General features: G+C 44.9%; 2 protein-coding genes across 2 annotated transcripts; one reads left to right on the forward strand and one right to left on the reverse strand.

The window, feature by feature from the left end:
- The first annotated feature begins 30,627 nt into the window (after positions 1-30,627).
- LOC119275267 (acyl-protein thioesterase 1 homolog 1-like) lies at positions 30,628-34,231 on the forward strand. Its single transcript, XM_037556078.1, has 10 exons — positions 30,628-30,798; positions 31,162-31,273; positions 31,387-31,492; positions 31,997-32,033; positions 32,116-32,185; positions 32,312-32,416; positions 32,664-32,814; positions 32,901-32,983; positions 33,698-33,791; positions 33,863-34,231. Exons 2-10 carry the CDS (start codon positions 31,240-31,242, stop codon positions 33,951-33,953), a joined length of 771 nt encoding a protein of 256 aa, XP_037411975.1. The 5' UTR covers positions 30,628-30,798; positions 31,162-31,239; the 3' UTR covers positions 33,954-34,231.
- A 929-nt stretch (positions 34,232-35,160) lies between these two features.
- Positions 35,161-37,920, reverse strand: LOC119275268 (monothiol glutaredoxin-S4, mitochondrial-like). The gene is made up of 7 exons (XM_037556079.1): positions 37,757-37,920; positions 37,560-37,634; positions 36,534-36,710; positions 36,286-36,385; positions 36,144-36,210; positions 35,624-35,702; positions 35,161-35,530 (listed from the first exon to the last, which is right to left on the reverse strand). The coding sequence occupies exons 2-7, from the start codon at positions 37,626-37,628 to the stop codon at positions 35,465-35,467; spliced, it is 558 nt and encodes a 185-aa protein (XP_037411976.1). The 5' UTR covers positions 37,629-37,634; positions 37,757-37,920; the 3' UTR covers positions 35,161-35,464.
- Positions 37,921-72,089: the final 34,169 nt, after the last annotated feature.

Consider the following 72,089-nt stretch of genomic DNA (forward strand, 5'->3'; position numbering starts at 1 on the left):
TTGCATGAAAAATGCCTTACCCGCCGCTATTTTCTTCAACGCCTCGATTTCCTGAAGGGCCTTGTGGGCTTCGGCCTTAGCGGCTTTGGCGCTCTCAAGAGCCGATGCAAGCTCGGACTCTCGAGTCTTCGAGTCACGCTCCAAACTCTCATGCTTTTCCACGAGAGCCTGGAGCTCTTGCTGTACCTCCGCCACCCGCGCCTCCTGCTTCTCTCGCCCAGCGCGCTCCACGGCCGCATTACGTTCGGCCGCGGACACCGCCTCCTTCAAGGTCGCCACCTCGTTCATGGCCCCTAAAGTACCCACGTTATCCTTGTCATTTCTCTTGCAACCAAATCCTTTTCTGTAAGGTACAACTTTAATAAGGTGTTACTCACCTTCCTTGTCCTCGAGCCGCTTCTTGGCACGGCCGAGCTCGTTCTTGGACCGCTCGAGGCTTTGCTTCAAAGCATTGACCTCCGCAGTCAGTGCGGCAGAGGTCAGCAGCGCAGCCTGCAATCCCATATTGACATATTTATTAAGACTCCTGCGTATATCTTTTTAGATCCTCAGTCCGGCTTTTCTTTCCGAACACCGAACCGAGCATCAGGGGCTACTGTCTATGCGGTACTATTTAACATATATTAATATTCTTACCTCAAAGCCTGATAGAAGGCTGCTGCAGGCTTTGGTCAGCCTGCTTTTGGCGAGCTGAACCTTCTGAATCACCGCACTCATGACAGTGCAGTGTTCCTCCTCGATGGAAGCGCCGTTGAGCGCCTCCAGCAAGTTATCCGGCACCTCCGGTTGGACAGAGGCTGCCGGCGCCACGGTCTTGCCCTTCTTACGAAGGGGCCGCCTGCCGGACTCCGGAACCACTGCAGGTTCCGGTGCAGAGTCCGGTACAAAGTCCGGGAGGTCGCCCTATGGCACCTCCGGGTCCTCCTCCTCCGGGTGGGTCCCTCTCTGGGATCCCACCTCGGTGTCGTCAGCGTCACGGGGGGAGTAGGCGGTTGGAAGTGAAGTACTGTTCACATCTGACGTGCCCAAGGACCCGCTCGACAAAGCGGGAAGATCGTCCTTGGGCGGGCTGCAGGGTTGTATGCAGCGTTAGAAAGACACCATGTGGCAAAAAGAAAAATCATGAAGTCATTTGGGAGTCCGGATACTTACGATCTCGCCAGGGGCTTGGCCCTTGGAGGCCAATCCTCGTCGTCGTCACCGGCGTTGGCGGAACAGTCCGGGGGAAGAGTCCTTCCCTTCTTGGACCCTTCGGCCTTCCTCGTTGGGGAGGCCTTCCTTTTCTTCCCTCCCCCCATTGGGGCAGAGGCCTTTTTCTTCTCCTCCTCGTCCTCGGGGGAGGAGTCCGCCTCGGAGTCATCGGACACCTGAAAACGGGAACTCTTTCGAGTGCCCGTGGCCTCCTTCTTGGCCTTCTTCTCCGGCACCACGTGGGGTGCCGGAACCAGCAGCCCCGCTAAACGGGCGTCCGCTGGGTCTTCTGGCAAAGGGGCAGGACAGTTAGTCTGCTCGGCCTTCTTCAGCCAGTCCTGTCAAAGGAGAGGGAGTTTAGATCCCGCAAGAGTCAAACTATGAAAAACAAGTGTCTCGTAAAGGCTAGAATCGCTTACCTTGCTAGCCTGGCACTGCGAGCTAAATCCACGATCTTCGGTAGCGGATGCGGGAGCCTCGGCGCCCTTAAACAGCACCTTCCAGGCATCTTCGTACCTAGTGTCGAAGAGCCCGCTCAAGGTTCGGTGCTGAGCCGGATCGAACTCCCACAATTTGAAGGCCCGTTGTTGGCACGGGAGAATCCGGTGGATGAGCATGACCTGGACTATGTTGACAAGCTTGAGCTTCTTGTTCACCAGCTTTTGGATGCAGGCTTGGAGTCCGGTCAGCTCCTCCGAATCGCCCCAAGTCAGGCCACTCTCTTTCCAAGAGGTCAGCCGTGTGGGGATGCCAGATCTGAATTCGGGGGCCGCTGCCCATTTAGGGTCACGGGGCTCGGTGATGTAGAACCACCCCGATTGCCATCCCTTGATGGTTTCCGCGAAGGCGCCCTCGAGCCAAGTAACGTTGGGTATCTTGCCCACCATGGCGCCTCCGCACTCCGCTTGGCTGCCCTTCACAACCTTCGGCTTGACATTGAAGGTCTTGAGCCACAAGCCGAAGTGGGGCTGGATGTAGAGGAAAGCCTCGCACACGACGATAAACGCCGAGATGTTGAGGATGAAATTCGGGGCCAGATCATGGAAATCCAGGCCGTAGTAGAACATGAGCCCCCGGACAAAGGGGTGAAGTGGGAAGCCCAGTCCGCAGAGGAAATGGGGAAGGAATACCACCCTCTCATGGGGCCTAGGGGTGGGGATGGACTGCCCCTCGTCGGGGAGCCGGTGCGCGATGTCGCTGGACAGATATCCGGCGCCGCGCAGCTTCTTGATGTGCCCCTCCGTAACGGAGGAGGCCATCCACTTGCCTCCCGCTCCGGACATAGTTGGAGGGGGTTGAGGTGAGATGTGCGGACTTGGGCGCTGGAGCTCGAGTGCGCGGAGATGGATAAGCAAAGGAGGAAGAAGGCATAGGTAAAAGAGGTGGATCCTTATCCCCTTATATATGGGCGGACGAAACTATGTGTCCCCACCGGCCTGATAAAACTCGCTTTTCTCCCAAGCGCCGCAATCAATGGCGCGGTTGGGTTACCCACGTCCGTATTGATGGGAATCTCGGAATAAGGGGAACACGATCTCTGCTTCGACAAGACGTGCCAAGGAAACCGCTTCGCTAAACGCGCTGAGGTGGTATATAAAAACGATTCAAGTAAAGGCTTGGTTGTGGTGTGACGTCACGCCACGAAATACGTTAGCAGATTGAACTTGTGTTAATATTATTCTCTCTACGGTGGAATGTGGAATTTATTTTGCGGAGCCGGACACTATCCTGGTGTTCACAATCTTCTATAAATTATTCGGAGGAGGAACCCGCCTTGCAATGTCGAAGACAATATGCGCGCCGGACTCGTCGTCATTGAAGCCTGGTTCAGGGGCTACTGAGGGAGTCCTGAACTAGGGGGTGTCCGGATAGCCGAACTATCATCATCGGCCGGACTCCAAGACTATGAAGATACAAGATTGAAGACTTCGTCCCGTGTCCGGATGGGATTTTCCTTGGCGTGGAAGGCAAGCTTGGCGATACGGATATGTTGACCTCCTACCATTGTAACCGACTCTGTGTAACCCTAGCCCTCTCCGGTGTCTATATAAACCGGATGGTTTTAGTCCGTAGGACATAACAACAATCATACCATAGGCTAGCTTCTAGGGTTTAGCCTCCTTGATCTCGTGGTAGATCTACTCTTGTAATACCCACATCATCAATATCAATCAAGCAGGACGTAGGGTTTTACCTCCATCAAGAGGGCCCGAACCTGGGTAAAACATCGTGTCCCTTGTCTCCTGTTACCATCCGCCTAGACGCACAGTTCGGGACCCCCTACCCGAGATCCGCCGGTTTTGACACCGACACCTGGCAGCTGAGGAACTAACTGTGTTGCGGTCCACGGTGGACAGGGACGACGTGATACTCGACAAAAGATCCAAGTCCACCTCCTTCAAGTCGGCAGACGAAATAGTCAAGTTCCAAGTCCATCCAATGGACACCACAAAAACGGCCTCCATCGGGGCACAACTAAAACCCGATGTCGACGCCGCACTCAGAGAATTCCTACGGCAAGATTGGGACATTTTTGCCTCGCACCCTTCAGACATGCCAGGAATCCCACGCAGGCTGGCAGAGCACAGCCTGAACATCCTCAAAGGATTCAAGCCCGTTAAGCAGACTCTTCGGTGTTTTTCCGAACCCAAGAGACAAGCCATGGGAGAGGAGCTAGCAAAACTACTGGAAGCCAGATTCATTAGAGATATAAAACATCCGGACTGGCTAGCAAACCTGGTGATGGTACCAAAGAAGGACAAATTCGAGCACCTACGTGTCGATTTCAAAGACCTAAATAAAGCATGCCCGAAGGATCCCTTCCCCCTCCCCCGAATTGACCAAATCATCGACGCCACTGCAGGACACGATTCATTGTGTTTCCTCGACGCATACTCTGGCTACCACCAAATCAAGATGGCAGAGTCAGACCAAACCGCAACGGCATTAATCACCCCGTACGGCCCATTCTGCTTCAACACGATGCCCTTCGGGCTCAAAAACGTCGGCGCAACATATCAGCGCATGATTCAGACATGTCTGGCCAACCAGATCGACAAAACAGTTGAAGCATACGTAGATGACGTGGTCATCAAATCCAAACATGTCAAAACTTTAGTAGATGACTTGAGGCTCACGTTCGACAATCTCCGAGCATATGACATTAAGATCAACCCAGAAAAATGCGTTTTCAGTGTGCCAGCCGGAAAGCTCTTGGGCTTCATTGTATCCGGTAGAGGAATTGAGGCAAACCCAGCCAAGATCCGAGCTCTGTCGCAATTGGATATCCCAAAAGACCTCAAGCAAATACAAAAATTTACCAGATGCGTGGCGGCTCTAAGCCGCTTTATCTCCCGCTTAGGAGAAAAGGCATTACCCCTTTATCGCCTCCTACGGTGCACCGAACACTTCGAGTGGACGGATGCCGCCACGGCTGGACTCGAAGAAATCAAAGCCATACTGGCAACAAATCCGGTCCTGGCCGCGCCCAACACGGGCGAACCTATGCTATTATACATCGCGACAACCCATCAAGTTGTAAGCGCGGTGCTCGTCGTCGAACGAGAAACGGACGGACACAAGTTTCCTCTCCAAAAACCGGTTTGCTACGTGTCCACTGTCTTAACCCTATGCAATTCCCGGTACCCGCATTATCAAAAGATAGCATACGCAGTGTTCATGGCATCCCGGAAGCTGTGACACTATTTCCAAGAGTGTTCAATAACAGTGGCATCCGAAGTACCTCTTAATGATATTATAAACAACCGCGACGCAACGGGCCGGATTGCCAAATGGGCCATTGAGCTCCTTCCGTTCAATATAATTTACAAGCCACGTCGAGCTATCAAATCGCAGGTTTTGGCTGACTTCATCGTTGAATGGACCAAAGCCGAGCTCCCTAAAGAGTACGGCACATATTCCAACTGGATCATGCACTTCGACGGCTCCAAAATGCTGGCTGGCCTGGGGGTTGGCGTCATTCTGACGTCCCCTACAGGAGATACAGTCCAATACGTACTCCAGATAATGTACACGGACTCCAACAACGCAGCCGAATACGAGGCCCTTCTACATGGTCTCCGGATGGCAGTCTCCATGGGCATTCAGCGCCTAGAGGTCCGTGGGGATTCAAACCTCGCGGTATCCCAAATAAATGGAGACTTTGACGCCAAAGATCCAAAAATGGCAGCTTATCGCAACGCCGTCTTAAAGATGTCAGCCCGGTTTGAGGGGCTCAAATTTCACCATATAGCCCGGGAGAACAACCAGGCAGCAGACGTGTTGGCACGCATCGGCGCAAAGCGCGATGCCGTCCCTCCCAACATCTTCCTAGAGAGGCTTTTCAAGCCATCCGTAACATGGGAAGGAGAGTCTGGAAACAAGAGCTCGGACACAGCCACACCACCCCTCACCGAACATTCTGACACAGTTGGTAGCTCTGCCAACGAAACAACACCGTAAGCCCACACAATAATGGCAGTCATTGCCCCGTGGACAGAACCATTCCTAGCCTACCTAACTAGGCAGGAACTTCCCGAGGACCAAAACGAGGCCCGCTGCATAGTGCGGCGATCTAAAGCCTACAAAGTCCATGAGGGAGAGCTTTATAAGAAGAGCACAACCGGAGTCCTGCAAAGGTGTATCTCCGAAGAAGAAGGGCGAAATCTTCTGGCTGAAATTCATGCCGGACTAGGCGGGCACCACACCGCAGCCCGGGCCCTTGTAAGCAAGGCCTTCCGTACCGGATTTTATTGGCCGACGGCCCGGGCAGACGCTCAGGACTTAGTCCAGCGATGCGTCGATTGCCAATTATTCGCTAATCAAAGCCACATGCCACCTACCGTCCTACAAACCATACCCATCACCTGGCCTTTTGCGGTCTAGGGGCTTGACATGGTTGGACCCCTTAAAGGAGGAACCCACAAGAAAAAATATCTACTGGTCATGGTGGACAAATTCACCAAATGGATAGAGGCCAAGCCCGTAAAGACGGCCGAATCCGGACCGGTGATAGACTTCATATCCGGGGTTGTACACCGTTACGGTGTCCCCCACAGCATCATAACTAACAATGGCACAAACTTTACGGTCGATGAAGTTAAACTCTGGTGCAAAAACATGGGCATCAAGCTCGACTACGCTTCAGTCTATCACCCACAAACTAACAGTCAAGTCGAACGAGCCAACGGTCTTATTATGAGCGGCATCAAACCCAGACTAGTGCGATCCCTTAAGGAATCAAACACGCACTGGGTAGAGGAGCTTGACTCCGTACTCTGGGGGCTGCGGACCACGCCGAATCGCACTACCGGATTCACACCATTTTTTATGGTATACGGCGCCGAGGCAATTCTGCCCTGCGACATAATACATGACTCACCTCGAGTGCGCATGTACGAAGAAAGAGAAGCCGAGCTCGATCGGCAGGACAGCTTGGACGCGTTGGAGGAGGAGCGCGACGTGGCAAAAGCTCGTTCCGCATTCTATCAGCAACAGGCCCGAAGATACCAAAGCAGAGAAGTACGGGCCAAAACTTACAACGTTGGCGAACTAGTTCTACGCCTGCCGGACAAGAAAAAGGACAAACTAAACCCCAAATGGGAGGGTCCCTTCATAATCGACCAAGTACTGACTGGCAGAGCGTACCGTCTGCGAAACGCATCGGACAACCGACTCGAGCCGAACCCATGGAACGCAGCACGCCTACGAAGATTCTACGCCTAGCGCCGGACTCCGTGTTCGTCTCCTTCCTCTGTCCCCTTTTTTATTTTTTTCACATTAAGCTGTCTGGCATTTCTCTCCTTCTCCCTCCCTTTTCCTTTTTTTCTTCTCCCAAGCCCTTAGGGCCTTGCTTGCGCATTGCTCGCACATACTTGACGCACCACCCGCGCTCATCCTACCTGGGGGCTTCTTTATCAGAAGTTTATCTAAGTGGCCCTCATGCCCAAAACATGTGTGACACTTCCGCATGAACCTTTTATACACCATTATATGCATCGATATGACTTAAGTTTTGGCCAAGCTGGGTTACCTAGCTCCTGTGCTTACCCCTACGTTCCCGTTCATTCAGCTAGGTGGTAAAGGGAGCACCTCTGCAATTGTTACTGCGGGTCAGCCGGATGTGTACCTCAGACTGGGTGAAGCCGAAAGCTAGCGTTCTTAAGGGAATATTCGGTCAGTGAACTAAAAGATGATTTTTCTTGTTTATTTGTCTACCCCCAGATGCTTTTCTGCTCTTTTTTAGCAGTTCAGACATGCACTTTAGGGCATGCCTCCCAGGGAAAGGAACCCCTAACGGAACTATTCTCCCTGGAAGATGTTTCTTACTAACCATGTAATATAACATAACTAGTTGGGCACTTGTATGCTAAAGCAATTATGACCCCTATGCCTTGTCTCCATGCATGCCCCGGTTCTTACATAATTGAGAGGGTATTCGGACACACTCCGGACTATAGGGTCCAGAGGTCGAAGCGAAAAGGTCCGCAATGACAAACAATCTACAATCTGGCTAGAAGGCATTTTTCATGTCACTTTAAATTACATAGTCAATCCGACTCGGTATATTCTTCTTCAATACCATCCAACAGGCGGTCTAATTTACAGTCCTGTTGAGAATACTTTGCAGCCAGCTCTACCTGGCCATATACTAAACTGACAGGGATCTCCTTTCCGTCCGGACCCATAGGGCCAACCTCGGCCATGTGGTCCGGATCCGCCTTCGTGTACCGAGTCTTCACCATGGCCCAGGCCTCCCTAGCACCTTGACGACAGGCCGATATCTTCCACAACCGGAAGCGCTGCCGCACTCCCTCAAGCTTCTTTGCAAGCTCCCCCAAGGCCTTCAGGCACGGAGAGGGATGGCCACATAGCCTGGACGACGCCCTGCATTGCCTGCCGAACTCGTTCGTGTAGTTGCAACAGCTCGGGAAGAAGGTCCCCCGTTGAACCAGGCATTTCCTCCGCAGGAGGACCTATCAGCAGACCTACAGACATAGATCTGTCAATCGACTTCCTCACTGATTTTTTTTCGAGAATTCGTTCAACCACTTACTAAAAATGTCGCGTCGAAGTCGCCAATTCTCCTTTATAGAAGCAGACAGCTGAATACGAACATCCTTTAGTTCCTCGCCCATCTGGGTATTGGCATCTTGGAGGTTATTTTTCTCTTGCCGAACCCTTGTAAGCACCTTCTCGTCGGCCTTTAGCTGGCATAGTAGTTGTTGCCTGTCCGGATCTAGTCCGGCGCCATCTGCAATATTATTGTCAGACTTATACACACGCCGCACTTCACAAACTACTTATCTTTCGAAATATATATTACCGGAGGGGGTCTCTGTGGCTCCCCCCATGGCGGCTAGTGCGGCCTCAAGTTGGGCCTTGCACTCTTGAAGCTCCTGGGACAGGTGGGTATTCTTTTCTGTAAGATCCTGCATAACAAATGATCCGTAAATCAGTTATTCTAACTATTTTAAGTCTCGGGGGCTACTGGCATATATAACTGTCAAAATTCCTCACCCGTATGTCTTTCACATACTGCTCCGTGGCTCTGGCTAGACCATCTTGAGCGGCACGGGGGTGCGCATCTCCCGAACTAAAGGCATTCAATGCCTCTTGGGAGAAACATGCATCACGAAGAATTGTCCGGCGGCGCCTGTGATTCATGGCGCTCTCCACCTCAGATCTGGTTGCGGATAATCTGTCGGCATCCTCCGTTGGAGGAGCATCCGACGTGCGCCTTGTGTTCGTCTCCCCTTCCAGACCTGGCGTTGGAGCCTGGCTGGCGGAGGCTCGATTGGCAACCTCTCCGGACACAGTCCGGCGAGCGCTCTTTTTCCTGAAAAAATCACGAGCGTTAGCATGCCTTCCAGGAATCTCTCCTTGAAACACGGTGGCGCGCCATACCGTTGCGGCAACGTCTCGATCCGCGCCGCACTTCTTTTCCGCCTGCTGGGCCGAGCTGCCCCTTGTTGGCCAGCCGCCGCGGGCTCAGCTTCCCGCCTCAAAGGTACCTCCTGTGAAACACCGCTGGTATGCGGTGATCAGAAATAAGCATGGATGGGTCATGGTATCAGGGCTTCAGTCACGGTTACCTGGGAAGCTGGAAATATTCCGGGGTAATCGGCCGTAATGGCGACCAAAGCATTGTCGATGCTAAGTTGGTGGAACACCCCGTCGATCAACTCCACCTTTATATCCGGATCCTCTTCGGAGGCCGGATCGAGGGACCGTTTCGGATCCTCGGGTTGTGGAGGCGGGCTGTATATATCCTCTACAGCCCGGCGTAGTTCCTGCATCGAAATCACAAAGTTAGATACTTAACCGTGGGAATGGGGATCAGATGAGCAAAAAGAAATGTCCGCTTACCCAGCTTCAAGGATTGTTCATAGAAAATCCGTTCAATGGACTAACATGGAGAAAATCCTCCTTTTCCCCTTTGTACAGGCCGGATAAGATCTTCACCAGATCAGCGACCGATCCCGGCCCCTTACGGCCATGACGGGTGGCATCATCCTCCCCATTGAAATCCCACATGGGGTGGCCCCTATATTGGAGCGGCTGCACCCCCCGCATAATGCATGTGGCCATGACCCCAATCATGGCCAATCCGGAATGAGCCAATAATCTTATTCGGCCCATCAGGTATAGGACATCCCTGTCATTCTCCCGTTGAGGGCTCCGCGGACGCCAACTTAGACGTTTCTTCAGAGGAGCATTACTGAACTCCGGGAGGCCGATCCGAACTGGATCCGGTAGCGGGGCGTCTTCTATATAAAACCATTCCGAAGGCCAGTCTTCGGACACCTTCTTCGGGGTTCCGGATAGATATCTGGTCCCGGCGATGCGCCATAGTTCGGCTCCGCCCACTTGATATATTGACCCCTCATGAGAACGGGGTACGAGGCAGAATAATCTCTTCCATAGCGCAAAATGAGCCTCGACGCCCAAGAACAGCTCACAAAGGGCCACGAAGCCCGCGATGTGCAGAATGGAGGCAGGCGTAAGGTGGTGCAGCTGGAGGCCGTAGAACTCCAGGAGCCCCCGGTGAAATGGATGTATTGGAAATCCGAATCCTCTTATTAGATAAGGGACAAAGCACACCCGCTCTCCTTTGGAGGGATTGGGGACGCTCTCCGCCTGTTTTCCGCCCTTGTAGGTGGCAAGTCCGGCTCGAACCAGAACCATGAAGGCTGGGGGAAGAAATCCCTTGGTTTGGAGCGCCACTAGCTCGCTGTGCGGGACTGAGCATCTCTCCAATCTCCAGGCTGAGGGCTGGGAGCGCGAGAGGAGGAGTCGCGTCGACTGTCCATGGTGGAATGGATTTTTGTCAGAGGCGCTCCGATGAATACTCGCGGAAGGAAGATGGTATGATTCGGATCTAGATCCTCGTCTCTTTTTATAGGCGGCTCATTTGCGCAGCTAGGGGGGAAAATGTAAAAATACCCTGGCTTTTCGCATTCGTTCGACACATGGAAAATGGCCTTTATTGGGCGTGGAAGCCAAGGAGCGCAACATTTATCAGAAGCCGGACACTATTCTACAAGTATATGGAGCTGCAGAAGAACCCACCTTGCAATGCCGAAGACAATTTGTGCACCGGACTCATCGTCATTGAAGCCTTGTTCGGGGGCTACTGAGGGAGTCCTGGATTAGGGGGTGTCCGGATGACCGGACTATAACCTTTGGCCGGACTCCCGGACTATGAAGATACAAGATTGAAGACTCCGTCCCATGTCCGGATAGGGACTTTCCTTGGCGTGGAAGGCAAGCTTGGCGATACGATATGAAGATCTCCTCCCATTGTAACCGACTCTGTGTAACCCTAGCCCTCTCCGGTGTCTATATAAACCGGAGAGTTTTAGTCCGTAGGACGAACAACAATCATACCATAGGCTAGCTTCTAGGGTTTAGCCTCTCCGATCTCGTGGTATATCAACTCTTGTAATACCCATACCATCAATATTAATCAAGCAGGAGTAGGGTTTTACCTCCACCGAGAGGGCCCGAACCTGGGTAAAAACATCGTGTCCCTTGTCTCTGTTACCATCCGCCTAGACGCACAGTTCGGGACCCCCTACCCGAGATCCGCCGGTTTTGACACCGACACTTAGTACTCCGATTGCTCCTCTTAATAATGATGAGTCTTGTGAAATCAATACCGCTTTGCTGAATCTTGTTATGAAAGATCAATTCGCCGGCCTTCCTAGTGAAGATGCCGCTACTCATCTAAATAATTTTGTTGATTTGTGTGATATGCAAAAGAAGAAAGATACGGATAACAATATTGTCAAATTGAAGTTATTTCTGTTTTCACTTAGAGATCGTGCTAAAATTTGTTTTCGTCTTTGCCTAAAAATAGTATTGATTCTTGGAACAAGTGCAAAGATGCTTTTATCTCTAAGTATTTTCCTCCCGCTAAGATCATCACTCTGAGGAACGATATTATGAATTTTAAACAACTTGATCATGAGCATGTTGCCCAATCTTGGGAAAGAATGAAATTGATGCTTTGCAATTGCCCTACTCATGGTTTGAATTTATGGATGATCATACAAAAATTTTATGCCAGATTGAATTTTGCTTCTAGAAATCTTTTAGATTCGGCCGCGGGAGGCATGTTTATGGAAATTACGTTAGGAGATGCTACAAAATTGCTTGATAATATTATGGCTAATTATTCTCAATGGCACACCGAAAGATCCTCTAGTAAAAAAGTGCATGCTATAGAAGAAATCAATGTTTTGAGTGAAAAGATGGATGAACTTATGAAGATGTTTGCTCCTAAAAATACTCCTCTTGTTTCCAATGATATGCCTTTGTCTACCTTGCTTGAGAATAATAATGAATCTATGGATGTGAATTTTGTTGGTAGGAATAGTTTTGGAAACAATGCGTATAGAGGGAATTTTAATCCTAGGCCTTATCCTAGCAATCCTTCTAATAATTATGGAAATTCCTACAACAACTCTTATGGAAATTTTAATAAGATGCCCTCTGAATTTGAGAGTAGTGTTAAAGAGTTTATGAATTCACAAAAGAATTTTAATGCTTTGCTTGAAGAGAAATTGCTTAAAGTTGATGATTTGGCTAGGAACGTTGATAGAATTTCTCTTGAGATTGATTCTTTAAAGCTTAGATCTATTCCTCCTAAGCATGATATCAACGAGTCTCTCAAAGCCATGAGAATTTCCATTGATGAGTGCAAGGAAAGAACCGCTAGGATGCGTGCTTCCAAAGATGCCTTTATTAAAGCATGTTCTTCCAATTCCAATGAAAATCAAGATGAAGATCTAAAAGTTATTGATGTGTCCCCTATCAAATCTTTGTTTTGCAATATGAATCTTGATGAAACTGAATATGATCTTCCTTTACCTAGAAGGCGTTCTAAGAATTCGGAGTTTCTAGATCTTGATGATGAAATTGATGAAAGTGGGATTGAAAGAAATAAAAACCTAGATGTTGCTAAACCCACTATTTTGGATCTCAACGAATTTAATTATGAAAATTGTTCTTTGATTGGTTGTATTTCCTTGTTGCAATCCGTGCTAGATTCTCCTCATGCTTATAGTCAAAATAAGGCCTTTACCGAACACATTGTTGATGCCTTGATGCAATCTTATGAAGAAAAACTTGAGTTGAAAGTTTCTATCCCTAGAAAACTCTATGATGAGTGGGAACCTACTATTAAAATTAAAGATTAAAGATTATGAGTTTCATGCTTTGTGTGATTTGGGTGCTAGTGTCTCTACTATTCCCAAAACTTTATGTGATTTGCTAGATTTCCGTGACTTTGATGATTGCTCTCTAAACTTGCATCTTGCGGATTCCACTATTGAAAAGCCTATGGGAAGAATTAATGATGTTCTTATTGTTGCAAATAGGAATTATGTGCCCATATATTTTATCGTTCTTGATATAGATTGCAATCCTTCATGTCATATTATTCTTGGTAGACCCTTCCTTAGAACGATTGGTGCAATTATTGATATGAAGGAAGGGAATATTCGATTCCGATTTCCCTTAAAGAAGGGCATGGAACACTTTCCTAGAAAGAAAATAAAATTACCATATGAATCTATCATGAGAGCCACTTATGGATTGCCTACCAAAGATGGCAATACCTAGATCTTGTTGGGGAACGTAGCAGAAATTCAAAATTTTCCTACGCGTCACCAAGATCTATCTATGGAGAGACCAGCAACGAGGGGAAGGAGAGTGCATCTACATACCCTTGTAGATCGCTAAGCGGAAGCGTTCAAGTGAACGGGGTTGATGGAGTCGTACTCGTCGTGATTCAGATCACCGATGATCCTAGTGCCGAACGGACGGCACCTCCGCGTTCAACACACGTACAGCTCGACGATGTCTCCCACGCCTTGATCCAGCAAGGAGAGAGGGAGAGGTTGAGGAAGACTCCATCCAGCAGCAGCACAACGGCGTGGTGGTGATGGAGGAGCGTGGCAATCCTGCAGGGCTTCGCCAAGCACCATGGGAGAGGAGAAGAACTTGGGAGAGAGGGAGGGGCTGCACCAAAGGCATAAGGTGTGTTTGGGAGGCCCTCCTACCCCACTATATATAGGGATCCCAAGGGGGGGGGGGTGCGCCAGCCCCTAGGAGATCCAATCTCCAAGGGGGCGGCGGCCAGGGGAGGAGTCCTCCCCCCCCCCCAAGGCACCTAGGAGGTGCCTTCCCCTGCTGGGACTCTTCCTTTAGGGTTTCCCCAGGCGCATGGGCCTCTTGGGGCTGGTGACCTTGGCCCATGTAGGCCAAGGCGCACCCCCTACAGCCCATGTGGCCCCCCGAGGCAGGTGGCCCCACCCGGTGGGCCCCCGGGACCCTTCCGGTGGTCCCGGTACAATACCGATGACCCCGAAACTTGTCCCGATGGCCGAAACAGGACTTCCTATATATAAATCTTTACCTCCGGACCATTCCGGAACTCCTCGTGACGTCTGGGATCTCATCCGGGACTCTGAACAACATTCGGTAACCACATACAAGCTTCCTTTATAACCCTAGCGTCATCGAACCTTAAGTGTGTAGACCCTACGGGTTCGGGAGACATGCAGACATGACCGAGACGTTCTCTGGTCAATAACCAACAGCGGGATCTGGATACCCATGATGGCTCCCACATGCTCCACGATGATCTCATCGGATGAACCACGATGTCAAGGACTTAATCAATCCCGTATTCAATTCCCTTTGTCTATCGGTATGTTACTTGCCCGAGATTCGATCGTCGGTATCCAATACTTTGTTCAATCTCGTTACCGGCAAATCACTTTACTCGTTCCGTAACACATCATCCCGTGATCAACTCCTTGGTCACATTGCGCATATGATGATGTCCTACCGAGTGGGCCTAGAGATACCTCTCCGTTTACACGGAGTGACAAATCCCAGTCTCGATCCGCATAAAACAATAGATACTTTCGGAGATACCTGTAGTGCACCTTTATAGTCACCCAATTACGTTGTGACGTTTGATACACCCAAAGCACTCCTACGGTATCCAGGAGTTACACGATCTCATGGTCAAAGGAAGAGATACTTGACATTGGCAAAGCTCTAGCAAACGAACTACACGATCTTTGTGCTATGCTTAGGATTGGGTCTTGTCCATCACATCATTCTCCTAATGATGTGATCCCGTTATCAACGACATCCAATGTCCATAGCCAGGAAACCATGACTATCTGTTGATCACAACGAGCTAGTCAACTAGAGGCTCACTAGGGACATATTGTGGTCTATGTATTCACACGTGTATTACGATTTCCGGATAATACAGTTATAGCATGAATAAAAGACAATTATCATGAACAAGGAAACATAATAATAATACTTTTATTATTGCCTCTAGGGCATATTTCCAACAGTCTCCCACTTGCACTAGAGTCAATAATCTAGTTCACATCGCCATGTGATTAACACTCACAGGTCACATCACCATGTGACTAATACCCAAGAGTTTACTAGAGTCAGTAGTCTAGTTCACATCACTATGTGATTAACACTCAATGAGTTTTATGTTTGATCATGTTGCTTGTGAGAGAGGTTTTAGTCAACGGGTCTGAACCTTTCAGATCCGTGTGTGCTTTACAAATCTCTATGTCATCTCCTAGATGCAGCTACCACGCTCTATTTGGAGCTATTCCAAACAACTGTTCTACTTGGAGCTATTCTAAATTATTGCTCCATTATATGTATCCGGTCTCTCTACTCAGAGCTATCCGGATAGGTGGCAAGCTTGCATCGTCGTAACCTTTACGACAAACTCTTTTACCACCTCCATAATCGAGAAAATTCCTTAGTCCACTAGTTACTAAGGATAACTTTGACCGCTGTCCTGTGAGCCATTCTTGGATCACTCTTGTACCCCTTGACTGACTCATGGCAAGGCACACTTCAGGTGCGGTACACAGCATAGCATACTGAAGAGCCTACGTCTTAAGCATAGGGGACGACCTTCGTCCTTTCTCTCTATTCTGCCGTGGTCGAGCTTTAAGTCTTAACTTCATACCTTACAACTCAGGCAAGAACTCCTTCTTTGACTGGTCCATCTTGAACACCTTCAAGATCATGTCAAGGTATGTGCTCATTTGAAAGTATTATTAAGCATTTTGATCTATCCTTATAGATCTTGATGCTCAATGTTCAAGTAGCTTAATCCAGGCTTTCCATTGAAAAACACTTTCAAAATAACCCTATATGCTTTCCAGAAATTCTACGTCATTTCTGATCAACAATATGTCAACAACATATACTCATCAGAAATTCTATAGTGCTCCCACTCACTTCTTTGGAAATACAAGTTTCTCACAAATTTTGTATAAATCCAAAATCTTTGATCATCTCATCAAAGCGTACATTCCAACTCCGAGATGCTTACTCCAGTCCTTAGAAGGATCGCTGGAGCTAGCATACCTTTTAGCATCCTTAGGATCGACAAAACTTTTCTGATTGTATTGCATACAACCTTTCCTTACGAAAACTGGTAAGGAAACTTGTCTTGACATCCATCTGCCAGATTTCATAAATGCAGCCAATGCTAACATGATTCCGACGGACTTTAAGCATCGCTACGGATGAGAAAAATCTCATCGTAGTCAACTCCTTGAACTTGTGAAAAACTTTTCGCCACAAGTCGAGCTTCATGGACGGTGACATTACCATCCACGACCGTCTTCTTCTTAAAGATCCATTTATCTTAATGGCTTGCCGATCATCAGGCAAGTCCACCAAAGTCCATGGATCCGTTCTCGGATTTTATGGCCTCAAGCCATTTATCGGAATCCGGGCCCACCATCCCTTCTCCATAGCTCGTAGGTTCATTGTTGTCTAGCAACATGACCTTCAAGACAGGATTACGTACCACTCTGAAGTAGTACGCATCCTTGTCATCCTACGAGGTTTGGGAGTGACTTGATCTGAAGTTTCATGATCAATATCATAAGCTTCCACTTCAATTGGTGTAGGTGCCACAGGAACAACTCCCTGTGCCCTGTCACACACTAGTTGAAGAGACGGTTCAATAACCTCATCAAGTCTCCACCATCCTCCCACTCAATTCTTTCGAGAGAAACTTTTCCTCGAGAAAGGACCCGATTCTAGAAACAATCCATATTGCTTTCGGATCTGAATTAGGAGGTATACCCAACTGTTTTGGGTTTCCTATGAAGATGCATTTTATCCGCTTTGGGTTCGAGCTTATCAACCTGAAACTTTTTCATATAAGCGTCGCAGCCCCAAACTTTTAAGAAACGACAACTTAGGTTTCTCTAAACCATAATTCATACGGTGTCATCTCATCGGAATTACGTGGTGCCCTATTTAAAGTGAATGTGGTTGTCTCTAATGCCTAACCCATGAAAGATAGTGGTAATTCGATAAGAGACATCATGGTACGCACCATATCCAATAGGGTGCAACTATGATGTTCGGACACACCATCACATTATGGTGTTCCAGGCGGTATTAATTGCGAAACAATTTCCACAATGTCTTAATTGTGTGCCAAAACTCGTAACTCAGATATTCATCTCTATGATCATATCATAGACATTTTATCCTCTTGTCACAATGATCTGCTACTTCACTCTGAAATTACTTGAACCATTCAATAATTCAGACTTGTGTTTCATCAAGTAAATATACTCAACATTTACTCGAATCATCTGTGAAGTAAGAACATAATGATATTCATTGCATGCCTCAGCACTCATTCGACTGCACACATCAAAATGTGTTACTTCCAACAAGTTGCTATCTTGTTCCGTCTTACTGAAAATGAGGCTTTTCAGTCATCTTGCCCATGTGGTATGATTTGCATATCTCAAGTGATTCAAAATCAAGTGAGTCCGAACGATCCATTTGCATGGAGTTTCTTCATGCATATACACCAATAGACATGGTTCGCATGTCTCAAACTTTTCAAAAACGAGTGAGTCCAAAGATCCATCAACATGGAGCTTCTTCATGCGTTTTATACCATTATGACTTACATGGCAGTGCCACAAGTAAGTGGTACTATCATTACTATCTTATATCTTTTGGCATGAAAATGTGTATCACTACGACCGAGATTCAATAAACCATTCCTTTAGGTGCAAGACCATTGAAGGTATTATTCAAAAATAGAGTAACCATTATTCTCCTTAAATGAATAACCGTATTGCGATAGACATAATCCAATCATGTCTATGCTCAACGCAAACACCAATCTCGGTGGTAGAGGGAGCGTGCGATGCTTGATCATATCAACCCTGGAAACACTTCCAACATATATCGTCAGCTCACCTTTAGTTAGTCTCCGTTTATTCCGTAGCTTTTATTTCGAGTTACTAACACTTAGCAACCGAACCGGTATCCAATACCCTGGTGCTACTAGGAGTACTAGTAAAGTACACATTAACATAATGTATATCCAATATACTTCTATCGACCTTGCCAGCCTTCTCATCTACCAAGTATCTAGGGTAATGCTGCTCCAGTGGTTGTTCCCCTTATTACAGAAGCACTTAGTCTCGGGTTTGGGTTCAACCTTGGGTTTCTTCACTAGAGCAGCAGCTGAATTGCCGTTTCATGAAGTATCCCTTTGTTCCCTTGCCCTTCTTGAAACTAGTGGTTTCACCAACCATCAACAATTGATGCTCCTTCTTGATTTCTACTTTCGCGGTGTCAAACATCATGAATATTTCAAGGATCATCATATCTATCCCTGATATGTTATAGTTAATCACGAAGCTCTAGCAGCTTGGTGGCAATGACTTTGGGGAAACATCACTATCTCATCCGGAGGATCAACTCCCACTCGATTCAAGTGATTGTTGTGCTCAGACAATCTGAGCACAAGCTCAACGATTGAGCTTTTCTCCCTTAGTTTGCAGGCTAAGAAAATCGTCGGAGGTCTTATACCTCTTGACGTGGGCACGAGCCTGAAATCCCAATTTCAGCCCTCGAAACATCTCATATGTTCCGCGACGTTTCGAAAACGTCTTTGGTGCCTCTACTTAAACCATTTAATTGAACTATCACGTAGTTATCAAAACGTGTATGTTCGATGTTCGCAACATCGACAAACGACGTTGGGGTTCAGCACACTGAGCGGTGCATTAAGGACATAAGCTTTCTACTGATCGCATAATTGCTACTATCAACTTTCAACTATATTTTCTCTAGGAACATATCTAAACAGTGGAACTAAAGCGCGAGCTTACGACATAATTTGCAAAAGGTCTTTTGACTATGTTCAGGATAATTAAGTTCATCTTATGAACTCCCACTTAGATAGACATCCCTCTGGTCATCTAAGTGATCACATGATCCGAGTCAACTAGGCCGTGTCCGATCATCACGTGAGACGGACTAGTCATCATCGGTGAACATCTTCATGTTGATCGTATCTACCATACGACTCATGCTCGACCTTTCGGTCTCCGTGTTCCGAGGCCATGTCTGCACATGCTAGGCTCGTCAAGTTAACCCTAAGTGTTTTCACTGTGTAAAACTGTCTTACACCCGTTGTATGTGAACGTAAGAATCCATCACACCCGATCATCACGTGGTGCTTAGAAGCGACGAATTGTAGCAACGGTGCACAGTTAGGGGAGAACACTTCTTGAAATTTTGTAAGGGATCATCTTATTTACTACCGTCGTCCTAAGCAAACAAGATGCATAAACATGATAAACATCACATGCAATCAAATAGTGACATGATATGGCCAATATCATTTTGCTCCTTTTGATCTTCATCTTCGGGGCTCCATGATCATCATCGTCACCGGCACGACACCATGATCTCCATCATCGTGTCTTCATGAAGTTGTCACGCCAATGACTACTTCTACTTCTATGACTAACGCGTTTAGCAATAAAGTAAAGTAGTTTACATGGCGTTCTTCAATGACACGCAGGTCATACAATAAATAAAGACAACTCCTATGGCTCCTGCCGGTTGTCATACTCATCGACATGCAAGTCGTGAATCCTATTACAAGAACATGATCAATCTCATACATCACATATCATTCATCACATTCTTCTTGGCCATATCACATCACATAGCATACCCTGCAAAAACAAGTTAGACGTCCTCTAATTGTTGTTGCATGTTTTACGTGGCTGCTATGGGTTTCTAGCAAGAACGTTTCTTACCTACGCAAGACCACAACGTGATATGCCAATTGCTATTTACCCTTCATAAGGACCCTTTTCATCGAATCCATTCCGACTAAAGTGGGAGAGACTGGCACCCGCTTGCCACCTTATGCACCAAGTGCATGTCAATCGGTGGAACCTGTCTCACGTAAGAGTACGTGTAAGGTCGGTCCGGGCCGCTTCATCCCACAATACCGTCGAAACAAGATTGGACTAGTAACGGTAAGCATATTGAAAAACATCAACGCCCACAACTACTTTGTGTTCTACTCGTGCAAAGAATCTACGCAATAGACCTAGCTCATGATGCCACTGTTGGGGAACGTAGCAGAAATTCAAAATTTTCCTACGCGTCACCAAGATCTATCTATGGAGAGACCAGCAACGAGGGGAAGGAGAGTGCATCTACATACCCTTGTAGATCGCTAAGCGGAAGCGTTCAAGTGAACGGGGTTGATGGAGTCATACTCGTCGTGATTCAGATCACCGATGATCCTAGTGCCGAACGGACGGCACCTCCGCGTTCAACACACGTACAGCTCGACGATGTCTCCCATGCCTTGATCCAGCAAGGAGAGAGGGAGAGGTTGAGGAAGACTCCATCCAGCAGCAGCACAATGGCGTGGTGGTGATGGAGGAGCGTGGCAATCCTGCAGGGCTTCGCCAAGCACCATGGGAGAGGAGAAGAACTTGGGAGAGAGGGAGGGGCTGCACCAAAGGCATAAGGTGTGTTTGGGAGGCCCTCCTACCCCACTATATATAGGGATCCCAAGGGGGGGTGCGCCAGCCCCTAGGAGATCCAATCTCCAAGGGGGCGACGGCCAGGGGAGGAGTCCTCCCCCCCCAAGGCACCTAGGAGGTGCCTTCCCCTGCTGGGACTCTTCCTTTAGGGTTTCCCCAGGCGCATGGGCCTCTTGGGGCTGGTGCCCTTGGCCCATGTAGGCCAAGGCACACCCCCTACAGCCCATGTGGCCCCCCGGGGCAGGTGGCCCCACCCGGTGGGCCCCCGGGACCCTTCCGGTGGTCCCGGTACAATACCGATGACCCCGAAACTTGTCCCGATGGCCGAAACAGGACTTCCTATATATAAATCTTTACCTCCGGACCATTCCGGAACTCCTTGTGACGTCTGGGATCTCATCCGGGACTCCGAACAACATTCGGTAACCACATACAAGCTTCCTTTATAACCCTAGCGTCATCGAACCTTAAGTGTGTAGACCCTACGGGTTCGGGAGACATGCAGACATGACCGAGACGTTCTCTGGTCAATAACCAACAGCGGGATCTGGATACCCATGATGGCTCCCACATGCTCCACGATGATCTCATCGGATGAACCACGATGTCAAGGACTTAATCAATCCCGTATTCAATTCCCTTTGTCTATCGGTATGTTACTTGCCCGAGATTCGATCGTCGGTATCCAATACCTTGTTCAATCTCGTTACCGGCAAGTCACTTTACTCGTTCCGTAACACATCATCCCGTGATCAACTCCTTGGTCACATTGCGCATATGATGATGTCCTACCGAGTGGGCCTAGAGATACCTCTCCGTTTACACGGAGTGACAAATCCCAGTCTCGATCCGCATAAAACAATAGATACTTTCGGAGATACCTGTAGTGCACCTTTATAGTCACCCAATTATGTTGTGACGTTTGATACACCCAAAGCACTCCTACGGTATCCAGGAGTTACACGATCTCATGGTCAAAGGAAGAGATACTTGACATTGGCAAAGCTCTAGCAAACGAACTACACGATCTTTGTGCTATGCTTAGGATTGGGTCTTGTCCATCACATCATTCTCCTAATGATGTGATCCCATTATCAACGACATCCAATGTCCATAGCCAGGAAACCATGACTATCTGTTGATCACAACGAGCTAGTCAACTAGAGGCTCACTAGGGACATATTGTGGTCTATGTATTCACACGTGTATTACGATTTCCGGATAATACAGTTATAGCATGAATAAAAGACAATTATCATGAACAAGGAAATATAATAATAATACTTTTATTATTGCCTCTAGGGCATATTTCCAACAGATCTATCCTTGCTTTTATGCCTAGCTAGGGGCGTTAAACGATAGCGCTTGTTGGGAGGCAACCCAATTTTATTTTTGTGTTTTTTGTTTTTGCTTCTGTTTAGGAATAAATAATCCATCTAGCCTATGTTTGGATGTGGTTTTATCTTTTAATTAGTGTTTGTGCCAAGTAGAACCTATAGGATAACCTACGATGATAGTTGATTTGATTCTGCTGAAAAACAGAAAATTTATGCGCACGAATATAATTTTGTTAAATCACAGGAACGTGATTTTGCGTTGATTCTTTTTTATGCTGTTAAATAGCCAAATTTTCCAGGACTTCGTATTTTGGTAGATTTTTAAGAGTTCCAGAAGTTTGCGTTAGTTACAGATTTCTACATACTGTTCTGTTTTTGACAGATTCTGTTTTACGGGTGTTGTTTGCTTATTTTGATGAATCTATGGCTAGTAAAATAGTTTATAATCCATAGAGAAGTTGGAATACAGTAGGTTTAACACCAATATAAATAAAGAATGAGTTCATTACAGTATCTTGAAGTAGTCTTTTGTTTTCTTTCTCTAACGGAGCTCACGAGATTTCTGTTGAGTTTTGTGTTGTGAAGTTTTCAAGTTTTGGGTGAATTCTTTTGATGGATTATGGAACAACGAGTGGCAAGAGCCTAAGCTTGGGGATGCCCATGGCACCCCCAAGATAATCCAAGGACACCAAAAAGTCAAAGCTTGGGGATGCCCCGGAAGGCATCCCCTCTTTCGTCCACTTCCATCGGTAATTTACTTGGAGCTGTATTTTTATTCACCACATGATATGTGTTTTGCTTGGAGCGTCTTGTATTATTTGCGTCTTTGCTTGTTAGTTTACCACAATCATCCTTTCTGTACACACCTTTTGGGAGAGCCATACATGAATTGGAATTTGTTAGAATACTCTATGTGCTTCACTTATATCTTTTGAACTTGATAGCTTTGCTCATAGTGCTTCACTTATATCTTTTGAGCGTGATAATTTTTGCTCTAGTGCTTCACTTATATCTTTTAGAGCACGGTGGTGGATTTGTTTTAAAGAAACTATTGATCTCTCATGCTTCACTTAGATTATTTTGAGAGTCGTCATTAGCATGGTAATTTGCTTAATAATAATATACTTGGTATTCAAGATATGTGAAATTTTCTTTTGAGTGCGTTGAATACTAAGATAAGTTTGATGCTTGATAATTGTTTTGAGATATGGAGGTGATAATATCAAAGTAATGCTAGTTGGGTGATTATGAATTTAAAGAATTCTTGTGTTGAAGTTTGTGATTCCCGTAGCATGCACGTATGGTGAACCGCTTTGTGATGAAGTTGGAGCACAATTTTATTTATTGATTGTCTTCCTTATGAGTGGCGGTCGGGGACGAGCGATGGTGTTTTCCTACCAATCTATCCCCCTAGGAGCATGCGCGCAGTGCTTTGGTTTTTGATGACTTCTAAATTTTTGCAACAAGTGCATGAGTTCTTATGATTAATGTTGAGTCCATGGATTATACGCACTCTCACCTTTCCACCTTTGCTAGCCTCTCTAATACCGCGCACTTTTCTCCGGTATCATACACCCACCATATACCTTCCTCAAAACAGCCACCATACCTACCTATTATGGCATTTCCATAGCCATTCCGAGATATATTGCCATGCAACTTTCCACCGTTCCATTTATTATGACACGCTCCATCATTGTCATATTGCTTTTTGCATGAACATGTAGTTGACATTGTATTTGCGGCAAGACCACCTTCATAATTTTCATACATGTCGCTCTTGATTCATTGCATATCCCGGTACACCACTGGAGGCATTCATATAGAGTCATATTTTGTTCTAAGTATCGAGTTGTAATTGTTGAGTTGTAAGAAAAATAAAACTGTGATGATCATCATTGTTAGAGCATTGTCCCAGTGAGGAAAGGATGATGGAGACTATGAGTTCCCCCATAAGTCGGGATGAGACTCCGGACGAAAAAAAATGAGAGAAAAAGAGAGAAGGGACAATGCTACTATCCTTTTACCACACTTGTGCTTCAAAGTAGCACCATGATCTTCATAATAAGAGAGTCTCATATGTTGTCACTTTCATATACTAGTGGGAATTTTTCATTATATAACTTGGCTTGTATATTTCAATGATGGGCTTCCTCAAAAGTGCCCTAGGTCTTCGTGAGCAAGCAAGTTGGATGCACACCCACTTAGTTTGTTTCGTTGAGCTTTCATATACTTATAGCTCTAGTGCATCCGTTGCATGGCAATCCCTACTCACTCACATTGATATCTATTGATGGGCATCTCCATAGCCCGTTGATACGCCTAGTTGATGTGAGACTATCTTCTCCTTTTTGTTTTCTCCACAACCACCATTCTATTCCACCTATAGTGCTATGTCCATGGCTCACGCTCATGTATTGCGTGAAAGTTGAAAGAGTTTTGAGATTACTAAAGTATGAAACAATTGCTTGGCTTGTCATCGGGGTTGTGCATGATTAAATACTTTGTGTGATGAAGATAGAGCAACAGCCAAACTATATGATTTTGTAGGGATAACTTTCTTTAGCCATGTTATTTTGAGAAGACATGATTGCTTTGATTAGTATGCTTGAAGTATTATTACTTTTATGTCAATATGAACTTTTGCCTTGAATCTTTCGGATCTGAATATTCATGTCACAATTAAGAAGATTTACATTGAAATTATGCCAAAGTATCACTCTGCATCAAAAATTCTTTTTTATCATTTACCTACTCGAGGACGAGCAGGAATTAAGCTTGGGGATGCCTGATACGTCTCCAACGTATCTATAATTTTTGATTGCTCCATGCTACTTTATCTATTGTTTTGGACTATATTGGGCTTTATTTTACACTTTTATATTATTTTTGGGACTAACCTATTAACCGGAGGCCCAGCCCAGAATTGCTATTTTTTGCCTATTTCAGTGTTTCGAAGAAACATAATATCAAACGGAGTCCAAACGGAATGAAACCTTCGGGAACGTGATTTTCTCACTGAACGTGATCCAGGAGACTTGGACCCTACTCCAAGAAGTGCCACAGGCGGTCACGAGGGTGGAGGGCGCCCCCCTGGGCGCGCCTCCCTACCTCATGGGCCCCCTGTTGCTCCACCGACGCACTCCTTCCTCCTATATATACCTACGTATCCCCGAACGATCAGAACAGGAGCCAAAAACCTAATTCCACCGCCGCAACTTTCTGTATCCACGAGATCCCATCTTGGGGCCTGTTCCGGAGCTCCGCCGGAGGGGGCATCCACCACGGAGGGCTTCTACATCAACACCATAGCCCCTCCGATGAAGTGTGAGTAGTTTACTTCAGACCTTCGGGTCCATAGCTAGTAGCTAGATGGCTTCTTCTCTCCTTTTGGATCTCAATACAATGTTCTCCCCCTCTCTTGTGGAGATCTATTCGATGTAATCTTCTTTTTGCGGTGTGTTTGTTGAGACCGATGAATTGTGGGTTTATGATCCAGTATTATCTATGGAAAATATTTGAATCTTCTCTGAATTCTTTTATGTATGATTGAGTTATCTTTGCAAGTCTCTTCGAATTATCCTTTTTGGTTTGGCCAACTAGATTGGTAGTTCTTGCAATGGGAGAAGTGCTTAGCTTTGGGTTCAATATTGCGGTGTCCTTATCCAGTGACAGAAAGGGTTGCAAGGCACGTATTGTATTGTTGCCATCGAGGATAACAAGATGGGTTTTTTTATCATATTGCATGAATTTATCCCTCTACATCATGTCATCTTGCTTAAGGTGTTACTCTGTTTTAAACTTAATACTCTAGATGCATGCTGGATAGCGGTCGATGAGTGGAGTAATAGTAGTAGATGCAGAATCGTTTCGATCTACTTGTCTCGGACGTGATGCCTATATACATGATCATTACCTAGATATACTCATAACTATGCTCAATTTTGTCAATTGCTCAACAGTAATTTGTTCACCCATCATAGAATACTTATGCTCTTGAGAGAAGCCACTAGTGAAACCTATGGCCCCCGGGTCTATTCTCATCATATCAATCTCTATCACTTTATTATTTGCTTTGTTCTTACTTTGCCTTTTACTTTTCACTTTGCATCTATCTATCAAAAATACCAAAAATATTATGTATCATCTCTATCAGATCTCACCCTCGTAAGTGACCGTGAAGGGATTGACAACCCCTAATCGCGTTGGTTGCGAGTAGCTATCGTTTTGTGTAGGTACGAGGGACTTGTGCGTGGTCTCCTACTGGATTGATACCTTGGTTCTCAAAAACTGAGGGAAATACTTACGCTACTTTGCTGCATCATCCTCTCCTCTTCGGGGAAATCCAATGCAGTGCTCAAGAGGTAGCAGTGTCCGAACATCGTAACTGCACTTTATTGGATATGGTGCGATCTATGATGTCTCTTACCAATTTACCACTATCGTTTTGGGGTTATGCATTAGAGACAGCTGCATTCACTTTAAATAGGGCACCATAAAAATCCGTTGAGACGACGCCTTATGAACTGTGGTTTAGCAAGAAACCAAAGTTGTTGTTTCTTGAAGTTTGGGGCTACGATGCTTATGTGAAAAAACTTCAAACTGATAAGCTCGAACCCAAATCGGAGAAGTGCGTCTTCATAGGATACCCAAAGGAAACTGTTGGGTACACCTTCTATCACAGATCAGAAGGCAAGATATTCGTTGCTAAGAATGAATACTTTCTAGAGAATGAGTTTCTCTTGAAAGAAGTGAGTGGGAGCAAAGTGGAACTTGATGAGGTAATTGTACCTTCTCCCGAATTGGAAAGTAGTTCATCACATAAATCAGTTCCAGTGATTCCTACACCAATTAGTGAGAAAGCTAATGATGATGATCATGAAACTTCAGATCAAGTTACTACAGAACCCGTAGGTCTTCCAGAGTACGGTCCGCACCAGAGTGGTATGGTAATCCTATTCTAGAAGTCATGTTACTAGACCATGATGAACCTACGAACTAAGAGCAAGCGATGATGAGCCCAGATTCCGCAAAATGGCTTGAGGCCATGAAATCTGAGATGGGATCCATGTATGAGAACAAGGTGTGGACTTTGGTGGGCTTGCCCATTGATGAGCAAGCCATAGAAAATAAATGGATCTACAAGAGGAAGCCAGACGCTGATAGTAGTGTTACTATCTACAAAGCTCGACTTGTCGCAAAAGGTTTTTGACAAGTTCAAGGTGTTGAATACAATGAGATTTTCTCAACTGTAGTGATGCTTAAATCCGTCTGAATCATGTTAGCAGTTGCCATATTTTATGAAATATGGCAAATGGATGTCAAAATTGCATTCTTGAATGGATTTCTGGAAGAAGAGTTGTATATGATGCAACCAAAAGGTTTTGTCAATCCAAAGGGTGCTAACAAAGTGTGCAAGCTCCAGTGATCCATTTATGGACTAGTGCAAGCCTCTCGGAGTTGGAATAAATGCTTTGATAGTATGATCAAAACATATGGTTTTATACAGACTTTTAGAGAAACCTGTATTTACAAGACAGTGAGTGGGAGCTCTATAGCATTTCTAATACTATATGTGGATGACATATTGTTGATTGGAAATGATATAGAATTTCTGGATAGCATAAAGGGATACTTGAATAAGAGTTTTTCAATAAAAGACCTCGGTGAAGCTGCTTACATATTGGGCATCAAGATCTATAGAGATAGATCAAGACACTTAATTGGACTTTTACAAACCACATACCTTGATAAAGTTTTTGAAAAAGTTCAAAATGGATCAGTCAAAGAAAGGGTTCTTGCCTGTGTTACAAGGTGTAAAGTTGAGTAAGACTAAAAGCCCGACCACGGTAGAAGATAGAAAGAGAATGAAAGTCATTCCCTATGCCTCGGTCATAGGTTCTATAAAGTATGCCATGCTATGTACCAAACCAGTTGTGTGCCTTGCTATGAGTTTGGCAAGGGGGTACGATAGTGATCCAGGAATGGATCATTGTATAGTGGTCAAATTTATCCTTAGTTATCTAAGAACACCGAGGAAATATCTCTCAGTTATGGAGGTGATAAAAAGAGTTTGTCGTAAAGAGTTACATCGATGCAAGCTTTTACATCGATCCAGATGACTCTGAGTCTCAAATCTGGATGCATATTGAAAGTGGGAGAAATTAGCTAGAGTAGCTCCACGCAGAGCATTGTAGACATAGAATATTTGCAAAATACATACGGCTCTGAATTTGACAGACCCGTTGACTAAACTTCTCTTACGAGCAAAACATGATCACACCTTAGTACTCTTTGGGCGTTAATCACATAGCGATGTGAACTAGATTATTGACTCTAGTATACCCTTTGGGCGTTGGTCACATGGCGATGTGAACTATGGGTGTTAATCACATGCAGATGTGAACTATTGGTGTTAAATCACATGGCGATGTGAACTAGATTATTGACTCTAGTGCAAGTGGGAGACTGAAGGAAATATGCCCTAGAGGCAATAATAAAGTTATGATTTATTTCTTTTTTCATGATAAATGTTTATTATTCATGCTAGAATTATATTAACCGAAAACTTATTACATGTGTGAATACATAGACAAAACATAGTGTCCCTAGTATGCCTCTACTTGACTAGCTCGTTAATTAAAGATGGTTATGTTTCCTAACCATAGACATGTGTTGTCATTTGATGAATGGGATCACATCATTAGGAGAATGATGTGATGGACAAGACCCATCCGTTAGCTTAGCATTATGATCGTTACAGTTTCATTGCTACTGCTTTCTTCATGACTATGAGATTATGCAACTCCCGAATACCGAAGGAACACCTTGTGTGCTATCAAACGTCACAATGTAACTGGGTGATTATAAAGATGCTCTACAGGTGTCTTTGAAGGTGTTTATTGGGTTCACATAGATCGAGATTAGGATTTGTCACTCCGTGTATCGGAGAGGTATCTCTGGGCCCTCTCGGTAATGCTCATCACTATAAGCCTTGCAAGCAATGTGACTAATGAGTTAGTTGCGGGATGAAGTATTACGAAATGAGTAAAGAGACTTGCCGGTAACGAGATTGAACTAGGTATGATGATACCGATGATCGAATCTCGGGCAAGTAACATACCGATGACAAAGGGAACAACGTATGTTGTTATGCGATTTGACCGATAAAGATCTTTGTAGAATACGTAGGAGCCAATATGAGCATCCAGGTTCTGCTATTGGTTATTGATCGGAGATGTGTCTCGGTCATGTCTACATAATTCTCGAATCCATAGGGTCCGCACGCTTAACGTTCGATGACGATTTGTATTATGAGTTATGTGATTTGATGACCGAAGTTTGTTCAGAATCCCGGATGAGATCACGGACATGACGAGGAGTCTCGAAATGGTCGAGAGGTAAAGATCGATATATTGGAAGGCTATATTCGGACATCAGAATGGTTCCGAGTGATTCGAGTATTTTTCGGAGTACCGGAAAGTTACGGGAATTCGTCGGGGGAAGTTAATGGGCCTTATTGGGCTTTAGTGGAGAGAGGGAAGAAGGGCCACGAGGTGGCGCGCGCCTCCCCCTGCCCAAACCGAATTGGACAGGGGGGTGGGGGCGCGGGCCCCCCTTTCCTTCTCCCTCTCCCTCCTTTCCTTCTTTCCTACTCCGAGAAGGAAAGGGAATCCTACTAGGACTTGGGAGTCCTAGTAGGACTCCCTACACTTGGCGCGCCCCTAGGAGGGCCGGCATATCTCCCTCCCTCCTTTATATACGTGGGCAGGGGGCACCCGAAAGGCACACCAAGTCTTCTCTTAGCCGTGTGCGGTGCCCCCTCCACAGTTACACACCTCGGTCATATCGTCGTAGTGCTTAGGCGAAGCCCTGCGCCGGCAACTTCATCATCACTGTCGTCATGCCGTCGTGCTGACGAAACTCTCCCTCGGCCTCAACTGGATCAAGAGTTCGAGGGACATCATCGAGCTGAACGTGTGCTGAACGCGGAGGTGCCATACGTTCGGTACTTGGATCGGTTGGATTGCGAAGACGTTCGACTACATCAACTGTGATACCAAACGCTTCCGTTTTCGGTCTACGAGGGTATGTGGACACACTCTCCCTGCTCGTTGCTATGCATCTCCTAGATAGATCTTGCGTGATCGTAGGTAATTTTTTTGAAATACTGCGTTCCCCAACAATGGGGGGTAGGGGAAGGAGGAGGAGACATGTTTCTGACCCGTGTGCTTGTTGTCGTGTTTTCCATCGATGGGAAGTGTGGGCGCTAGGGATCTGATCTAGTTGCCATGGTAGGGGAAGATCTGCCGATGCAGAGGTTGGAGACGATGAGGGAGGGTGGCAATGTGGTTCGAACGCGGGGTTCGGTCGATGGGTGCGTGAGGTTGTGCGGGCAACGGGGTCACTCGCCGGACGTGCGGGCGATCGCGCCACACACCAGACGTGCGGGCTGTGGATGGGAGCGCCCGGACGCCGTCGTGCAGGCGGGTCCGTGTCTATTTCACACGGAGCGTGCTGCACACATCCTAAATGTCACACGTGTGGTGGATATCGGCGTCCTTGAATAAATCTATACTACCTCCATTTTAAAAGAGTGTCCTGAAAAAACTATGCAATTCACGGGAAAAGGTGTGTCGAGACACCACCGAGTCCATCGCCGAACCCAACAAGGCATGTTCCCCACCACAGAAACAAGAAAGCGGAAACCCCACACCGCTGCCGCTGCGAAGGAGAACCGAGGAGAAAGATCCGGACGATACGAGCTCAGCTCCCGTCGCATCGCACCGCATCGCCCGGCGACACCCGCCCGCTGCCCTCCCTCGTCCCCAGCTCTTCTGAATCGCGTCGCCGGCGGCCGAGAGGTTCGCAGCCCCGATCCACCTCCTCTCTCCTCCCTGCCATCGCCACCGCCACCGCCACCCCCAGGTCCTGTAGCGAGCCACTGTTCCATTCATGGGCGTGCCTGCCTGCCACACCCATCACGCGCGCTCAGTTGGCGCAGTGGTGGTGGTGGAGCACTGGGACTGGGAGACAAGCGCGGGCCGTGTGGTGCCCTGCCACCGGCAGCCAATCTCTCCCGTAGATTCCTTCCCCCCGCACTCACTCCCATAAGAGAAAGGCGCTCCCCTTTCCGCCGCCCAAATCCTCCCCCTTTCTCTTCCCCAGCCCTCTCCCTCGTACGCACGCACGCGCCCGTCGCCTTTATTAACCCCTTTGCTGCCCAGGCCATTGGATTCGTGGCGTTGGCGAGCGTGGTCGCCAGGAGAGGAGGGGTGCCGGCGGCGGCGGCGACTGTTCGCGGGATGAGCTTCGGCGGCGCCAGCTCCGTTGCGGCCGGTACGTATAATGCTTTGTGATAGATTCTGCCCCTCGTTCGGTTGATTCGTCGCCGATGCGCCGGCTTTGATGTGCTTCTGTCGGGATGTGACGGAATGGTGGGTGGGTTGCAGGTGGGAAGCGGCCGTTCGAGTACGGGAGGACGCATGTGGTGAGGCCCAAGGGCGCGCACAAGGCCACCATCGTCTGGCTCCACGGCCTCGGCGACAATGGAGCCAGGTACGCAACAAACCCTTCTTCTGGCCCTTCCGGGTCGCAGCTCCGCTTGTTGGGATTGATGCGTTCACGGATTCAATGATGACGGACGACTTGTCTGTTCGTCCTGCATTCTTGATGAATCATAGTCGTAGGATCTCCTCTATATTTTCCATGTCTCTCAACCAACTGTACTGTAGAACGCTATACGTGAGACATCTCACTCTCGTACTGTTTATATTTGTCGAAATTAATTTCCTGCCCAATAAACATGTGCTGAATCATCTGATTGGGCGAATAGACATTTTTTGCGACATCTTTTATGATCAGTGCTATAATATGTTCAGTACATACGCTTCTTTGCACATAAATCGTTGCATTATTATTGGCAAGAAAGGTATTTCTGTGCTATTATGGTTTTAAGGAAATTGCATTATGCTCAAAATTATTCAAAACTACGTAATGCAAAACTAGAAGTTATTTTTGGAGAGACCAATAGACATAATGGGTTTTATGTTATATGTGCAGCTGGTCTCAACTGTTGGAAACTCTTCCCCTTCCTAATGTAAGTTAGGAACTAGATTTCAACTTTCAAGTATGTGTCCTGTTGGAAGTCTTTCTGATTCTCTGATTTGCTACCGCTTCAGATAAAATGGATCTGCCCAACTGCACCTACGAGGCCTGTGGCAATTTTTGGTGGATTCCCATCTACTGCATGTATGTTCTGAAACATGTGAATTTTCTTATTTATCTCTTGGATGTATTGTGCTAACTCCTTTTGAAATAGCCATTTGTTTTGATAGGTGTGTGCTGATATGGTTTTTCCTTTTTCCGGGATCACAGGGTTTGATGTTGCTGATCTTTCAGAAGATTCTCCTGATGATGTTGAGGGGCTGGATTCCTCAGCTGCACATGTAGCAAATTTATTGTCTACCGAACCTGCAGACAGTATGGTTTCATGCCAGTTTCCGTTTGTCTACTTTCTTCAAACCCATTCTTATCAAGCACACACCAGATATGGAATGGCATTCCTTGTTATTATCTGTTTCTCTATTGTGTTGTGGGCATTTTTCTTTACATTTCTAGCCAAGAACCAAGCTATTTTGATCTCATATATTGACAATCCAATAGAATGGACTCCGCTGGGTCTTGTTCATCACTAAAAGTTTTGACCTTGTTACATTAATCATCGCAGTCAAGCTTGGCGTTGGTGGCTTTAGTATGGGTGCTGCTACTGCGCTTTACTCCGGTACTTGCTTTGCTCATGGAAAATATGGAAATGGCAATCCATACCCTGTGAACCTAAGTGTGGCTGTTGGTCTCAGTGGCTGGCTCCCGTGTGCCAGGTTTGTGCTAGTATGTTTATGTGCACAAGTTTCACTGAAGCTGCTTCCTTGCGGCTGATCCACTTTGTGCTGTGCGGTCACCTCAGGTCATTGAAGAACAAAATTGAGAGCTCACAGGAGGCTGCACAGAAGGCTTCATCATTACCTCTTATGCTTTGTCATGGAAAAGGTGCATGTCTTTAGCATGATTTTCAGTTTTTTGTGTAATACTGAAATAAGCACCTTATCGGTAATGATGACATTCAGCACGCTGTATTTCCCCAAGATGCGCATTTCACAGTCCGTCCTTCTTCTGGAGCTAGTGACCTGTGTGCTTCAAACCAGAAACATCTTTCTTTATGTTTATGGAACATTTAGAACGGTCGTTGGCTTGTAGCTACACACTTGTATTACCTGAAGTTGCTTCTTCGCAGCAGATATAACAGAACTGAGTTGCTTATCAAGTATATGGACAGTTCCTTTCCCCTTTTAACCTGGATTCAAACAATAGCTTCACCAGAAAGTTTTTTGCTCTGTTTTTTCGTTGCCTAAGCAGCTAAGCTTGATAGTGTCTGGCTCTTAGTAACCGAGTTGATGTAATTTCCATGTGGCATTCCTCACAAGGTTAGTTACGATGATCAGCTCTGCTAATTGCAAATTTTGATGGAAAAACTGTGATAAGCAATTTTCTTACATAATAAATTGATTCATGCCTCAAGTTTTTATTATGGGCATGAACAGAACACGAGTTAGCAGAACATGTAGGTCTTTGGACCAGGTGTCTTGATAATGGTCATCTGCTTTCATGATGCATCAGCACTGCATTACTTGTTCTGAGTCCTCTATTTATGTTTAGTTATGCAGAGGCCATCCGTAAATTGTGACTGTTATCATCTTTTTGCAGCTGATGATGTGGTCCTCTACAAACATGGAGAGAGATCTGCTGATGCACTTAAGTCAACCGGGTTTGCAAATGTGGAATTCAAGTCCTACAGCAGGTTTGCTACCTTCTTTACTCCCCTTGAATGTTGTGATTTCCTTGTGCTGATTGATCTCCTCTCCTTGGAAGACTCGGGCACTATACCGTTCCAGAGGAGATGGACGAAGTTGTCAAGTGGCTTACAGCAAGCTTGGAACTCGGCAGTTCATCGTCAACTTGATTGAATGAAGAGATGCCTTGAGAAAGGCTCAGTGTAGCGGCGTCTAAATAATAAGTACCTGTGGTTGTGCCGAATTGAGTGATAAAATGGCTTGGTTGCCAACTTGGGCTTTGGGTATACGGTCATGTCTTAGCTTGGCGTTTCATATGCGGACATGCCTCGCTGAATCTTGGTACTATTGAAATTTCATATATTTGGTATGTGTTTCCATCCAAAGTCAGAGACATTGTGATCAGTTTGGTTTTGGTTACGAATGATATTTTTGTTTCAACGTGTTCTATCCTTTTTTTTCCTACTGAACTGATTATTTTACTTGTGCATGAACCAAAACAGCACCGAGATCTCACACGTGCTTAATGAGACATATATATTTATATTGTTACATTGTTACAATCATTCATAAGATAGACAAGTTACATTGTTGATAGCAAATCCAGGATGGTTACATAGCAGAGTCAAAGTTACAGTGCAACAAGAAACACTACTATTACATTGTTGATAGAGTCAAAGTTACAGTGCAACAAGAAACACTACTATGTCCTTCGAGCTTCAGCATCAGCCACAAAGAGGGCATAAGGAGTTGTTTGTGTTTGTGCCATAGAAAAAGGAATCCTGGTTCAGTTTTCACATTTCAAGTTTCAACTTTTTGTCTAAATATTTTTGTGGATGACATTTGCTGAACAAATTAATTACATTTACAAGCTGTTTTGGTTTTGAAGGTTGAGGGTTGTCTATTAGACCGTTGCGTAGTTCACAGTTGTTTTTTAGACTTCAGTGATAGTTCGAGGTTGTAATATGGACTTATCTCTATTGTTGTTGATCCTTTATAATAGATCTGGGGCATTTTCACAAAAATAAAATTGTTTTCAGAATTTTTAGAAGTTACTCCCTCTGTCTCATAATGTATGACATTTTTTGATACTACGCTAGTGTTAAAAACGTCTTTCATTATGAGACCGGGGGAGTATTACTCATCTGTTTTGATTATTTCAAATAACCCAAAATCTGCCCTCGACGGAATCGCCACTACCTTCTTCGATTTGGGCAGGTTTATGCTGTAAGTTTATACGAGCAAGATGCATTACACAGGTAAGTTCTGAATTCAGATAATGCAACCCCACAAGCCTTGAATCGATGGTGCGCTCGCAGTGGAAACGGATGATTACACAAACAAAATTAACTTCGCAGAATAGAAAAGCAGCATAAATAACTATGTAACAGCCTAACCATTTATTATTGCAACGCAAACGGAGCCCAAAGTATATAGAATCCAAACAAAATCACCTGACTATTACAACGTACAAAAAACAGTATTGAAAAGTGGCATTTATTTGTCATGAAACGGAAACTTGGATGCTCTTGGAACCGAGAGATTTCCATCATGGCTGGCAACACAATGATGAAAATCCCGCACCAAAACGACAGAACACCACATGAAGAGCTTCGAGTTAAAGTGTACTCAGAGAGGAAGCATCCATCTCGATGCAAAAGCTAACATACTGTAGCTTGTTTCACTGGGCACTGTCTTGCTCGCCCTTTTGTGCGGAATCACCAAGTAAACCCTTAAGTTCCCCTTTCTGAAGAAAATTTAGAGAACAAGTCAACCACCAAGTGAAAGATACCAGCTGGATACACATGCTGAACGAAATAGTGATGATCGGTTCACTTGCCTGGTGCATGCTTAATATGATGTCAGAGCCCCCAACGAACTCCCCGTTGATAAATATTTGCGGAAAGGTAGGCCAGTTACTGCACAAACAAACAGTAGCTTTAATAATGATACCATCAGGAGATACATAATTTGTAAATCCCGGCAGCTTAGCAACAGGTGTTAAATTATCCATTTGTCATTTCCGCCATGATACATATGAATGAAACTGAATAAAATTGGAACTCTGAAAGTTGAACATTAAGTAGAACTCTGCAATGTTGTAATCAAGGGCACACAACATGTTTTCGACGAATCTGTTCCAAGTAAAGCCTCCAACTAACTAAATCAAAATCATATTCTGTATGTTTATCATCTGTTGTTGAAGCTAAATCTTAACCCATAGTAAAATATTTTCTTTACCACATCATCTCATACCCTATTCCCATGGCTAGTTCCTTTTTCCTTCTCCTTTTTGAAACAATTGTCCTCCATCTAAAACTGAAAGTACATCATCAGGGAGGTTATGACGAGCCACTTACGAGTAAGCTTTGACACTCTCCTTGAGCTTCATATTACTCAGAATATCTCTGGCAGTGATAGAGACGCCTGCAACAGACAAGATATGATTTAGGGATTTCAGAGGCACAATTTACTGACAGCTGGTTCTGAGATATAGCTTACCATATTGCTGGAGGACCTTAACTGCCAGTGCACTAAATCCACACCTGGGAGCTTCAGGATAACCCTTCATGAAGATAATGACTGGATTCTCCTTGATATCCTGGCAAAGATTTCATCAAGGAAATTAATTAACAGCAGAAGAATATGACACAACATTAAGCTTTACAATTTTCATGCCATGCGTATTTTTGTTATATTTCAAGTGCTTGAATCTAAATGTTCTGAAGCTCATGTGTGCATATAAATACCTGAGCAACGATGTCTTGCAAAGACATGTCAGAACCTTTGCTTGTAGGCTGGAAATCTTGATGTGTATCAGTATCAGCGGTTACTCGTGTTGCACTTGTGCCCCCATTCACGTTAGAATCACCACTGATTCCTGATGAGTAGGTCATGAACTGTTGGAAAGCTGGTCGTGACACGGTCTGCTTTTCCAATTATCATGTAAAAACAAGGTCATTGTGTGAACATGAGATCAAAATCGCAACAGAAACAATCTGCTTTGCTTGACAAAAGCTCATAGTGCAACATTAGTTGGTTCTTTGATAAATTGGAAGCAAAATAAAGCTTGAAAATACATAGTGTAAGCACAGAGCGAAAAGGACAAATGGACAATAGATGCCCAGAAGCTAACGAGAAAACCTCAACTGTGATAACATTGCAAGTCTAAGCTAAAACTAACCATGTAACCTTCTTCAAAGCTCATAGCCACTGTTCCATCTAAAATGAAACCAAAACAACCACCAGTCTATGGCATTATAAGGTTCAGAGCCAGGATGTGGCTCCAGCCTCACCGAACCACTCTCCATGCAGGCGTACAGCATTAAACAGGCTGCATAAACATCCCATTTAAATGGAACACGTTTACAGGAAACCACTTGGTAGAGAACTATAGCATCCATTTAGACATAATAATGGCTGCCTTATAGCACAAATGGTGACAGATGCTGACTCTACACATGTGGATTTTTGGTTAAAATATATGGGGCCACCAGAGTCTCATCTCTAGACATGATATGCTTTTAAAAAAGGTGAAAACCAGGGTCATCATGATAGCTCTTATCAAACAATCTCGTGATAGAATCACTTGGCACAGATGAATGTAACATTAAATTTATGTAACTGTAAACGAGTGAACCGGTTAGCTTACTAGGTCCCAATGAACCTGACAGCAATTTGGGGATTTTAGGGCTCGATCAGAGCTCGGAGCAGTTGAGCGAAAATAAATGGGGAAAATCTCAGAACTATGAACTGATGAAGGTGCCGGCACTTACCGCCGTGCTGGGCGCGCGGCACGACCGCACGAGCCCCCTGACAAGGGAAGACGACACCAGCCTCGCCATGTTCCCCTGCATCGACGGGCAAAACAGCAGGCAACCGCGATTTAGCAACAGGGACGGATCTAGATGCGCCCAGAAATTAGGGAGATCGGTAGGGTTTAACTAATCCGTGGATGAACGAAAGCTCATACCTCGAAACCCAGTGGCGAGAGATTGCGGACGGGGTGGAGACAGCAGGGGCGCGGTGGGCGGCGACGCGCGTGAGAGGCGGAGGGAGTTGGGCGGCGGGGCCGGGGGATTGAGGAGGGGGCGGCGGCGGCGTGCACTGCCTTCTCGGACGGTTCGACTCCAATCTACTAGGATGTGCTGTTCGGTGAATATACCGCACGAACGTGCGGTGCAACTCCTTACGGCGCGACGTGCTCCGCACCGTTCGATCGCCACGCGCGCGCTCTTCATCAGGATGATGATTTTTTTTTTTTTTTTTTTTGCGCGGGATCAGGACGATGACTTGGTGATCCACGACGCGGCCAAGCTCGCACTGAAGCAAACGGAGTACAACCGACCGATATGCGATCCATTATTTGTTTTCAATGCAAACTGATTTGGTAGCTCATATGGTTAGAGTTTTGTGGCGGAACCAACCCAACAGGATCAAGTCCTAGACTTGACACCGATGGTCGCATTTTCTGAATTTATTTGAAGACTTTCGGTGATGTGCATTCAGTGCAAAGAGATGTTTCCGTCGACTACAAAGACGTTTGTGACGACTTCATCATACAGACCGTACACCCCTAAAAAAGAAAGTAAAGATATTGCATAGAGATTCCTTCTTCTTTCTTTCGAATCAACCGTTGCATGTCGCTCCATCATTATTGGAAGATGTAAAAAGGGTAATTGAATTAATCTACCCATAAAAAACATATAAAATTTCAGAAAATAAGATAACCAGTCTAAAAGATAGTCCCTCCGTCTTAAAATGTAAGATCATTTTGATAGCGTCAAAAATGATCTTACATTTTGGGATGGAGGGAGTACATTTTAGTAGTATATGCTTTATATTTACAGTAACACCAATAGCTTCCTTTGGTTCATAGGATTTCAAAAATGCAGAAATTAGTAGGAAGACATATGTAAAACAGAAGATTAGTTAACATATGAATTTTACAAACTTAGATGTTTGTTAGCAGGAATAGAAAAAACACAAAAATTATAGTGTACAAACTCAAATCAAATTCAAACCACTTGGAAAGGTATAATTAGCATGTTATTATGCCATTAAGGATCTTAGTCTCATTATTCATGTGTAGGAATTTGAGAAGGAGATCCAAGTATATTGTAAATTTCATACTTTTTTTCCTCTGAAATTGAGACCAAAAGAAATTTTCTTCCATTTTTTCCTATGCTACATTCCTTTGAACCAAAGTAGTGTCACCATAGAAAATTTATATTCTTATGTGTTTCCTCCATTTTTGTTTTGAATCAAAGAAGGGCTAAGTTGTTGTTACAATGAGAGATGATGCCCCACATGTTGCAACTGGAATTGGATGTGGTTATTTTTATGAGATTTTGTGGTATGAACTTTTAGTATTCTGACTAGCAATAGCACAATTGGAATTAAAGCACATATAATATATTATATTTGATTATTATACAATTGAAGAACATTTATTTAATATAATTAGCATGCATGATGCATGTTAGGTGGCTCTTCATGCATGGTGGCATGGTGAGTTGGCATAGTTGCATGAATAGGGGCATGTATAGTGGCATGATGAGTTGGCATAATTGTTGGGAAACGTTGCAGGGAAAACAAAAAAAATTCTATGCACACGCAAGATCTATCCATGAAGATGCATAGCAACGAGAGGGAGATTGTGTCTACATACCCTCGTAGACCGTAAACGGAAGCATTTAGTAACGCGGTTGATGTAGTTGAACTTCTTCGCGATCCAACCGATCAAGTACCGAACGTACGACACCTCCGCATTCAGCACACGTTCAGCTCGGTGACGTCCTCGCCTTCTTGATCCAGCAAGACAACGAAGTAGTGGATGAGTTCCAGCAACACGACGGCGTGGTGACGATGATGGTGAAGCTATCTCCGCAGGGGCTTCGCCTAAGCACTACGAAAATATGACCGAAGGTGTAAATGGTGGAGGGGGACGCCGCACACGGCTAAGAGATTGTTGTTGTTCTGTGTGGCGCCCCCTCCCACATATATATAGGTGGGGAGAGGGAAGAGTCTAGGGGGCGCCCCAAGTAGGGTCGAATCCTACTTGGGGACTTCCCCAAGCTGCGCCCCCTTCCTTATTTGAGTGCGGGAGGAAGACAGGGGAAGGTGGCGCCTCCTCCCCTTTCCTTTCTCTCACGAGGAGGGAAAGGCAGGAGGGGCCACCCCTCCCCTTTCCTTCCCCTAGGGTTGGCCAGCCAATGAGAGGGGTGTCGGTGTCAAAACTGGCGGATCTCGGGTAGGGGGTCCCGAACTGTGCGTCTAAGGCTAATGGTAACAGGAGGCAGGGGACTTGATGTTTTACCCAGGTTCGGGCCCTCTCGATGGAGGTAATACCCTACTTCCTGCTTGATTGATCTTGATGATATGAGCATTACAAGAGTTGATCTACCACGAGATCGTAGAGGCTAAACCCTAGAAGCTAGCTTATGATTATGATTATTCTTATCCTACGGACTAAACCCTCCGGTTTATATAGACACCGGAGGGGGCTAGGGTTACACAGAGTCGGTTACAGAGAAGGAGATCTACATATCCGAATTGTCAAGCTTGCCTCCCACGCAAAGGAGAGTCCCATCCGGACACGGGACGAAGTCTTCAATCTTGTATCGTCATAGTCCAACAGTCCGGCCAAAGTATATAGTCCGGCTGTCCGAGGACCCCTTAATCCAGGACTCCCTCAGTAGCCCCTGAACCAGGCTTCAATGACGATGAGTCCGGCGCGCAGATTGTCTTCAGCATTGCAAGGTGGGTTCCTTCTCCGAATACTCCATAGAAGATTTCGAACACAAGAATCATGTTCGTCTCTGCAAAACAAATTCCACATACCATCATAGAGAGCACACTATTCCACAAATCTAATCCGCTAACAACTTTTCATAGCATGACGTCACGCCATGGCCCGGTCATTATTCGAACCGTTTTTCATAACCAGCCATCGCACATATTGCAAGGCGGTTTTATCGGAACGTCTTGTTGAAGCAGAGATTGTGTCCCCCTTATCACGGGATTCTCATCAATACAGGTGTGGGTAACCCAACCGTGTTTGTTTAATATGACTCCTCGATTTTAGGCAAGTCCCAAACGATCATGCGGGGGACGCTTGATATTCGTCCTCTTTATAAAGAGGGGGCAAGGCCTGTCCTTTTCTTCCCATGCTCGATCCTTCCCCTCCCGCACCTCGAGTTCCAACACTCAAGGCTCAAGCTTAAGCACTTCGGAGCCTCGACCATGTTCGGATCCAATCTTCAATGCCGGTGGATGGCCTCCTCCGTCATAGAGGAGGACATCAAGAAGCTTAGGGAGGCCAGGTATCTCACCACCGAAATCCTACACAGGCTGCCTGCTCAAGGGCAGGTCATCCCCACTCCCGAACCCAACGAGAGTGTCGTATTTATTTCCCACTTCTTTCGAGGGCTAGGTTTTAGTCTTGATCCCTTCGTGAGGGGGCTCATGTTCTATTACGGGCTAGATTTCCATGATCTAGCTCGAGATTCCATCCTTCACATCTCGTCGTTTATCGTCGTATGTGAAGCCTTTCTCTGCATTACCCCCCACTTCGGCCTGTGGCTCAAAACCTTCAATGTGAGGCCGAGGGTGATTGACGGGCGTCACGCGGAGTGCGGATGCGCTATAATAAGCAAAGGCACTGACGCCCCATGGCCAAAGGGTTCTTTCGCGGAAACTTCTGATTTATGGCAGCAAGAGTGGTTTTACATCACAGCTCCCCGAGGCACAAAGCGGGCGGCCGCTCCAGCGTTCCGCTCGGCCCCCCCGCCGCAACTGGCGTCATGGGTCAACAAGGGGCTGGATTGGGGGCCGATTAACGACGTGCTGACATTGCAAAGCCGCATCCGAGACCTCCTTAAGAGGGATGTCAGTCTTGTCAAGATAATGCAAGTGATGCTGGTTCGTCGAGTCCCGCCCTGCCAGCGTCGTCCTCTCCGTATGTGGGAGTTCAACCCGGAAGGACTGCGAACCATTCAACAATTCTTTGGCATGACGCTCAAAGAGATGTATGGGTCATTCTTTGGATCACGAATAAAGTGTCCGGACACCACCGAGGACGGGGGTCTCAACTGCAACTGTCCGGATACCCAAGTAAGTAATTCCGCTACCGAACACACCATCCTTTATGTTTATTATAACATCATTCCGAGAAATTGCTCTCTGCCAGGACTGGCTAAGGAAGGCGGAGAGGATTAGGTGTTCGGCCCCTCTTCCCGAAGGCTCGCCGGATCCTTTGTTGACTAGGATGCTTGAGCGTGCGCCGTATCAGGTGCCATCAGGAGAAGATGAGGGGAGGAATAGAGAAGCCATAGGTGGGCCTCATATTTTACACATCCAAATTGGTGGAGTAAGTACCTCCACGAAGGAGGATAATCGGGGAGGGGAACCTAAAATCCCCTCTCCTCAAGGTAAGAAAAGGGCCGCCTCTGAAGATTTGTGTAACGCCCCGGATCCGATGCGCCAGGTGTCTGCCAGTTATTCGCCGTTGTTGCCATGTCATTTGCTTGCGTGTTGCATTTTGCCATGTCATCATCTGCATTTCATCTGCATGTTTTTGAAAACTTGCATCCGTTCGGGTCCTCCTGGTTCTCTCCGTTGTCCGTTCTGAGCTCGACACTCTCGCACGCTCCCGCGGCACCTCCGAAATATTATTTTATAAGTGGCATAAAAATGTTCTCGGAATGGGTTGCAACTTGTCGTGCGGTCTTATTATAGTGTAGACAGGCCGCCTGCCAAGTTTCGTCGCATTCGGAGCTCGTTCGATCGCCCAACCGTTAAACATGTAGCGGTACCGTTGCCGATACATTCATCGGATGTTTTCGGTCTCCGAAAACCGTGCGGGCCGCACTTTTTCCCCTCTCTTCTCAGCCTGAGGCCCTCTACACAACCCACTAGCCCACCTTCCTACCCCCCTCCTCTCCGGACTGTCCGATGACGATCGAACGGCTCCGAATCGGAGCTAATCCTCTAACCCTAGCCCCCTTTCCTATTTAATCACACCCTCTTGCCATTTTTGGCCTCCACCTACCTCCCTCCTTGGTTTCCACGCCCCTCCAACCTGCAGTCGCCGCCTCCCACCTCCATTTCCGGGCCACCCCGCTCCAGATCCGCCACTTGGCAAGTTGCCAATGGGCGCGCCGCCACCAGCCGCCGCCTCTACCAACCACCGGGCGCCACTTGGCGTCTCCGCGCCCCAGCCAGCCACTCCTCTGCCGCTGGCCCGCTCCAGCCCATCCGCGGCCCGCCCCGGGCCGATCTGGGCCCGAGGTGCCCGCACCGCGCCGCCTGCTCCAGGGAGGAGCTCCCTCCCGCGCCTCCAGGGGATCCCGAGCGCCCGACCACCTACGCCTCGCGCCTCCCACCGGCGACCCCGGTAGCCGCGCCGGTGAGCGCCAACGCCAGGCCAGAGCCCCGCCTCCTCCTATCTACCTTCTCCTCCTCCACTTCTCCTGCTCACCCCGCCGACCCCTTCCTCCCGCAGGTAGCCACTGCCGCCATGGAGATCGCTGTTGCCGGCCACGTCTTCACCCGAACCCGGTCGGGATCCACTGGATCCGGTTGCCCCCGACCGGATCTGCCCGTTCCCGCCATCCCATGGCCTCCTCCAGCCTCGCCGGCCCTCCCGGACCTCGCCGTCCCCGCCATGGCCGCCGCTTCCCCCTGTTCGTGAGGGAGAATGACGGGGATGCCGAGCGGCCTCCGCTCGCTCGGGTGGGCCGCCTCCCGTCGGCCTGCCTCCTCCCCGCGGCCCAGCTCCGGTGGCCCGACCTCCAGCGCCCGCGTGGGCCTCGTCCAGCCCAAGCCTCCTCGGCCCGCCTCCTCTACTTCTGGGCTTGGCCCATGGTGAGAGGCCAGTAAACCCCGCTCCAGGCGTCTTTTAGTTCACCTGCACCTGTTCTGTTTTTTTCATAAAAACTGCCAAGTCCCGAAATTCTATCATTTTCATGCCCTGTTCAACGCATCATAACTTGCTGCATACTGCTCCATTTCATGCATGTAATATGTCAAAATGTTCGTTGTGAGATGCTTTACATTTCATTCCATTGCATCATGTTCATTTGAGTCCATCTTGATGCCTGAATCATCGTTACAAGAGTGCATGTTGCTGTTAATCTGCTGAAACTGTTATAACTTGAGGTTTTGTCATTTTTGCCATGATTGATGTGTGCATCTTATGAACTTGAGCCCTACATATGTTTTGAACTATGCCATGCCATCTTTACAGGTGTGTATGCCATGTATTTTGGTGATCAATGTGGTGACTAGCACAAGCATGCAAACTAGGCCTCGTGATGTTGCTGATTTCAGTCCCTGTTCTGCTGTTATTTTTATGCCATGTAAACATGATGCTACAAAGAGATCCAGGATTATTTTGAGATACTTCAGTAATGGTTTTTTGAACATATGGTTATGCTCTATCCATTCATGCCCCTGTTTGAAATTATGGAGTAGTCTAGCATGCCATTTTTGTGCTCTACTTTTGCTACAAAATGTTTCCTGGCAGATTGCTTATATGTTATTCAATTTTGCCAAGGTTGTTGTAGTTGATCCTTGCACCCTATGAATTTGCTCTTGCCATGCTTAGCTTCATAAACATGCCTTCTTACTGTTGGTTGCCTTGCCATGCCATGTATTGCTCTGTGGTGAGTGGTTCAAGCTCACCAACATGCCTACTTATTGTTGTTCCTGCCATGTATGAATCTGTCATATAACTTGCTATGTTTACATGGGTGCATCATATTTTCTGTGCCATTTTGGCTCATGGTCAGTAAGAGTCTATTGTTCTATGCATTTAGTAGATTCATACCATGCCTTTGTTTGCTATGATAAGTTCCTGTAACATGTTGTTTGATAGCTCTAAACATTGCAACCTGATGTTATTTTCTGCAAAGTCTGAAACTGTTACTATTTGCAATCTTGCCATGTCCTTTTGAGCATGTTCTAGTGATTTCTGGAGATAGCTCAGTGTTTATGTTTTGTCATGCTTTACCTGTACATCATGTACATGCCTTTTTTATCATGTTGAGCTGCTGTAGCATGTTGTTTTGATGCTTACAATATGCCTAGTTGCTGTTTTGGACAGATTGTTGCTATAACTTGTTTCATGTGTATGTGTTGAACCGTTGCTCCGTTTTGAGTGTGCTCTATATGAAACTTGCTTAGAATTGCATGTAGTTTCATATTATCATGTTGCATCCTTGTTTTGAGGTGTTTGCTTGATGTTTGTATGCATTTTTCATCAATGCCATGTTTAACTTGTTTTGCTCATATCTTCTAGGCCGTAGCTCCGAATTAAATGAACTTTATATGTAACTTGACTAGAATCTCGTGTAGATCATCTTGGTGCATCTTAACTTGCTGTTTACCAACTTGAACATAAGGTTTATTCAGATCTGGACCAACTTCGAAATTTGCATATGAGGACTTACCGGAATTGTTATATGTTGTTCCCGGCCTCAATTAAACTTGCTTTGACGTGTTGCTCTTGTTTGCATCATCTCTTGCCATGAGTAGCTTCATGTAGCCTTGTCATGCATCATGCTTGTTGTGCATCATGCCTTGTTCATGTGTGGGGTGTTTACCATGTTGTGTGCTTCTTTTCGATAGTTCATGTTTCGTTGCGATCGTGAGGATTCGTTCGTCTACGCTTGGTTCGTCTTCGTGGCTTCATCTTCTTCATGGACTCGTTCTTCTTCCTTGCGGGATTTCAGGTAAGATGACCGCTACCCTGGATCTCACTAATATCATTGCTATGCTAGTTGCTTCGTTCTATCGCTTTGATGCGCTACCTATCATTTGCTCTTCAAGCCTTCCCAATTTGCCATGTCAGCCTCTAACCTTTGACACCCTTCCTAGCAAACCATTGCTTGGCTATGTTACCGCTTTGCTCAGCCCCTCTTATAGCGTTGTTAGTTGCAGGTGAAGTTGAAGTTTGCTCCATGGTGGACAGGGTTATGTTGGGATATCACAATATCTCTTATATTATTAATGCATCTATATACTTGGTAAAGGGTGGAAGACTCGGCCTTATGCCTGGTGTTTTGTTCCACTCTTGCCGCCCTAGTTTCGGTTATACCGGTGTTATGTTCCCGGATTTTGCGTTCCTTACGCGGTTGGGTGATTTATGGGACCCCGTTGACAGTTCGCTTTGAATAAAACTCCTCCAGCAAGGCCCAACCTTGGTTTTACCATTTGCCTCACCACCACCTACTTTTCCCTTGGGAGTCGCGCTCTCGAGGGTCATCTTTATTTTAGCCCCCACGGGCCAGTGCTTGTCTAAGTGTTGGTCCGAACTGAGCTGCCTGCGGGGCCACCTCGGGGCAACTTGAGGGTTGGTTTTACTCGTAGCTAGTCTCATCCGGTGTTGCCCTGAGAACGAGATATGTGCAGCTCCTATCGGGATTGTCGGCGCATCGGGCGGCTTTGCTGGTCTTGTTTTACCATTGTCGAAATGTCTTGTAAACCGGGATTCCGAGACTGATCGGGTCTTCCTGGGAGAAGGAATATCCTTCGTTGATCGCGAGAGCTTATCATGGGCTAAGTTGGGACACCCCTGCAGGGCTATTATCTTTCGAAAGTCGTGCCCGCGGTTATGGGCAAATGGGAATTTGTTAATGTCCAGTTGTAGACAACTTGACACCAGATCCGAATTAAAACGCATCCACCGCGTGTGTAGCCGTGATGGTCTCTTCTCGGCGGAGTCCGGGAAGTGAACACGGTCTTTGGGTTATGTTTGACGTAAGTAGGAGTTCAGGATCACCTCTTGATCATTGCTAGCTTCACGAACGTTCTGCCTGTTCTCTTCTCGCTCTTATTTGCGTATGTTAGCCACCATATATGCTTAGTCGCTGCTGCAGCCTCACCACTTTACCCCTTCCTTTCCCATTAAGCTTTGCTAGTCTTGATACCCATGGTAATGGGATTGCTGAGTCCTCGTGGCTCACAGATTACTACAACAACAGTTGCAGGTACAGGTTTCACGATGATCTTGACGCGAGAGCGATGTTTGCTTGTCTTGGAGTTCTTCTGCTGCTTCTTCTTCGATCAGGGGATAGGTTCCAGGTCGGCAGCCTGGGCTAGCAGGGGGGATGTTGTTTGAGTTTCTGTTTATGTTTCATCCGTAGTTGTATGTTGCTCTTATGTATGATGCGATGTTGTATTCGTGTGGCATTGTATGCCTTATGTAGGTATCCCCATCTATTATGTAATGTTGATGTAATGATATCCACCTTGCAAAAGCGTTTCAATATGCAGTCTATCCTTGGTGGGACCTTCGAGTTCCTTTTGGATAGGGTCGCATATTGGGCGTGACAATTTGGAAACGGAGTCTTCCAAACGAGGGAAGAAACCCTCGTCAAGGGGCCTTGCCCCCGAGGGCGTTCTTGCCGCACAGTGCCCGCAAGGGGGCCAGCCCTCCACCGAGTGGTAAGTAAAAGAGTACTTTGGTAAATATATCCTGTTTTGTCTCTGAGGATAATAACCGAAACATATTTGTTGCAGTCCGGCTCGTAGCCCTTCTCCACAGAGTTCATCTTCGAGGGATCTTCCTTCGGAGATGATGGAGAGCGAAATGCCTCCCCCTGCCTCCCCGTCACATGGGGCGGACGACCCCGAGGTGTCATCACGGAGGATTTCTCCTGATCCGCCGAAGCCAGAAGTTGACACTTTGACTGCCCGAAGTTTGGACTATTCGGCTCCCAAGGAGAATGATAGAAAGAGTCTGGGGATGTACGACATACAGCCGGAAACTCTGATGGGTATGCTAGGGCGAGCGGCCATCTCAGACACATCGTACTTTAATGGGTACGGTAATTGAGAGGATTTCACCCACCAAAAGCGGATTGAACGAAGCCTTTACAAGTCTGCTGAGCGGCTTTGAGGTACGCAAAATAATGTATGTATTTCTGACGGTACTGCACATGCTAGGTGTGCTCTGTATAGATAGTATCCCCTGAGACTCTTGTTGCCACCCGGAGGTGGCAAACAGAGGATCATAATCCTAGGTAATAATCGTGCTGCTACGTGTGTGCAGGCGGCTGATTGTCCGACGGCTGACCAGACTGCTGATTTTGCTGAACTGAAGCGGCAGCTGGACATGGCGGATGACGACATCGCGCTTGTTAACAAGCGGCTTGACGAGGCCCAGGGTATGTATGTTGGGCTTGTCCGTAAATTGTAAGAGGAGCATTATGCTAGTATCTTATAATATATGGTGACTGTAGATGGAGCTGCTGCCGTAGAGACCTTTCAGGCGGAGCTTGCCCGAGCCAAGGAACAAGCTCGAATAAGTGATGCGGCCGCCCTGAAGGCGGTCGAATGGTTGAGAGCCGAACAGGCTGCTCATCGCTAGAGCGAGAAAAGGATAGTCGAGATGGATGTTGAGCTGAAAGATGCCGCCGACCGCTATGAGCTCCTTGAAAAGGACAACCAAACGAGAGCGGCCGACCTGAAGAAGGCCTTGGATGCAGCCAAGGACGCCCGCTCTGAAATGAGAGGGGTAAGGGAGGAGCTTCAGGAAGCCGGAGATATCACGGTTGGGAGGCCCTATTTGTTGCGGATGAAGTTTGGAGATCCGAAGTATGCCCCTCTGGATCAGTTGTGGAGTGTTGCAGACGCGTATGCGGACCTGGCAAAGAGTGCTGCTGATGCGACTGAGTTTTACAAAGATCGGAAAGACCATCGGGTAGAGAGGTTATTCTGGTCGCAATTCAGTGCTCCGACGCGTCCATTGCCGTTGAATGAAAGGATGGCTGCATGGGCCGAACTCCACAGGTTGTCCGGGCTAGCTATGAGGTCTATCGTGGATCATCTTTGGCCACATGGACCAAGGTCGGACATCTATTTTGGATTGGTGCAACAATTCCTTGGTGCTGTGTCGCATATCGATGTTGTGAAGAGGTCGGCGTGCATAGAGGGTGCGCGGATGGCTCTTGCCCGTGTTAAAACATACTGGGCTGGGATGGAGACCACCACGATTGCAACCCGGGGTGCGGCGGAAGGCCAGGACCTGGCCGAGCACTATTTTGAAGAAGTCTTAGAAGGCGCCTGTTTAATAGAGGCTCAGTGCTCGAAGAGTGCCATGTTCGAATGACATGTATCTCGATTGTAAAGACAATGCTATTTTAATTATAAAGGCTGTGTTTATACTTTTGCCCGAAAGTATTATAATGCCTCCTGTGCGGCCGTTTATGTATGTATGTAACCTGAAAGTTTGCAGTCGTCGGCTTCAGCCCCCACGCATATGATGCGGGGGTGTTCGAGAAAACACGTAGTCACACTTGATCCAATGTCTTGGTCCATTAAGGAGGTGATAACGCGGCTAACCAGGCAACAGATTATATAGCTTTAACACTTTCACTTAGCCATAGGAGTTTGACGGTGGGGCTACTATATTGCCCCTGGTACTTTCGCGTTCATCCGGATATGGTGCGCGTATGTACGTGGCCGGGAAATCGGTCCTTCGTTAATGCGGAGGAATCGCGAAGATTCCGCTGGGTCATCGAGTGGTTGACCAGTCTCGCGTTGTATCATGACCGTCAGTTTTCGGCTTTCTCTACTGAGGTGCTCATCTAGATGAACCAGGGCACAATCGCAGTAATTCTCCCGTTGCCACCTTAGCCGATAGAGCGAAAAGTAAGGTAGCAAAACATGGGAGTTGGGCAAACCCAACATTTGACCAAAGACATGATTCAGAGATGATGCATATAAGGCCAAACTCGCGACACCGAACACTCCCTAAGGTATTTGGACTTTATAATGTGTACTGGGCTGAATAACGCCCTTGATAATAAGCCCTGAGTTTCCAGGTGTGAGCAATAATCTGGTGTGACAAAAATGCCAAAAATGCCTGTATCCCTCCCGGTTGTATAAAGTTTCCAGAGGGGAAGAAGCAACAAGAGACATTAAAAAGGTTTACGCAGGGTCTTAATCTAAAAAGAAACCTTTGAGCGGGGCCTTGCTGCACGTCTGCGCCTTTATCTCTGTTGTGCCGTATCCTGGAAGGGTGTAGCACGATGATCATCTGTAGAAAGGAAAAACCCAGGTGAAAGACTTCGTGCGAGGAGTTCATTAATCTGAACCATGACAATGCAATATGTTATTGTATTGATAGGGTTGGGCCAAACTATGGGCCTATTTTTTTTGTGAGTAGCCCCTAGCACCATTTATGGGGATATCCCAGTTTGGGTTGCTACATTTGGTGGGGCGCCGAACTCGTCTAACCGTGTTCGTGGTCCCAATGACTGTTTATTCTTGTAGGAGGGGCCGCTTAGTGTTCGGCTGCTAGAGCCGCCATGTATGCTTCCGCGCGTAAGGAACACTCTGTATTTCCGCTAACTGTAATGACGCCACGTGGACCGGGTATCTTAAGTTTAAGGTAGGCGTAGTTCGGTACTGCATTAAAACGAGCAAAGGTCGTTCTTTCGAGTAGTGCGTGATAGCCGCTTCGGAATGGAGCGATGTCGAAGGTTAGTTCTTCGCTTCTGAAGTTGTCGGGAGACCCGAATACAACCTCTAGTACTAGAGAGCCCGTACAGTGGGCCTCGATGCCTGGTATCACTCCTTTAAAGGTAGTGTTGCTTAGGCTGATTCTTGACGGGTCTATCCCCATTTTGCGGACAGTGTCCTGATATATCAGGTTTAGACTACTGCCGCCATCCATAAGGACTCGAGTGAGATGGTATCCATCAATTATTGGGTCGAGCACCAAGGCAGCCGAGCCTTCGTGCTGGATACTAGTCGGATGGTCCCTGCGATCGAAGGTGATCGGGCAGGCCGACCAGGGATTGAATTTGGGGGCAACGGGCTCCACAACGTATATGTCTCGGAGTGCGCGTTTGCGCGTTCTCTTTGGAATGTGAGTTGTGTAAATCATATTCACTATTTTGACTTCTGGTGGGAATTTTTTTCTGTCCCCAGTGTTCGGCTAGCGAGGCTCATCCTCGTCCTCACTTGGTGTTTCCCTCCCCTTGTGTTCGGCATTTAGCTTGCCGACCTGCTTGAAAACCCAGCACTCTCTGTGGGTGTGGTTTGCAGGTTTTTCGGGGGTGCCATGAATCTGACATAATTTGTCCAGAATCTTATTTAGGCTGGACGGTCCATCTCTGCTGCCTTTAAGTGGCTTCTTCCGTTGACCGGGTCGAGAGCCCCTGAATCCGGCGTTTACCATCGTGTTATCTGGGCTGCTTTCATTGTTTCGATGCTTGTTTTTATTGCGTCGAGGCTTCCCATTGCCATCTCTCACTTTTGATGTGCCTGGGTCGCTGGTGCCACTACGGGCCAGCTAACTGTCTTCGCCCACGCAGAAGCGGGTCATGAGGCTTGTTAAGGCTGCCATTGTCCTCGGCTTTTCCTGGTCGAGGTGTCTGGCAAGCCATTCGTCCCGGGCACTGTGCTTGAGGGCTGCTAAGGCTTCGGCGTCCGGGCAGTCGACGATTTGATTATTCTTAGTAAGAAATCTGTTCCAAAGTTTTCGGGCTGACTCTCCGGGCTGTTGAATTATGTGACTTAGGTCGTCTGCGTCCGGAGGTCGAACATAGGTCCCTTGAAAATTGGCCCTAAAAGCATCCTCAAGTTCTTCCCAACTTCTGATTGAGTTTTCAGGAAGGCTTTTCAACCAGTGCCGAGCTGGTCCTTTCAATTTTAGGGGTAGGTATTTAATGGCATGGAGATCACCTCCGCGAGCCATGTGGATATGAAGGATAAAGTCCTCAATCTAGACCCCAGGGTCTGTCGTTCCATCATATGCCTCTATATTCACGGGTTTAAATCCTTCTGGAAATTCATGGTCCAGCACCTCATCGGTGAAGCATAGGGGGTGCACGGCACCCCTGTATTTGGACGTGTCGTGGCATGCTGTCGATGGTTGTTGTGTTCGGTTTTGATTCCTGGCTTGTGTTCGATCAATGTGATCATTTTGGTAGCTCTGATCCTGTGCCGAAGCGCGCTTCCTAGATCCATAAATGGACCTAACCATACCGGAATTTCTGTCCAGGAGCTCATGTAAATCGTGTGCTGACTTGTGTGCGGCATCCTTAGCCGTTCTGTCATGGCCACGGGGAGGTCGATCAGGCTTATCAGCCGTTTTCGGCTAAATGGGCTCTATGGCCTCGTCGTTGAATTCTGGCAGCAGCTTGCGCTTTGGATAGCTCTTTGTGTGACGATCGCCGCCATATTTTTCTTCTGTGTCTGGCACTTTGTTCCACCTGCGGTTGAGCGTATCCTGCGCGGCCTTAAGCCTTTGCTTCTGCTTCTTTAGGCTCCTTGCGGTGGCAATAAGCCTTCTGTGGAGGTTCTCTTGTTGCAAGAGTTTTTCTGGGATGATGAATGCATCCTTGTCCGGACTGTTTTCCTCTCCGGAGACAGGTTGGTGAATTTTACCCTCGGGATCGGCGTCATCTGATGTCGGCTCCGGACTATGTTTACCGTCCCCTGGCTCATCCTGCTCCATCGCAGGGTCCCTGGGGTCGTCGTTTCCTTTGGAGTCAACCAAGATATTATTATTTCTGGCGCTGCTATCGCTGATTTTACTGTGGTGGGATTTAGAGCGGCGCCTACGGCGCTGCTTTGGTGGCTTATCGAGGGGATTATCCTTCGCTGCATCGTCACCATCACATTCTTTTGGTGTGTCCACCATATATATGATGAGGTGGCAGTCCAGCGCCCAGTGGGCAGTGGTTCCTGTTCTTCTCCTGCATCGTCGTAAATACCGTCGACGTCTTCGGAGTCGAAATCGAGCGTGTCGGTTAAGTCATCGACAGTGGCTATGAAGTGGGTGGTGGGTGGGGAACGAATTCCTTCATTGTCCACTTCCCATTCGAGCCGGACAAAGTTCGGTTAAGAATCTCCCGTCGAGGAAAGAGACCTTAAAGAGTTTAGCACATCACCCAAGGGCAAGTGCTGGAAAATATCCACGGCGGTGAACTCCATGACCGGTGCCCAATCAGATTCGATAGGCACGGACGTACGCGGTTCGGATCCTGTAGCCGGAGACGAGTCCGAGGGTCCGATGACACCACCCTCACAGGAGGTGGGATCAGTGTTCGGCTCCAACACCGATGAGTGTGCAGCCTTCGTGGCGGGGTCCATCCACCCATCCTTAGAAGGCACGATCTGCTCCGGATTGATTCCCGGCGCCGCCGCAGGCGCGATCTCCCAAATACTGTCTGATGGTAGATCAAAGTCATGCCCGTCGTGACCGTTCGGCGCACCTGGCATAGGCTCGAATCCGTCAAAGATCAAGTCTCCGCAGATGTCGGCAGTATAGTTTAAGCTTCCAAACCTGACTTGATGGCCAGGGGCATAGCTATCGATCTGCTCCAGATGGCCAAACGAGTTGGCCCGCAGTACGAAGCTGCCGAATACGAAGATTTGTCTGGGAAGGAAACCCTCCCCCTGGACCGCGTCATTGAAGATGATCGAGGGAGCCATCAATCCTTATCACAACGACACAGTGGAACTCTCAATGAAAGCACCAATGTCGGTGTCAAAACCGGCGGATCTCGGGTAGGGGGTCTCGAACTGTGCGTCTAAGGCTAATGGTAACAGGAGGCAGGGGACACGATGTTTTACCCAGGTTTGGTCCCTCTCGATGGAGGTAATACCTTACTTCCTGCTTGATTGATCTTGATGATATGAGTATTACAAGAGTTTATCTACCACGAGATCGTAGAGGCTAAACCCTAGAAGGCAGCCTATGATTATGATTGTTCTTGTCCTACGGACTAAACCCTCCGGTTTATGTAGACACCGGAGGGGGCTAGGGTTACACAGAGTCGGTTACAGAGAAGGAGATCTACATATCCGAATTGCCAAGCTTGCCTCCCACGCAAAGGAGAGTCCCATCCGGACACAGGACAAAGTCTTCAATCTTGTATCTTCATAGTCCAACAGTCCGGCCAAAGTATATAGTCCGACTGTCCGAGGACCCCTTAATCCAGGACTCCCTCAAGGGCCGCGCCAGCCCCCTAGTGGGCTGGTCTGTCCCCTCCCCCTTTGGCCGATTAGGCCCATACACTTCCCAGGGGTGTCTAAAACCCCTTCCGGTGCCCCGATGACTACCCGGTGCACTCCGAAACTCTTACGGTGTCTGAAAACCTGATACGTCCATTTTGCATCATGCTTTTATATCAATATTTATTGCATTATGGGCTGTTATTACACATTATATCTCAATACTTATGGCTATTATCCCTTATTTTACAAGGTTTACCATGAAGAGGGGGAATGCGGGCAGCTGGAATTCTGGCTGGAAAGGGAGCAAACATTGGAAACCTATTCTGCGCTGCTCCAAAAGTCCTGAAACTCAACGAAACATCTTTTTGGAATTAATAAGAATTATTGAGCGAAAGAAATACGTTAGGGGGCCCACACACTGTCCAGGAGAGTGGAGGGCACGCCCCCCTACTGGGCGCCCCCCTATCTCCTGGCCCCCCTGGCGGGCCTCCGGTGTCCATCTTCTGCTATATGAGAGCTTTTACCCTGGAAAAAAATCGTGGGCAAGCTTACGGGATGAAACTCCGCCGCCACGAGGCGGAACCTTGGCGGAACCAATCTAGGGCTCTGGCGGAGCTGTTCTGCCGGGGACACTTCCCTCCGTGAGGGGGAAATCATCACCAACGTCATCACCAACGATCCTCTCATCGGGAGGGGGTCAATCTCCTTCAATATCTTCACTAGCACCATCTCCTCTCAAAACCCTAGTTCATCTTGTGTATCCAATCTTGTATCAAAACCACAAATTGGTACCTGTGGGTTGCTAGTAGTGTTGATTACTCCTTGTAGTTGATGCTAATTGGTTTACTTGGTGGGAGATCATATGTTCAGATCCTTTATGCATACTATTACCCCTCTGATTATGAACATGAATATGCTTTATGAGTAGTTATGTTTGTTCCTGAGGACATGGGTGAAGTCTTGCTATTAGTAGTCATGTGAATTTGGTATTCGTTCGATATTTTGATGAGATGTATGTTGTCTTTTCCTCTAGTGGCGTTATGTGAACGTCGACTACATGACACTTCACCATTATTTGGGCCTAGAGGAAGGTATTGGGAAGTAATAAGTAGATGATGGGTTGCTAGAGTGACAGAAGCTTAAACCCTAGTTTATGCGTTGCTTCGTAAGGGGCTGATTTGGATCCATATGTTTAATGCCGTTGGGTTTGACACTCGTTTTGTAGTTGCGGATGCTTGCAATAGGGGTTAATCATAAGTGGGATGCTTTTCCAAGCAAGGGCAGTACCCAAGCACCGGTCCACCCACATATCAAATTATCAAAGTACCAAACGCGAATCATATGAACATGATGAAAACTAGCTTGACGATAATTCCCATGTGTCCTCGGGAGCTCCTTTCTTATTATTAGAATTTGTCCAGGCTTATCCTTTGCTACATAAAGGATTGGGCCACCTTGCTGCACTTTATTTACTTTTTTACTTGTTGCTTGTTACTATTTATCTTATCACAAAACTACCTATTACCTAAAATTTCAGTGCTTGCAGAGAAAACCTTACTGAAAACCGCTTATCATTTCCTTCAGCTCCTCATTGGGTTTGACACTCTTACTTTTTGAAAGGACTATGATTGATCCCCTACACTTGTGTGTCATCAAGACTATTTTCTGGCGCCATTGCCGGGGAGTGTAGCGCTTTTGGTGAGTGGAACTTGGTAAGGAAACATTTATATAGTGTGCTGAAATTTGCTGTTACTTGTCACTATGGAAACTAATCCTTTGAGGGGCTTGTTCGGGGTATATTCACCTCGACCAGAAGAGCAAAGAGTTGCTCCTCAACCTACTGAACTTTATGAAAATATTTACTTTGAGATTCCTTCAGGTATGATAGAGAAACTGCTAGCTAATCCATTTGCAGGAGATGGAACATTGCATCCCGATTTACACCTTATCTTTGTGGATGAAGTTTGTGGATTATTTAAGCTTGCAGGTATTCCCGATGATGTTGTCAAAAGGAAGGTCTTCCCTTTATCTTTGAAGGGAGATGCATTGACATGGTATAGGCTATGTGATGATACGAGATCTTGGAATTATAAGCGATTGAAGTTGGAATTTCACCAGAAGTTCTATCCTATGCATCTTGTTCATCGTGATCGTAATTACATATATAATTTCTGGCCTCGCAAAGGAGAAAGCATCGCTCAAGCTTGGGGGAGGCTCAAGTCAATGTTATATTCATGCCCCAATCATGAGCTCTCCCGGGAAATGATTATTCAAAACTTTTATGCTCGGCTTTCTCTTGATAATCGCAACCTGCTCGATACATCCTGTGCTGGTTCTTATATGATGAAGACTATTGATTTCAAATGGGACTTATTGGAAAGAATTAAACGCAACTCTGAAGATTGGGGTTTTGATGATGGTAAGGAGTCAGGTATGACACCTAAGTTCGATTGTGTTAAATCTTTTATGGATACCGATGCTTTCTGTGGATTTAGCGCTAAGTATGGACTTGACTCTGAGATAGTAGCTTCTTTCTGTGAATCCTTTTCTACTCACATTGATCTACCTAAAGATAAGTGGTTTAAATATAATCCTCTTGTTTAAGTGAAAGTAGTTGCACCTGTTACAGTCGAAGAAAAGACTATTACCTATAGTGATCCTATTCTTCCTACTACTTATGTTGAGAAACCTCCTTTTCCTGTTAGGATAAAGGATCATGCTAAAGCTTCGACTGTTGTTCGTAAGAGTAATACTAGGACTTATACACCTCCTGAGCAAATCAATGTTGAACCTAGTATTGCTATGGTTAAAGATCTCTTGGATGATGATTTAGATGGGCATGTTATTTATTTCCGCGATGAAACTGCTAATATTGCTAGACCAGATACTAAGATACATAGACCTGTCATAGGCATTCCTGTTATTTCTGTTAAAATAGGAGATCATTGTTATCATGGTTTATGTGATATGGGTGCTAGTGCTAGTGCTATACCTTATGATTTATATAAAGAAATTATGCACGACATTGCACCCATTGAATTAGAAGACATTGATGTTACTATTAAGCTTGCTAATAGGGATACCATTAAACCTTTTGGGATTGTTAGGGATGTTGAAGTTTTGTGTGGGAAAGTTAAATACCCTGCTGATTTTCTTGTTCTTGCTTCCCCACAGATGCCTTCTGTCCAATTATTTTTGGTAGACCCTTCTTGAATACAGCTAGTGCTAAGATTGATTGTGAAAAAGATACTGTCACCGTTGGCATAGATGGTATGTCTCATGAGTTTAATTTTGCTAAGTTTCGTAGACAACCTTGTGATAGGGAACCACCTAATAAGGATGAGATTATTGGTCTTGCTTCCATTGCTGTGCCTCCTACTGATCCATTAGAACAATACTTGCTAGACCATGAAAACGATATGTTTATGAAGGAAAGAAGGGAAATAGATGAAGTGTTCCTCAACCAGGAACCTATGCTGAAACATAACCTTCCCGTTGAAATTCTTGGGGATCCCCCTCCACCCAAGGGTGATCCCGTGTTTGAACTCAAACCTTTACCTGACAATCTTAAGTATGCTTATCTTGATGAAAAGAAAATATATCCTGTTATTATTAGTGCTAACCTTTCAGAGCAAGAAGAAGAAAGATTATTGAAAACTCTGAAGAAGCACCGAGCTGCTATTGGATATACGCTGGATGATCTTAAGGGCGTTAGTCCCACATTATACCAACACAAAATTAAATTGGAGGATGATGCAAAGCCAGTTAGAGATCCTCAACGATGACTTAATCCCAAGACGAAGGAAGTGGTAAGAAAGGAGATACTAAAGCTCCTTGAGGCAGGTATAATTTATCCCGTTGCTGATAGTGAATGGGTAAGCCCTGTACATTGTGTTCCTAAAAAGGGAGGTATTACATTTGTTCCTAATGATAAAGATGAATTGATCCCGCAAAGAATTATTACAGGTTATAGGATGGTAATTGATTTCCGTAAGTTAAATAAAGCTACTAAGAAAGATCATTACCCTTTACCTTTGATTGATCAAATGCTAGAAAGACTATCCAAATACACTCATTTCCGCTTTCTAGATGGTTATTCTGGCTTCTCTCAAATACCTGTGTCAGCAAAGGATCAATCTAAAACTACTTTTACTTGCCCTTTTGGTACTTTTGCTTATAGACATATGCCTTTTGGTTTATGTAATGCACCTGCTACCTTTCAAAGATGCATGATGGCTATATTCTCTGATTTTTGTGAAAAGATTTGTGAGGTATTCATGGATGATTTCTCCGTTTATGGATCCTCTTTTGATGATTGTTTGAGCAACCTTGATCGAGTTTTGCAGAGATGCGAAGACACTAGTCTCGTCCTCAATTGGGAAAAGTGTCACTTTATGGTTAACGAAGGCATTGTTTTGGGGCATAAGATCTCCGAGAGAGGTATTGAAGTTGATAAATCCAAAGTTGATGCTATTGAAAAGATGCCATGCCCCAAGGACATAAAAGGTATAAGAAGTTTCCTTGGTCATGCCGGTTTTTATAGGAGGTTCATTAAGGACTTTTCTAAAATCTCTAGGCCTCTGACTAATTTATTGCAAAAAGATATTCCTTTTGTCTTTGATGATGATTGCGTAGAGGCATTTAAAATACTTAAGAAAGCTTTGATCACTGCACCTATTGTCCAGCCACCTGATTGGAATTTACCTTTTGAAATTATGTGCGATGCTAGTGATTATGCTGTAGGTGTTGTTCTAGGGCAAAGAGTTGATAAGAAATTGAATGTTATCCAGTATGCTAGTAAGACTCTTGATACTGCCCAGAGAAATTATGCTACTACTGAAAAAGAGTTCTTAGCAGTTGTGTTTGCATGTGATAAGTTTAGACCTTATATTGTTGATTCCAAAGTTACTATTCACACTGATCATGCTGCTATTAAATATCTTATGGAAAAGAAAGATGCTAAGCCTAGGCTCATTAGATGGGTTCTCTTTCTCCAAGAATTTGATTTACATATTATTGATAGAAAGGGAGCTGAGAACCCCGTTGCAGATAACTTGTCTAGGCTAGAGAATGTTCTTGATGACCCACTACCTATTGATGATAGCTTTCCTGATTAACAACTAGCGGTCAATAATGCTTCTCGTACTGCTCCTTGGTATGCTGATTATGCTAATTACATTGTTGCTAAATTTATACCGCCTAGTTTCACATACCAGCAAAAGAAAAAGTTCTTTTATGATTTAAGACATTACTTTTGGGATGACCCACACCTTTATAAAGAAGGAGTAGATGGTGTTATTAGACGTTGTGTGCTTGAGCATGAATAGGAACAAATCCTATGCAAGTGTCACTCTGAATCCTATGGAGGACACCACGCTGGAGATAGAACTGCACATACTACAATCTGGTTTTTATTGGCCTACTCTCTTCAAAGATGCTCGTAAGTTTGTCTTATATTGTGATGAATGCCAAAGAGTAGGCAACATTAGTAGACGTCAAGAAATGCCTCTGAATCATTCTCTTGTTATTGAACCGTTTGATGTTTGGGGCTTTGATTATATGGGACCTTTTCCTGCCTCCAATGGTTATACACATATTTTGGTTGCTGTTGATTACGTTACTAAGTGGGTAGAAGCTATTCCAACTAGTAGTGCTGATCATAACACTTCTATTAAAATGCTTAAAGAAGTTATTTTTTTTGAGGTTTGGAGTCCCTAGATATCTTATGACTGATGGTGGTTCACATTTTATTCATGGTGCTTTTCGTAAGATGCTTGCTAAGTATGATGTCAATCATAGAATCGCATCTCCTTATCATCCGCAGTCTAGTGGTCAAGTAGAGTTGAGCAATAGAGAGCTCAAATTAATTTTGCAAAAGACTGTGAGCAGATCTAGAAAGAATTGGTCCAAAAAACTTGATGATGCATTATGGGCCTATAGAACTGCATACAAAAATCCTATGGGTATGTCTCCATATAAGATGGTTTATGGAAAAGCGTGTCATTTACCTCTTGAACTTGAACATAAAGCATATTGGTCTATTAAAGAGCTCAGCTATGACTTCAAACTTGTCAGTGAGAAGAGGTTGTTTGATATTAGCTCACTTGATGAATGGAGAACCCAAGCATACGAAAATGCCAAGCTATTAAAAGAAAAAGTCAAACGCTGGCATGATAAGAGGATACAAAAGCGCGAGTTTAACGTAGGAGACTATGTATTATTATTCAACTCTCGTTTAAGATTTTTTGCAGGAAAACTTCTCTCTAAATGGGAAGGTCCCTACGTTAGCGAGGAGGTCCATCGTTCTGGTGCCATAAAAATCAACAACTTCGAAGGCACAAGTCCAAGGGTGGTAAACGGTCAAAGAATTAAACATTATATTTCAGGTAATCCTATCAATGTTGAAACTAATATTATTGAAACCGTAACCCCCAAGGAATACATAAGGAACACTTTCTGGAACGTTCCAGACTCCGAAAAGGTATAGGTATGTGTTACGGTAAGTAAACCGACTCCAAAACAACTCTAATGGTAATTTTTATCAGTTTTGGAATAAGAATTTTAGGAAGAAAGAAGCAGTCTGAAAGGGACACGAGGCCTCCACGAGAGTGGAGGGCGCCCCCCTACTGGGCATGCCCCCTGTCTCGTGGGCACCTCGTGTGCCTCCCGGACTCCATTTTCTTGCACATTACGTATTTTGGTCGGTAAAAATTCATTATATATACCCCCGAAGGTTTTGACCACCGTATCACGCAAATATCCTCTATTTTTGTTTCGAGCTGTTCCTGTTGCAGAATAAAGCAATATGTCTTCTCAGGAGTCAGTCGGGGAGAGTCGGGTGTCTCACCCAACACCGGGTCCAGGAGCAAATAGCGATGCCTATCACTTTGGACCATCAACGGAGGATGAGATGGAGGCCAATTTGAAAAGGATAGATGCCATGGAGGAGGATCAAGAAGTTACCTCTCGTCTCCAAGCAGAATTCACTATGGGGGAACTACCTAGCCTGGCTATCTCTACTTCGGTCACCCCTTCCAACTTTAGATTTCTCTCTTATGAAAATATGAAAAAGAGTTTTACTTGTTCTCCAAAAGCTATGCAGCATCCTTGGGTAAAAGGAGCTTTGGCCATTACGGGCAAGCTCTGTAAAGAAATTATGGACCTCAAACAACAAGTCAACAAGATCGAGGAGGAGAACCGTATCCTGAAGGGCATCATCGCCAAGAAGATCATAACACCAACCGTGAAGAAGGAGAAATAATCATATGGGTATGGGCACTCCCCTTGGCAACTGCCAAGCTTGGGGGAGGTGCCCCGGTATCGTATCACCATCACACTCCTATCTTTACCGTTTTATTTAGTTCAATCCTTTTAGTAGTATCTTGATCTAGTAGATTGAAGTTTTGATATCAAGCAGTTTTGAGTTTTGCTTTGTGATCTCTTTTTGTATTTGAGTCCGTGAGCTATTTATAATAAAGATTAGTGTTGAGTCAAGGGCTTTGCTATGTTTCCATGATCTTGAGAAAGTAGAAAGAAAAAAGAAAAGAGTTTACATTGATCTTATGGTTAGTGATGACTTCACATATAGAAAGTATGAGGCATAAAAGTTGTTGAGAGTGGATAAACGTAGTCTTGGTCATGGTTGCAATTAATAGGAAGTGATAAGGAAAGAGAGGTTCACATATAAATATATTATCTTGAACACCTTTTATGATTGGGAGCACTCATTAAGTATGACATGCTAAAAGAGTTGACGTTGGACAAGGAAGACAACGTAATGGTTTATGTTTTCTCACATCTCAGTTAAAGTATATTGTCATTGACCTTCCAAACAGGTTGAGCTTGCCTTTCCCCCTCATGCTATCCAAATTCCTTGCACCAAGTAGAGATACTACTTGTGATTCCAAATATCCTTAAACCCAGTTTTGCCATGAGAGTCCACCATACCTACCTATGGATTGATTAAGATCCTTCAAGTAAGTTTTCATGTTGCAATCAATAAAAATTGCTATCTAAATATGTATGACTTTTTAGTGCAGAGAAAATAAGCTTTGTACGATCTTGTTGTGGAAGTAATAAAAGCGACGAACTGCATAATAAAGGTCCACATACAAGGGGCAATATAAAGTGACATTCTTTTGCATTAAGATTTTGTGCATCAACCCTAAACGCACATGACAACCTCTGCTTCCCTCTGCGAAGGGCCTATCTTTTACTTTATGTTTTTACTTTATGCTTGAGTCAAGGTGATCCTCACCTTTCCCTTTTTCATTTTATCCTTTGGCAAGCTCCTCGTGTTTGAAAGATCATGATATATATATATATCCAATTGGATGTAAGTTAGCGTGGGCTATTATTGTTGACATCACCTAAAGGTGAATATGTTGGGAGGCAACACAATAAGCCCCTATCTTTCTCAGTGTCTGGCTGAAACTCCATAACCACAAGTATTGCGTGAGTGTTAGCAATTATAGAAGACTACATGATAGTTGAGTATGTGAATCTGTTGAAAAGCTCTATTGTTGACTCTTTCTGATGTTATGATAAATTGCAATTGCTTCAATGACTGAGATTATAGTTTGTTAGTTCCCAATGAAGTTTTTGAACCATACTTGACATTGTGAATTGATTGTTACTTGAGCATGAGAAATCATATGATAAAATCTATATATGTTGCTGTTATAAGAATGATCATGATGCCCCCATGTCCGTAATTTTTTTGACACCTCTATCTCTAAACATGTGGACATATTTTTCGATATCGGCTTCCGCTTGAGGACAAGCGAGGTCTAAGCTTGGGGGAGTTGATACGTCCATTTTGCATCATGCTTTTATATCAATATTTATTGCATTATGGGCTGTTATTACACATTATATCTCAATACTTATGGCTATTCTACCTTATTTTACAAGGTTTACCATGAAGAGGGGGAATGCCGGCAGCTGGAATTCTGGCTGGAAAGGGAGCAAACATTGGAAACCTATTCTGCACTGCTCCAAAAGTCCTGAAACTCCACGAAACATCTTTTTGGAATTAATAAGAATTATTGAGTGAAAGAAATACGTCAGGGGGCCCACACCCTGTCCAGGAGAGTGGAGGGCGCCCCCCTACTGGGCGCGCCCCCTATCTCCTGGCCCCCCTGGTGGGCCTCCGGTGTCCATCTTCTGCTATATGAGAGCTTTTACCCTGGAAAAAATCGTGGGCAAGCTTACGGGATGAAACTCCGCCGCCACGAGGCGGAACCTTGGCGGAACCAATCTAGGGCTCTGGCGGAGCTGTTCTGTCGGGGACACTTCCCTCCGGGAGGGGGAAATCATCACCAACGTCATCACCAACGATCCTCTCATCGGGAGGGGGTCAATCGCGGTCAACATATTCACCAGCACCATCTTCTCTCAAAACCCCAGTTCATCTCTTGTATCCAATCTTGTATCAAAACCACAAATTGGTACCTGTGGGTTGCTAGTAGTGTTGATTACTCCTTGTAGTTGATGCTAATTGGTTTACTTGGTGGAAGATCATATGTTCATATCCTTTATGCATACTATTACCCCTCTGATTATGAACATGAGTGAGTAGTTACGTTTGTTCCTGAGGACATGGGTGAAGTCTTGCTATTAGTAGTCATGTGAATTTGGTATTCGTTCAATATTTTGATGAGATGTATGTTGTCTTTTCCTCTAGTGGTGTTATGTGAACGTCGACGACATGACACTTCACCATTATTTGGGCCTAGAGGAAGGCATTGGAAAGTAATAAGTAGATGATGGGTTGCTAGAGTGATAGAAGCTTAAACCCTAGTTTATGCGTTGCTTCGTTAGGGGCTGATTTGGACCCATATGTTTAATGCTATGGTTAGGTTTACCTTAATACTTCTTTTGTAGTTGCAGATGCTTGCAATAGGGGTTAATCATAAGTGGGATGCTTGTCCAAGTAAGGGCAGTACCCAAGCACCGGTCCACCCACATATCAAATTATCAAAGTACCGAACGCGAATCACATGAACGTGATGAAAACTAGCTTGACAATAATTCCCATGTGTCCTCGGGAGCTCCTTTCTTATTATTAGAATTTGTCCAGGCTTATCCTTTGCTACATAAAGGATTGGGCCACCTTGCTGCACTTTATTTACTTTATTTACTTGTTACTCATTACTATTTATCTTATCACAAAACTATCTATTACCTAAAATTTCAGTGCTTGCAGAGAAAACCTTACTGAAAACCGCTTATCATTTCCTTCTGCTCCTCGTTGGGTTCGACACTCTTACTTATAGAAAGGACTACGATTGATCCCCTACACTTGTGGGTCATCAATACCATCGCCCTATATATCAATCTTTACCTCCAGACCATTACAGAGCTCCTCGTCATGTCCGTGATCTCATCTGGGACTCCGAACAACATTCATTCACCAAATCATATAACTCATATAACACTATATTGTCAACGAACCTTAACCGTGCGGTCCCTACGGGTTCGAGAACTATGTAGACATGACCGAGACACCTCTCTGGTCAATAACCAATAGCGGAACCTGGATGCCCATATTGACTCCTATATATTCTACGAACATCTCTATCGGTCGAACCATTATGACAACATACGTAATTCCCTTTGTCCATCGGTATGTTACTTGCCCGAGATTCGATCATCGGTATCTTCATACCTAGTTCAATCTCGTTACTGGCAAGTCTCTTTACTCGTTCTGTAATACATCATCTTGTAACTAACTCCTTAGTCACTTTGCTTGCAAGGCTTCTTATTATGTGCTTTACCGAGAGGGCCCAGAGATACCTCTCCAATACTTGGAGTGACAAATCCTAATCTCAATCTAAGCCAACTCAACAAACACCTTCGGAGATACGTGTAGAGCATCTTTATGATCACCCAGTTACGTTGTGACATTTGATAGCACACAAGGTACTACTCCGGTATCCGGGAGTTGCATAATCTCATAGTCAAAGGAATATGTATTTATCATTAAGAAAGCAATAGCAATAAACTGAACGATCAATATGCTAAGCTAACGGATGGGTCTTGTCCATCACATCGTTCTCCTAATGATGTGATCCCGTTATCAAATGACAACACATGTCCATGGTTAGGAAACCTTAACCATCTTTGATCAATGAGCTAGTCCAGTAGAGGCTTAATAGGACACGGTATTTGTTTATGTATTCACACATGTATTTAAGTTTCCGATCAATACAATTCTAGCATGAATAATAAACCTTTATCATGAATAAGGAAATATAAAAATAACAACTTTATTATTGCCTCTAGGGCGTATTTCCTTCAGTCTCCCACTTGCACTAGAGTCAATAATCTAGATTACATTGTAATGAATCTAACACCCATGGAGTCTTGGTGTTGATCATGTTTTGCTCGCGGAAGAGGCTTAGTCAACGGGTCTGCCACATTCAGATCCATATGTACTTTGCAAATTTCTATGTCTCCATCCTTGACCTTGTCACGAATGGAGTTAAAGCGTCTCTTGATGTGTTTGGTTCTCTTGTGAAACCTGGTTTCCTTCGTTAAGGCTATTATGATACGTCCATTTTGCATCATGCTTTTATATTGATATTTATTGCATTATGGGTTGTCATTACACATTATAGCACAATACTTATGCTTTTTTTCTCTTATTTCACAAGGTTTACATGAAAAAGGAGAATGCCGACAGCTAGAATTCTGGCCAGGAAAAGGAGCAAATATTAGAGACTTATTCTGCACAATTCCAAAAGTCCTGAAACTTCACGGAGAGTCATTTTGGAATTAATAAAAAATATTGTGTGAAGAAAGCACCAGAGGGGGGCCACCAGCCATCCACAAGGGTGGAGGGTGCGCCCCCTGCCTTGCCGCCATCTTGGTAGGCCCCCGGTGCCCGTCTTTTCCTATAAAGGGTTTTTACCTGGAAAAAGTGAAGAGGAAGCTTTCAGGATGAAGTGCCGCCGCCTTGAGGAGGAACCTAGGCAGAACCAATCTAGGGCTCCGGCGGAGCTGTTCTACCAGGGAAACTTCCCTCCGGGAGGGAGAAATCATCGCGATCGTCATCATCAACGATCCTCTCATCGAGAGGGGGTCAATATCCATCAACATCTTCACCAACACCATCTCCTCTCAAACCGTAGTTCATCTCTTATATCCGATCTTTGTCTCAAAATCTCAGATTGGTACCTTTGGGTTGCTAGTAGTGTTGATTACTCCTTGTAGTTGATGCTAGTTGGTTTATTCGATGGAAGATCATATGTTCATATCCTTAATGATAATTAATACTCCTTTGCTTATGAAATGAATATGCTTTGTGAGTAGTTACATTTGATCCTGAAGACATGTGAGAAGTCTTGTTATAAGTAATCATGTGAATTTGGTATTCATTTGATATTTTGATGAGATGTATGTTGTCTTTCCTCTAGTGGTGTTATGTGAACATCGACTACATGACACTTCACCATGATTTGGGCCTAGGAGAAGGCATTGGGAAGTACTAAGTAGATGATGGGTTGCTAGAGTGACAGAAGCTTAAACCCTAGTTTATGCGTTGCTTCGCAAGGGGCTGATTTGGATCCATATGTTTCATGCTATGGTTAGATTTATCTTAATTCTTCTTTCGTAGTTGCGGATGCTTGCGAGAGGGGTTAATCATAAGTGGGAGGCTTGTCCAAGGAAGGACATCACCCAAGCACCGGTCCACCCACATATCAAATTATCAATGTAACGAACGCGAATCATATGAGCATGATGAAAACTAGCTTGATAGTAATTCCCATGTGTCCTCGGGAGCACTTTGCTTTATATAAGAGTTCGTCCAGGCTTGTACTTTGATACAAAAAGGATTGGGCCACCTTGCTGCACCTTAGTTACCTTTGTTAATTGTTACATGTTATGAATTATCTTATCACACAACTATCTGTTATCGATAATTTCAGTGCTTGCAGATAATACCTTGCGAAAAACCGCTTGTCATTTCCTTCTGCACCTCGTTGGGTTTGACACTCTTACTTATCGAAAGGGCTACAATAGATCCCCTATACTTGTGGGTCATCAAGACTCTTTTATGTTGCCATTGCCGGGGAGTGAAGCGCCTTTGGTAAGTGAAATTTGGTATGGAAACATTTATATAGTGTGCTGAAATTTATTATCACTTGTTACTATGGAGAATAATCCTTTGAGGGGCTTGTTTGGGGTATCTTCACCCAGGACGGAAGAGCAAAGAGTTGCCCCTCAACCTACTGAATCTACTAAAAGTATTTATTATGAAATTCCTTCGGGTATGATAAAGAAACTGCTAGCTAATCCTTATGCAGGAGATGGAACATTACATCCTGATATGCACCTAATCTGTGTGGATTAATTTTGTGGATTATTTAAGCTTGCAGGTTTGCCCGAGGATGTTGTCAAGAAGAAGGTCTTCCCTTTATCTTTGAAGGGAAAGACATTGACATGGTATAGGCTATGTGATGATATTGGATCATGGAACTACAACTGATTGAAATTGGAATTTCATCAGAAGTTTTATCCTATGCATATGGTCCATCATGATCGGAATTATATATATTATTTTTGTCCTCGTGAAGGAGAAAGTATCGCTCAAGCTTGGGGGAGGCTTAAGTCAATGTTATATTCATGCCCCAATCATGAGCTCTCAAGAGAAATTATTATTAAGAATTTTTATGCTCAGCTTTCTCATAATGATCAATCCATGCTCGATACTTCTTGTACTGGTTCTTTTATTAAGAAGACTACTGAATTCAAATGGGATTTATTGGAAAGAATTAAACGCAACTCTGAAGATTGGGAACTCGACGAAGGTAATGAGTCAGGTATAAACCTTAAGTTTGATTGTGTTAAATATTTTATGGACACCGATGCTTTTCGTGATTTTAGCACTAAATATGTACTTGACTCTAAGATAGTAGCTACTTTTTGTGAATCTTTTGCTACTCATGTTGATCTCCCTAAGGAGAAGTGGTTTAAATATCATCCTCCAATTGAAGTAAAAGTAGTGGAACCTATTAAAGTTGAAGAAGAAACTATTACTTATAATGTTGATCCTATTGTTCCTACTACTTATACTGAGAAACCACCTTTTCCTGTTAGAATAAAGAATCATGCTAAAGCTTCAACTTTGGTTCCTAAGAGTTATACTAGAACACTTACGCCCCCTGAACAAATTAAAGTTGAACCTAGTATTTCTATGGTTAAAGATCTCTTGGTTGATAATATTGATGGGCATGTTATTTATTTCTGTGATGAAGCTGCTAGAATTTATAAACCAGATATTAAAGATAAACATAGACATGATGTTGGCACACCCGTTGTTTCTGTTAAAATAGGAGATCATTGTTATCATGGATTATGTGATGTTGGTGCTAGTGTGAGTGCAATTCCTTTTTCTTTATATAAAGAAATTATGAATGATATTGCACCTGCTGAGATAGAAGATGTTGATGTTACTATTAAGCTTGCCAATAGAAATATTATTTTGCCAATTGGGATTATTAAAGATGTTGAAGTCTTGTGTGGGAAAATAAAATACCCTACTGATTTTCTTGTTCTTGCTTCCCCACAAGATGATTTTTGTCCCATTATATTTGGTAGACCTTTCTTGAACGTTCTTAATGCTAAGATAGACTGCGAGAAAGATGTTGTTACTGTCGGGGTAGGGGATATGTCTCATGATTTTAATTTTTCTAAATTTCGTAGACAACCCCATGATAAAGAACTACCTAGTAAGGATGAAATTATTGGTCTTGCTTCTATTTCCATGCCTCCTATTGATCCTTTAGAACAATATTTGCTAGACCATGAAAATGATATGTTTATGAATGAAAAAAAGGAATTAGATGAAATATTCTTTAATCAAGGGCCTGTTTTGAAGCACAATTTGCCTATTAAAATCTTGGGGATCCTCCTCCACCCAAGGGTGATCCTGTGTTTGAGCTTAAACAATTACCCGATACTTTGAAATATGCTTATCTTGATGAAAGAAGATATATCTTATTATTATTAGTGCTAACCTTTTAGAGCATGAAGAAAAGAAATTATTGAAAACTCTGAAGAAGCACCATGACGCTATTGGATATACTCTTGATGATCTTAAGGGCATTAGTCCCACTCTATGTTAGCAAAAAATTAATTTGGAGCCTGATGCTAAACCAATTGTTTATCATCAACGACGGTTAAATCCTAAGATGGAAGAAGTGGTAAGAAACGAAATACTAAAGCTTCTATAAGAACGTATGATTTATCCTATTTGCTGATAGTAGATGGGTAAGTCCCATTCATTGTGTCCCTAGGGAGGTATTACTGTTGTTCCTAATGATAAGAATGAATATTACTGTTGTTCCTAATGATAAGAATGAATTCATTCCACAAAGAATTGTTACAGGTTATAGAATGGCAATTAATTTTCGAAAATTAAACAAGGCTACTAGAAAAGATCATTACCCTCTACCTTCTATTGATCAAATGCTAGAAAGACTATCCAAACATACACATTTCTGCTTTCTAGATGGTTATTCTGGTTTCTCTCAAATATCTGTGCCAAAAGAGGACCAAGAAAAGAACACTTTTACTTGCCCTTTCGGTACTTTTGCTTATAGACGTATGCCTTTTGGTTTATGCAATGCACCTGCTACCTTTCAAAGATGCATGATTGCTATATTCTCTGACTTTTGTGAAAATATTGTTGAGGTTTTCATGGATGATTTCTCTGTTTACGGAACTTCTTTTGATGATTGTTTAAGCAACCTTGATCGAGTTCTGCAGAGATGTGAAGAAACTAATCTTGTTTTGAATTGGGAGAAGTGCCACTTTATGGTTAATGAAGGTATTTTCCTGGGGCATAAAATTTCTGAAAGAGGTATTGAAGTTGATAAAGCTAAAGTAGATGCTATTGAAAAGATGCCGTGTCCTAAAGATATCAAAGGTATAAGAAGTTTCCTTGGTCATGATGGTTTCTATAGAAGGTTTATTAGAGACTTATCTAAAATTTCTAGGCTTCTCACTAATCTCTTGCAAAAAGATGTTCCTTTTGTTTTTGATGATGATTGTGTAAAAGCATTTGAAATACTTAAGAAGGCCTTGATTTCTGCACCTATTGTTCAACCACCTGATTAGAATTTACCCTTTGAAATTATGTGTGATGCTAGTGATTATACTGTTGGTGCTATTCTAGGACAAAGAGTTGATAAAAAATTGAATATTATTCATTATGCTAGTAAAACTCTAGATAGTGCGCAGAGAAATTATGCTACTACTGAAAAATAATTTTTAGTAGTTGTTTTTGCTTGTGATAATTTCAGATGTTATATTGTTATTCCAAAGTAACTGTTCACACTGATCATGCTGCTATTAAATATCTTATGGAAAAGAAAGATGCTAAACCTAGGCTTATTAGATGGGTTCTCTTGCTACAAGAATTTGATTCACATATTATTGATAGAAAGGGAGCTGAGAACCCCATTGCAGACAACTTATCTAGGTTCGAAAATGTTCTTGATGACCCACTACCTATTGATGATAGTTTTCCTGATGAGCAATTAGCTGTCATAAATGCTTCTCGTAATACTCCATGGTATGCTGATTATGCCAATTACATTGTTGCTAAATTTATACCACCTAGTTTCACATACCAGCAAAAGAAAAAGTTTTTCTATGATTTAAGACATTACTTTTGGGATGACCCACATCTCTATAAAGAAGGAGTAGATGGTGTCATTAGACGTTGTGTACCTAAGCATGAACATGATCAGATCCTACGCAAGTGCCACTCCGAGTCTTACGGAGGACACCACACTAGAGATAGAACTTCACATAAGGTACTGCAATCTGGTTTTTATTGGCCTACTCTCTTCAAGGATGCTCACAAGTTTGTCTTGTCTTGTGATGAATGCCAGAGAATTGGCAATATTAGTAGATGTCAGGAAATGCCTATGAATTATTCACTTGTTATTGAACCATTTGATGTTTGGGGCTTTGATTATATGGGACCTTTTCCTTCCTCTAATGGGTATACACATTTTTAGTTGCTGTTGATTACGTTACTAAGTGGGTAGAAGCTATTCCAACTAGTAGTGTTGATCATAACAATTCTATTAAGATGCTTAAAGAAGTTATTTTTCCAAGGTTTGGAGTCCCTAGCTATTTAATGACTGATGGTGGTTCACACTTTATTCATGGTGCTTACCGTAAATTGCTTGCTATATATGATGTCAACCATAGAATTGCATCTTCATATCATCCTCAGTCTAGTGGTCAAGTAAAATTGAGCAATAGAGAGATTAAATTGATTTTGCAAAAGACTGTTAATAGATCTATAAAGAATTGGTCTAAGAAACTTGATGATGCATTGTGGACTTATAGAACTGCTTATAAAAACCCTATGGGTATGTCTCCAGATAAAATGGTTTATGGGAAAGAATGTCACTTACCTCTTGAACTAGAACATAAAGCTTATTGGGAAATCAAAGAGCCCAACTATGATTTCAAACTTGCCAGTGAGAAGAGGTTATTTGACACTAGCTCACTTGATGAATGGAGAACCCAAGCCTATGATAATGCCAAGTTGTTTAAAGAAAAAGTTAAAAGATGGCATGACGGATACAAAAGCATGAGTTTAATGTATATGATCATGTTTTTCTATACAACTCTCATTTAAGATTTTTTGCAGGAAAGCTTCTCTCTAAATGGGAAGGTCCTTACATTATCGAGGAGGTCTATCGTTCCAGTGCCGTCAAAATCAACAACGCCGAAGGCATAAATCAGAAGGTGGTAAACGGTCAAAGAATCAAACATTATATCTCAGGTACTCCCATAAATGTTGAAATCAATATAATTAATACCATAACACCAGAGGAGTACATAAGGGATACTTTTTAGAACGTTTTGGACTCCGAAAAGGAATAGATATGTGGTACAGTAAGTAAACCGACTCCAAAACTGTTCTAGTAGCAATTTTCTCTATTTTGGAATATTTAAAAAATTAGGAAAATTAATAGCAGTCTGAAAGATGCACGAGGAGACCACAAGGGTGGAGGGCGCGCCCTACCCCCCGGGCGCGCCCCTGCCTTGTGGCCACCTCGTGTGCCCTCCGGACTCCGTTTTCTTGCACAATACTCCTTTTGGTCGGTAAAAATTCATTATATAATATCCCAAAGGTTTTGACCACCACACCATGACAATATCTCTTATTTTTGTCTTGAGATGTTTCTGCAGCAGATTTAGAGAAAGATGTCTTTGCAAGAGTCGGTCAGGGAGAGTCGTTTATCTCACCCGACAACGAAGCTGACCACTTTGGGCAATCAACAGAGAAAGAGATGGAG

The sequence above is a fragment of the Triticum dicoccoides genome, chromosome 3B (assembly GCF_002162155.2).
Source record: "Triticum dicoccoides isolate Atlit2015 ecotype Zavitan chromosome 3B, WEW_v2.0, whole genome shotgun sequence".
NCBI classification, from domain to species: domain Eukaryota; kingdom Viridiplantae; phylum Streptophyta; class Magnoliopsida; order Poales; family Poaceae; genus Triticum; species Triticum dicoccoides.

What these genes read in the sequence shown, in the direction of transcription:
- LOC119275267 (XM_037556078.1), top strand. Translation starts at nt 31,240, where the DNA reads ATGAGCTTCGGCGGCGCCAGCTCCGTTGCGGCCG. An exon ending in AAACTCTTCCCCTTCCTAAT is followed by an intron (nt 32,034 to 32,115) that starts GTAAGTTAGGAA and finishes CTACCGCTTCAG; the next exon opens with ATAAAATGGATCTGCCCAAC. An exon ending in GAATTCAAGTCCTACAGCAG is followed by an intron (nt 33,792 to 33,862) that starts GTTTGCTACCTT and finishes TCTCCTTGGAAG; the next exon opens with ACTCGGGCACTATACCGTTC.
- LOC119275268 (XM_037556079.1), bottom strand. Translation starts at nt 37,628, where the DNA reads ATGGCGAGGCTGGTGTCGTCTTCCCTTGTCAGGGGGCTCGTGCGGTCG. An exon ending in TAAGGTCCTCCAGCAATATG is followed by an intron (nt 36,211 to 36,285) that starts GTAAGCTATATC and finishes TGTCTGTTGCAG; the next exon opens with GCGTCTCTATCACTGCCAGA. An exon ending in GAGAGTGTCAAAGCTTACTC is followed by an intron (nt 35,703 to 36,143) that starts GTAAGTGGCTCG and finishes TTGTTTGTGCAG; the next exon opens with TAACTGGCCTACCTTTCCGC.